The 72,089-nt window shown below is 33.7% G+C and overlaps 3 protein-coding genes and 1 pseudogene across 3 annotated transcripts; 3 read left to right on the forward strand and 1 right to left on the reverse strand.

Annotated features, from left to right (window-relative positions):
• The first annotated feature begins 2,952 nt into the window (after positions 1-2,952).
• On the forward strand, positions 2,953-9,083 carry LOC120154301 (aldehyde dehydrogenase family 3 member H1-like). The gene is made up of 10 exons (XM_039166097.1): positions 2,953-3,371; positions 5,027-5,095; positions 5,197-5,293; positions 5,404-5,610; positions 6,672-6,787; positions 6,862-6,966; positions 7,054-7,226; positions 7,321-7,411; positions 8,030-8,182; positions 8,812-9,083. The coding sequence occupies exons 1-10, from the start codon at positions 3,147-3,149 to the stop codon at positions 9,040-9,042; spliced, it is 1,467 nt and encodes a 488-aa protein (XP_039022028.1). The 5' UTR covers positions 2,953-3,146; the 3' UTR covers positions 9,043-9,083.
• A 15,477-nt stretch (positions 9,084-24,560) lies between these two features.
• On the forward strand, positions 24,561-28,665 carry LOC120154352 (replication factor C subunit 5-like). The gene is made up of 9 exons (XM_039166126.1): positions 24,561-24,804; positions 25,096-25,312; positions 25,576-25,655; positions 25,753-25,912; positions 26,714-26,795; positions 27,272-27,401; positions 27,505-27,568; positions 27,654-27,722; positions 28,360-28,665. Exons 1-9 carry the CDS (start codon positions 24,615-24,617, stop codon positions 28,457-28,459), a joined length of 1,092 nt encoding a protein of 363 aa, XP_039022057.1. The 5' UTR covers positions 24,561-24,614; the 3' UTR covers positions 28,460-28,665.
• A 2,698-nt stretch (positions 28,666-31,363) lies between these two features.
• On the reverse strand, positions 31,364-31,660 carry LOC120154331 (probable E3 ubiquitin-protein ligase HIP1). The gene has a single exon (XM_039166116.1). It carries the CDS (start codon positions 31,658-31,660, stop codon positions 31,364-31,366), a length of 297 nt encoding a protein of 98 aa, XP_039022047.1.
• Positions 31,661-65,563: 33,903 nt separating this feature from the next.
• On the forward strand, positions 65,564-67,517 carry LOC120154332 (annotated as a pseudogene).
• Positions 67,518-72,089: the final 4,572 nt, after the last annotated feature.

Below are 72,089 nucleotides of genomic sequence, written 5' to 3' on the forward strand. Positions count from 1 at the left end.
CATATATTTTAAGCATTTCATCAACATAAAAATCAACATACAAAACAACTTTTTGCCTCCTTCTTCTTCTCAATTCCTACACAATTATTTTTCATACTTTTTCTTCTTTCTCCATTTTCTAATTCGTTTGCTATATCGGATCAGTAACTCTTCATACTTTTTCTTCTTCTTCTCTTCCTCCTCGATTTTCATCTCCTTTTTTTCTTCTTCAAGTTCCTACTCTCCTTATGTTGATCAAATATTAACTTCATAGTCTTCTTTACCCACTCCTCATCTGAAAAACAAGTTCGAATCTGAATCATCGTTGTCTGAGTAATCAGACCCAAATGTATCATTCGTAAATTTTTGGTAATATTATCCCCACAAATGCATGATTTCAATCTCATATACACTCTATCAACTTACTCCTATTTATAATGAAAATTTTGTGAAAATGATTATTAGAACTCATCACCTCGACATGACAGTTCCATTAATTCAAAAATCATGTCGTTGGTTTGCCGAAACTCATCATAGAGTTCTATTTTTTTTAAATAAAACACTAAAAATAAAAAACTATTATTTTAATAAAATTCTTCACCTCAAAGTGACTAATTTTTAAAAAAATATATTAAATATTAATAAGTGGATTTAAAAGTAATTTCTATTGGAACTCGTCAACTCGTCACTAATGACGAGTTCCTTGAACACTTTAACAAATGTTGTAGATTCTAAAACAAACGCTAACGTGTTGTATTAGGATAAATAAATAAAATATTTACCCTATTGGGGAAAAACCTACAAATTAGTGCTTAAAAACAATTCTCTCCCCCCCCCCCGGCCCGCAAGTTTCATTGATATACAACGCTGGGGAACTTAAGAATTTATGGCATTGATGGTCGTATGAAATCTGAACTAATAAGGGTAGTTTTGTTTGTTTCTAAATAATTAGTTAGTATTTGTATAATTTTTTTAATTTTATATATTTATTGTGTCATATCGATAATTCATTAGTATAATTAATATTCAGTGATCACATCTTAATTAAATAAAAACGAAAGTTATCAAATATTATATTTTTTAAAATTCAATAAAAAAAATATATAAAACTAAACGGAAATAATCAATCTTATAATTTACTTAATATATGTAGATGCAAAAGTATTATCCAAGTAGATAATACCAATATTTAAACTAGAAAAGAAAAGATAATCAAGAGGTTAAACAATCTCCTTTCGGAAACAAAGTCCTATGTCTTCTCAGTCTTCGTAGCTTAATCAAATTCAAAGTTCAGCATAACAACCAAACAACAATTAGTTGAGATTTGGTGGCTGATTTGTCATCAGTGACGTCACGAACGTGAGAATCTTTTTAAGAAATGTATATTAAAAAAATAACGTGTAAATTATAAAATTTAAAAAAAAATTAAGTTATATATAAAAAATAAAAATACATAAAAATTTTAAAATTTTAACCGTTCGCACATCCTGTTTGTCACCGCAAAATTATGCCTCCACTCCCCTCAAATACGCAGCGTTTTCTATTTCATTCTTTCCTGCGGTTTCCTTTTCTTTTATCACACGCCATATGCAATGGTTGTTGTAATTTCCCGTTATTTTCTCAACTAAATGAATCAAAGGGTAAAAAATCAAAAAATAATATATATATATATATATATATATATATATATGAAAAACTGTCTTTTCACGAAAATTGGCGATTTAAGAACAACGTCAATAACTTTTAAATATATTAAAAATAATTTAAAAAATAAAAATATTGTCATCATGTTATATTTAATTTATTATATGTATTTTTAATTGACATAAAATATAAAGAATTATTAGCTTTAAGAAAAAGTAGACGATAAGATATTTTACAAGGAATTCTTTTACTACATCGATAGAACTCATCCTGTAAAATAAAAATAGTCATTTATAGAAAAGTAAACATAATATATATTTATAATATTACTATTGCCAATTCAATCAGTACACTTATTAGAATAATTAAAATTATATTTTATAGGTTAAATGGTTTTGACAACCAGTTGATCTAGTGGGATGAGACACTATGTCCCTTAAACAATGTCAGATGTTCAAATCCTAACGTTTACGAATGGAACAAATTGGGTTTGGAGGGTCGTCCTCACCTCTGCAATATTCAATCCTGATTAGTCGGTCAATAAATAAGATATCCGTGATTAATTAAAAAAATGGTTTTATTTGTTAATTCTTTGTGATTGGTGTACAAGCCTGGTATAGGGTAATGGTATATTGCTTTGTTTTGAGTTGTGAAATGCAAGCATATATTCATCGAAAATATTTTAACAATTATAAATAAGACCATTATAATATAAATGGTAGTGAAGTCTCCACATGCAAATTTAAAACAATAATGTATCGATTGTGATAATTAAATAATTCTATTTATTATATAACATATACTGAATTTCAATTATAATCATATTATTATATTTATTGATTATAATACTTTAATCATTCTAATTATCAATTATAATAGTCAAATCACTCAAATATAATAAAAATTAATATATGAAACTCATTTATAAAAAAATACTTAATTAAATAGAATTATTCAATTATATATTCTTAAAATACTATGATCAAATTATAAATTTAATTATAATAATACAATGATTTTGTTGTGTAATTTACCCTATATATTAATAAGCGAGATAATATGCGAAAAATTAATTTAGTTTTACCAAAGTCGTGATAATGTGATTATATCCTCGTCAACAATAATATATTATTATTATTATTATTATTATTATTATTATTATTATTATTATTATTGTTATTATTATTATTTTACACACTTCATAAGTCAAGAGGGTGTAATTATTGATATGACCTTTTGTAATATTAGTATTTATAATAATTAATAATAAATGAAATCTAAGTTATATATATACATCTTTTAACCGAGTTGATGCCAATACAACTCTGACGGGATAACTTCAACCTTTGTTATCGGTGGCACGGTGATGCACGGTGATCCTTTTTAACGACGCCGGCGTTTTCTGGAAGCAGATTCGAACATAACTATACGAAAGAAATCGGCGTATTATCTAATAAGAAGTTCCACAGTTTGGATCTTTTTTCATTGATTATTGTGATTTTCGTTGTTGATTTTGGGTAATAATGGGGAGTAAATCAGAGGACAAAGCGGTTTTTGATACGGAGTCAGCGAAGCAGATGGTGAACAAGTTGAGAGCTAGCTTCATGGCTGGAAAAACTAAAACCTACGAATGGAGAGTATCTCAGTTGATAGCCATGTTGAACATGTTGGAAGAGAACGAGCTGCAAATCGTCTCCGCTCTTCGCGATGATCTTTCCAAGCCGGAACTCGAATCTTCCATCTACGAGGTAAACATTTTTTTTATTAATTTTAATCCGATTATTATTTCAATGAATCTGCTTTGATTTTGTTATCCGACTAGGTTTTAATTTAATTTATTTCATGAACTGAATCATTATTCATGGTTTTTTTTAAAGACAAAAGGGCAAATAGGCCGATCTAAGTCAACTCTATTGCTGTTCTCGATTCCCAATATGTGTCACAAATAAAAAGATTTCACTGTGCCCACAAATATCAAATTTTTTTAGTATTCTTAATTAATTTCGGTATTAATAATCGCAGGCCTCCAAAGCAGAATGTCTCTAAAGCTATTTTTATTTTGTCTGCTTCCCTCTTCTTTCCCATTTGGGGTTTATTATTTCTGACAGATAAACACACACACACACACATATATATATATACCTTTTATTACAAACTTCCAGTGAGAACTTGAAATCCATGAATAAAAAGGTTAGAACTTGAGGCTTGAAGTTGTCCAATTTTTTCTTTCGGGTGCAAAATTTTTAGACCTGTCTAAACAGATGATAGGTTTGAAATCTGGGTGGACCCGAATAGCATTTATGACATGCCAAATATTTCCTTTTTCATGAAAGTGGTTGGTCAATTTCAGACTTAGTAAAAGAATCGAGCTATTTAATACTCGAAACTGCTAGAACTCAAGTGCTTTAATATTTATTGCTAATCCAGTTCTCACTCATTGTTAAAATCTGTAGCCGACAGGATGTAACTGTAGTAAGAGGCCTTTACATTTCTGCACATTCTCTATGTTAAGCTTTTTCAGTACCTGCTAATACTTCAGAATATTAATTTTGGAAAGTGGGGTAAAGTTTTGCTTTGGGGTGAATAGTTCCTGAGTGAGTATAACTTTATTTAGTAGACATAAAGATTAAAAATAAGTAGTATTGAATTTGAATGTAGGTACGCACGGTGGTTGGACAGAAATTGAAAAAGAAAAAGAAACTAAAAAAAACGAAAGAAGAAAAACAGAGATATGTCTTGCTATCTATTTTAAATAGTTATAATTTGATGATTGGTGTTGCGGCTCTTACAAAAGTATCTTAGCCATATGCTTAAATGTATATTTTCAGTCTCTGGATTTAACTTTGGGGCAGATGTGTTTATTTTAAGCTAGTTAGATGCGTCATTTAAGTCAACCTTCTGTGTTTAAGTTAATTAGATTTAATAGTTGATGAAGTTAAAAGGTAAGCAAAATCTCTTTTTAGGTTTCCTAAATGATTGTTCTTTGTGGCAGACTGGTAATGTATACTTTTTTTAAGATAAAGAGCTTTAAAGAGCCTTTTCTTATTTATTTTTAGGCTCTGTAATTTTGGGGAAAATAATGTATTGGATGACTATTGTTCTGAACCACCTAACTTTTGTCAATCGGATAATTTTTATGTCAAGCAGTCTTTCTCTTGTTAAATTTGTATAATTCATGATACATGATATCTTTGTTTTAAATTCAACTTTCATACCATAGCTGATAGTTAAGCTCAAAATCTCACAATATTTAGGAATAGAACTATGGAAAAATCATCAAATATTGGAGTTATTTATGTTTAGCCTCCTGAATTTAGTAAGCGCTTTTTTTTCCTACACAAGTCCCACATGAAACATGACACCTTTTTGTCCTCATATGATGTTGACATGGTTTACACTGCAGATAGCAATGTTAAAGAATTCGTGCAAATTAGCACTCAAGGAAATGAAGCATTGGATGAAGCCGGAAAAGGTAAAACTTTTGGGTACCTCTAAATGAGCATAAGCTTTCATTAAGGTTTCTTTTTTGATCATTAAAAGAGTTGAATATGATCAACTTGCCCCTTTCTGCAGGCAAAAACTTCATTGACTACGTTTCCTTCATCTGCTGAAATTGTATCTGAACCATTGGGTGTTGTGTTTGTAATCTCAGCATGGAATTATCCTTTTTGTATGTTAAACACAAGATGGACGTGTTCAAATCATGCCTCTCTGTCCTTTTTTTTCTTTTAATTCCTGAAATATGTTGGAATATGACTATATTTGTATCTCTTCTTTCAGTATTATCTCTTGATCCAATGGTTGGAGCTATTGCAGCTGGTAATGCTATAGTCTTAAAGCCATCAGAACTAGCTCCAGCCTCATCATCCTTGCTTGCAAAGCTAGTAGCTGGTTATTTGGATGGCTCTTGCATTAAGGTTGTTGAAGGAGCAGTTCCAGAAACATCAGCACTACTGGAGCAAAAGTGGGACAAAATATTTTATACAGGTCCTTTGCACATTTGCATCTATTTACCTTCTCCTCTTGCTGAATCTTTTATGTGTTACTTAAGCATTCATGGACAGCTGCATTTTAGTTTCATCTGTGATATGTGCATAATGCTTTAAGAAGCTTGTGGTAGCCGTGGTTGTTGGATAGTGTAGCTCTCTATTACAGTTGGGTAGGATTAAGGCTCTATCAATTCCGTGGATGAGCCACGTGGTATTGATGATTTAACAGGATTTCTGTTTTAGCATTTAGTTTAGATGTTCTTTATAGCTTCTATATAGTTTAGATCATTCTGTGGATGAAGCTGTGTTAGAGATAAAATCAGGTATTCTTCATTGTTGGGCGGTCTATAACTCCCTAATTTTTGTAAATAGATGTTCTTATAAATCTTAGTAGACTCTCTTGGCAACCATTTCTTTCTCTAGGATTTATGTTGATGTTTTGTGGTTACTACTGGCTGCTTGACCAAATCTACTGCAACATCCTTTATCTGGTTTGGGACCTCAAATTATGAACTGCAGAACATTACAGCTTAATTGATTGGCTCTTTTCTTTGACATGTTACTTCACCTTTAACCTTTTCCTATCATTGGGAGTTGCTAGACAGATGCAGAAGAGTGTTTCATGGGGACATAGTAGTATGGTCCGTAGATTGACAAGCTATTATGTGTTCCCTGAGGGTGGTTATGGTTAATGTATCACTTGAACTGGTCAAAAGTTTATTGGAAATTGGAAGTCTTGCTGGCCTAATGATTTTAAAAAGTTTCTTACTTTGGGATCTTACAAGAATGACGAGGATTTGGGGGGATTTTTCAGGGGTTTGCTTTGTCATATTTATTTGATACTCTGCTGATATGCTGTCTTTAGTCTTAGATTAGAGACTTAAAAGTAAAATGTACTCAAGTCTTAAAGTGATTTTTCAACAAGATGAACCCTTGCGTCCAATTTTTGGTGCTCTCCCAGAACCTCTAATTTTCGCTGTATGCTAACCAGTGCTTTAGTCATTGTCATATCAGTTCTGATATAAGTTCTTTGAATCAAAACATCTTTTAAACTTTTAGGCAACGGAAGAGTTGCACGCATTGTAATGGCAGCAGCTGCAAAGCACTTAACACCGATTGTTCTAGAGCTCGGAGGGAAGTCACCTGTCATTGTTGATTCAGGCATCGATTTAAAGGTATGCATAGTGTTCAATTTTGCCATCATGTCAACTTTCTTTTTGACCGACTTATATTTTTCTGTGTGTTTCAGGTTGCAACTAGGAGGATAATTGCAGGGAAGTGGGGGTGTAATAATGGACAAGCATGCGTTTCTCCTGATTATATTATTACAGCAAAAGATTATGCTGTGAAGTTGGTAATAATGCTCGTACATGTTAACATTTGTAAGTTGTAACCCATTTATTTTTCAATTGTTCTTCTCAATCTATTTTTTACCCTGCAGGTAGATTCTTTCAAATGTGAATTGCAGCAATTTTATGGAAAGAACCCATTGGAATCAAAAGACTTGTCTCGCATAGTGAACTCTAACCACTTTGATCGCTTGTCAAAACTATTGGAAGAGGACAAGGTTTCTAGTAAGATTGCCCATGGTGGAGCGAGAGATGAAACAAACTTGTCAGTTCTAACCTGGGCTTTGCTTCTCGTTTAAAGTGCACCGGACAATTTATACTGTTAATAGTTAATAATCGTTTCTTTCTTCCGATGGCAGGAAGATTGCTCCCACTATCTTGCTCGATGTCCCAATAAATTCTCTAATCATGAAGGAAGAGATATTTGGCCCATTGCTTCCAATTATCCTGGTAGGAACTAAAGAGCCAATTGCACCAAAATGTTTTGCTATTTATTTTACGGTTTCTTTTAGTTTTTGTTGTTTCCATGCGTAGACATTGTCCTTCAAACACTTAAAGAGTTGAACCTTTTCTTTTTATTGCTTGAACAAAGAGTGTATGCATATCGTTTCCTTCAAATGGAGCATGAATAATTAGGCAAGAGATGACTAAGCAATATTTTTCTGGAAAGTTTGCAAGGGAACAATAAAAAGTTCTACATATGAACAGAGAGATCTTCTTGAGGATATAGCCTATGTTACTCGGACTTGGGTATTGTGTTGAGTATAGGTATATATTTGGCGGGGGTATGTTTATTTATTTTTTTAGAGTTTTCCTATGTATTTGAAGGATCCTTTGATGGTCATATCCCCATACTCATATTTTAACAAATTGAAGAGTCCGAGCAAATATAGAATATAACTTGGTTTATGAATTCTCTGCATGAAAATGACCCGACTGCAACTAACTCCAATTATTCATGGTATCAAGGAAATTTTAATGAATAATTAGACCAGTGCTCTTATTCTTCATTTATGAGATTGAATACGGAACATTCATCATGATTTTCTTGTGGTTGGTTTATAACAGGTCGATAACGTGGAAGAGAGTTTTGATATGATAAATTCTTCTGGACCAAAGCCACTAGCAGCATATCTTTTTACCAATAACAATAAGCTAAAGGAGAAGTTCGTTGCAGAGGTCTCTGCCGGGGGTTTAGTCGTCAATGATACTACTGTACATGTAAGTATGCTTTCAACTTATGGAACCAATATAGACATGCATGCATTGTTGTATAATCTGCATTTAGACATGATTACATTTGGAATTGGCGGTAATCTCTATGGATGGGTTACAAGTGATCCCTTGATTTGGCTAATGAGGAAGCATATTGATTGTGTCCTTATGGTTAAATCGATATGAAAAACATGAAATAACTGTGCAATTAGGTTTGAAAAATAATTTATTAGTCCCTAGAGAATGTCACCAGGAAATTATAAGCCAATGGTGAGTTGGTGACAAATAGATTTAAACTGCCTTTTCTGGGAAATTATATTGGTCCAAGGAACTCTTTGAATGAATTCAATGGTTGACATAAAGGATATCAGTAGGCGAGGATCAGATTTCATGTAATGCTCTTGTAATCTTCTATCAAGGGCCATTATCGCACGGGCGATTCATTTTATGGTTTTATGGTAGCCGGAAATTATACTTAGATTTCCATTTGGGATTCATGAGTAAAATATTTTCTTTTTTTACTTGTAGTTAATTGATGAGATTGGTTAAAATACAGTGTATGTTCATATTTCATGAAACATGGACTTATAGATTCCAATCTTCACGTGGATCAAATCAACTAATAAATATTTCAGCTTGCTGAGCACAATTTACCATTCGGAGGAGTTGGGGAGAGCGGAATGGGTTCGTACCATGGGAAATTCTCCTTCGATGCTTTTAGCCATAAGAAGGCTGTTCTGTATAAAGGCTTTTCCGGTGATTCATCTCTGAGGTACCCCCCATACACACGCGGAAAGCTCAGATTGTTGCAGGCTCTTCTCAGTGGTAGCATACTACGCATAATCCGTGCTTTGCTGGGATGGTAACAAGTTCCACCGTCTTTCCTTTTAAGCTAATTTCGTATGCAATAATGTAGTTTCAAGACTATTTATTTCAGCATTTTCTTTGGCATTAATTCAGTTTCACTAAGCATAGTTGTATACAACACTATGCTATCTATGCTACGAATGGTAATAATTTTATTTATTCCGAGTTAGCAATATATTATTTTTATTGAGAAATTTTATTTCATATAATTTAATTTGAACAAAAAAAATATGAATATCTTATTTAGAATAAGTATTAATATATTTTATTTGATTTTTTATTATTTTTCTAACTATAAGTTAAATTTGTGCTATTTTTGTATTATGATACTAATTTAAGATTTATGTAATAGTTAAGCTTTTTCTTATATTAATATTTATTTAACTAAATGTAAATAATACTCAATATATGTAAATGGGTGGGCTCATACAATTTAACATCTGGTAAGTTTGAGTTTGAAACCTAGTCCTTGCAGCTTTTCCTTTCTTCTAAAAATCTTTCTTTAATCAACCTGATGTTCAAAATTGTGTTTATGATTGTTATACTGTTTTCGTAATAATATGGTTAGATTTGATAATTTATGTGTTTATATTGTGGTTGTGTATTATCGTAATCATAAAATATAAAGTATATTTTTCAAATTTTTATATTTTATAAAAATACTATATATTTAAAAATAGTTTTTTACGATATTATTATTTTATTATTTATTTATCTAAAAGTAAATATATATTTTTGGATCATTATAACGTTTATAATATTTAAATACAATTTTGAAATCTTGGTAATTTTTTTACAAATATTTATATAATTATTTGTAAATTGTTGGATGATTTTATCATCATTATCAGGTAGTATTGTCTCTATGTGCTTAGGATTTAACGATGTTAGTGGCAAGTGCTAAACTAGTTGATCTAATGAAAGTATGTATATCAAGCATGGAGCAAAATAATAATAATGATAATAATAGATATCAAGTTAATAGAAGGTGATAAGTATATGATATGTAAAAAAAAGTGACAACTATAGGAACTATACAAGCAATTAATGTCACACCCCAAAAATTTAAAGCTTAAATTAAATAGTTTAATTATCTTATCGGGGACTAAATTGTGAGAAAACGAGAACTTAGGATCTATTTCATAATTTTCTAAATAGTTCAAGGACTCGAGTATGAAGTTAGCCATCAAGTTTACCTTGAAATGTTAAAATAAAGATAACAAAAGTGGGGTTTACAAGGTTTGAACCCGTGATCCCTTTTTAGGGGGACTAAGCTTTGGACATTCAGATTAGATTATTGTAGTCGATGTGAAATGCTAAGCCATTTTAGGTGGAATTTTATAATCCCATTTTCACCAACAAAAAAAAAATCAACCCCCTGTGAGCCTTCCCCGAAGAATAATAATAAGAGAAAATAACCTTAGTAACCGAAAATGCCTTATAATATACGATTTTAACCAATTTTTTTTGGATTTGAGAAAATGACCAACAAATTTGCAACGTGATCTCAAATTCGCAACGCGAACTCCAATTTCGCAACCCAGTTTTCAAATTCGCAACTCGAATCTGTAAATCGCAACGCGAATTTGTAAATCGCAACACAGAAGTCAAATTCGCAACATAGAAGTCAAATTCGCAACGCGATAGTCAAATTCGCAACACTGAAGTCAAATCCGCAACACAAAAGTCAAATTCGCAACGCGAATCTGTAAATCGCAACGCGAATTTGTAAATCGTAACACAGAAGTCAAATTTGCAACGCGATAGTCAAATTCGCAATACTGAATTTCAAATTCGCAACTGAATTTTAAATTCGCAACTCGATTTTCAAATTCGCAACACGAATTTAATTTCGCAACAGGTTTTAGTTTCACAACACAAATGTTTTGGGCATATAAGCAGCAGGAACTCATAACCTAAATCCCTAAATCGTAACTCATTCCATCTCCATCTATCACTCTCTCCGGCAACATCCATTCATATATCCAACGACATCATTCCTCATCTCTATTTTTTTACATAATTTTATTTCTATATAATTTTTCAATGATTTCTCTCCCAAATTATCAACTATCAACTTAATAAAGGTATGTTTTTCTCTAAGTTAGTGATGATAAGTAGTTTATAGCTCGTTTGTTTAGTAAATTAATTTACAATTTGTAGAATGAAATCATCTAATGTTGATCATGTTTGGATAGATTTTTGTTTTGGAGGGTCATGGGAGAATGTTCATGGTGTTTTACAATATGTGCCTTTACCCATGAATCTTCAACTAAAACTGTCATTAAAAAAGTTAACTTATGAAACTCTAATGTTACGTGTTACAAAGAAATTGAATTTAGAGCCTCTAAGTGGATTTAGGTTATCTTATCAAAGAAAATGTACAGTTTATTTGTTAATCGACAATGAAGATGTTGAACGATTCATTGCTTACATTAGTGTTTCGCAAGAAGATGATGTTACATTGTATGTTGTTGAACCTAGAAGTAGTGAAGTTGGGTCAGTAGCGGGTAGTAATCAACTAAGTTCTTCAACCCCAGTTTATGGTGCTCACAATGTACAACGTTGTTATCAACCTCAAAATTTAATGGTTCCACCACAATTTCATCACCAAGAAAATTTTCTTTCACCACATTTCCAATACCAAACACAATATCAAACACAATCTCAAAACCCACAACCTTTTCCTAATCTAAATCCCAATCAACTTTCAGCACCAAATTTCGGTTTTCGTATTGACCAGTTAGACGATTATGAGCCAACAGAAAAAATTGTGAGTACTAGTCAGTATTCGAAATTTGATATTGGTCAATACCCGGACTTTGATCTTGGTCAATACTCAGATTTTGATGATGTTTCAGAAGAAGAAACAGACCTTGCGTGTAATGATTTTGATATTGGTCAATACCCAAATTTTGATGATGAAACAGCCGCTGACGAGGAAGATGTTGTTGATGATAATAAGGAGGAAGTTACGACTGTGAATGAACATGTTGAGCATCCATTCTGTAATTCATATAACTCTGAAGAAGAAGAAGAAGAAGAAAAAGAAGTCCCTGAAGAAAAGAAAAGAAGAAAATGCCACGGGAGTATAACTAGAATATGCTAGAATTACTTCAGATACCGGAAGAAGAGTTGGTAAAGATAGCAGTTGATTGTTACAAAAAAGTTATTCATATCAAGAAAGAAGATTGTTTTGATACAAATGAAGACTTGAAGATAGCTTTGTATACGAAATGTGTGAAATATGGCTATCAACTAAAAGTTAACAAATCAAGCAAAGATCGTTTCGAAACAAAGTGTATGATTGATAAAAACTGTACGTGGCGTATGATTGCAAAGAGGATAAAAGATTGTGAAATGTTTCAAGTTAGGACTTTTATTGATAAACATACATGTTCAAGAACCCAAGTTTTTCCTCACCATAGACAGACAAACAAAAAAGTGTTGGGTGGTTTTCTGGCTGAGTTAATGTTTTTGAATGGAAGGGTATATCGGAGACATGAAATTATGACTGACATAAATGCTCGATTCAAGATTAGTATCTCATATTCTCAAGCTTGGAGAGCCAAATGTTATGCCTTGGAATTGTTGAAGGGGTCGCTAGAAGCATCGTTTGCCCAACTGCCGGTTTATTGTCATAATTTAAAGCTGAAAAATCCTGGGTCGGTAACTTATATCAAAACAGATAAAGATGGACGCTTTGAGTTATTGTTTATCGCCATTGGTGCTGCTGTTAGTAAATCATTATAATTTTGTTGACTCATTTTTGTTAGTTGCATGCATTTCACATTTAAATGATTATATTTCTTGTGTATATGATTTTGTAGATTCGTTCTTTTATTACTTGCATGCGCCTAGTTATTATAGTTGACGGAGCACATTTGAAAGGTCGATACCTTGGAGTAAACTTATTAGCAGTAGCCATGGATGCTAACAATGGGATACTACCAATAACTTACGGGGTTGGCAAATCTGAAACCTCTGATTCATGGACATGGTTTATGGGGCATCTTAGGGATTACATATGTCCTATTAGCAATCTGACAATCATATATGATTGGGCAAACTCAATTGACAACGCTGTTAGAAGGTGTTTCCGAGATGCTTTTCATGGACTTTGTGGTGTTCATTTGTACAGAAATCTAAAATCAATGTCTGCTGGTATAAAAAAAACACAAATAGATATACTGGAAGGCTGTAAAAGCTTATTGGGAAGTGGATTTTAATAAGCATATAAATTGTTTAAGACGTGTTTTGCCTCAATGTGCTCAAACACTAGAAGATGTTGGGTTTGAAAGATGGTCAAGAGTACATCAACTTGGAGCAAGATATGGTTTCATGATGTCTAATAGTGCAGAATCAATCAACGCTCTAAGTCGTCATTCCCGGAAATTACCCATTACTATGTTAATGGAGTTTTTTCGAGCCTCTATTCATCAGTGGTACTACAAGAAAAGAAACCATGCATGTATTATTTCTTTAAATTCGTAACTTATCATATTTAATATATTTTACTAAGTATTATTTATTTTAATTTACAGGAACATTGGAACGTCGTGTTACACCATGGACTAAAAAAAAGATAATGGAACGTGTTGTGAAGTCAACGTCATGGAGAGTTGAACCATGTTCAAACACTTTGTTTGAAGTATTGGATAATAACTTAAATGGGCTTGTCGATCTAAATACAAAGACGTGTAGTTGTAAGAAATGGCAAACATCTGGTTATCCGTGTGGTCATGTTATAAAAGTTGCTCTTCGTCTAAACCAAGATGATTCAAGCGCATACGCTATGGATTGCTACACTACAGAAGTATATCGACAAACTTATGTCGAGATTGTCTACCCTATTCCACATCTTTCTGAGTGGGACATACCAGATGACTTACAAACAGTTTTGCCACCAGTCATGGACAATAGGCTACCTGGCCGACCAAAAAATCACGATCGTATACCGTCTAAGGGTGAAGAGAAGAGGATATCGACATGTAGTCGGTGCAAGGAAAATGGTCATACAAGGTTGACATGTGGATCACCAGTGCCATCACAATCATCTTTTCCTCTACCAAAATATGGATCCTCACAAAATCCAAAGCTCATATGGTACCAAGCAAAAGGAAATCAAAATCAAAATCCCAATCACAACCGGCTTCACCTTTTGGGACTTATTAACTTAGGTGATTTTTAAATGCAAACGTTGTATTATATGTATTTTATGTGTGAATGCATACATTTTCAGTTAGACATTCATTAGTAACTTGAGTTTGAACATTGCTATGATCTGTTCAGTTGTTATCACTTATCAGATTGTTGTTTGTTATCTTTTTGAAGGTGTTTTCCTTGAATTCGCAATGCGAAAGTCAAATTCGCAACGCTTATTTCGCGTTGCGAATTTGACTATCGCAACGATAAAATCGCAACGCGAATTTGACTTTCGCGTTGCGAATTTATACCTTCAACAGGTCTTTTTTGCCTTCAACATAATGCAGATTGAATTTAAAACAACAAATCAACTTTTACAAATCAATTAAACAAGCAAAAAATAATTCTTATTTCCTCATCAATTAAACAAATCAACTTTCAATGTAAAATTCAATTAAACAAGCAAAAAAGTGTACCCCAGACTGTTGTTTATGCACAAATACATGAATTTCACGCAGGTCACTTCAGGATTAACCTGCAGAAACTAAACATTTGCTCAAACAACACTTTCTGCACATCTAAAACCAACAAACAACAAATTACTGAATTATAGGTACTTAACCAAATATTTTCAAACCAATTAAAGAGTATATATGTTAACAACACTTGTTCAAACTTACCAATTGTTTATGCACACTTTTAGCACGCGAATGCAGGTAGGCAGCGTCTCGCATATATCGATCTAGCCATAAAATGCCGAAACCACAAGCCTACTACACCTCTATCTCTATCTGTGGGAGGTAGAAACTGTTTACTTCCTATCGTCAAACGTTCCAAGCACATGCATACGAGAGGACCACAATCCTCTATGGTTCCTTGCGTTTGTTGTGGCGTAGTCTCGTCTCTGATCATTGTAACTTTGAACTTCTTTGGCTTCTTGTTTCCAGAATTAGTCCAATAATCAATCGTAACCAAGTATTTAGCCAAATGAGAACTCCATCCCTTTGTAATAATATCTCTCAAATCAGACAATGGTATGTAATTCAACATGCTATCATATACCATTGTCTTCAGGTATGGGAGCTGAAGCTCGACGAGAAGCCAATGACGACGTTTTAAAACAGGGATAAATACCTACAATCATAAATAATTGTGCACATCAAATAAAAATTATGAACACCTTTAAAATATTCAAAAAATAAATACTAACCTTATCGACCTCCCACCACGCAGGATAAAGTTTAGCTTTTCCATTACCCAAAGTATATGAAGAATCTCTCGGATCCTTCAAGTGAGCTACGTGAAAAGACGTCGGCATAATAGTCAATCGAGTATTTTATATTTTCTTCAATTTCCTTATTACTAGAAGACGTGACACCCATGCATCAATATGCAGTTTTATAAAAAAATACATATATTAGTGAATTTATTAATAAATTTTTAAAAAAAGTAATCAAAATGCAATATAAGAAGAATATAAGACTTACCCCCATTCGAAATAGCCATTATCTTCAACCCCTAATAAAATACCCCACCAAGACCGATCAAGAAACAAATGTATAACATCGTCGAGTTTGCATATGTCAGAATAACACCCCTGGCTCAGCTCATGTAGATAAAAATCAATTGCGGTCTTAGCCCAAAGGGTATTATCCGTAATTGTGTCCGGTAGTGTTTCCCTCTCCTCCTGAGGAATGGTACTGCCCGGTAACTCATACGAAAGCCAACACGCATCCATCATATCGGGCACGAAAGGGAGTTTATCAATATGTCGACAAATGACATGTTGTGAATCGGGCTCTTGAACGGTGGGAGGGACCCATTGAACGATGACAGGGGCCTCTTGAACGGTGGGAGGGGCCTCTTGAACAATGAGATGAGCCTCTTAAACGATAGGAGGCGCCTCTTGAACGATGACAGGTGAATCGGGCTTCTTAATACGGAGTCTTGGCACTAGTGGGGTGAAAGGAGACGTAATGGCACGTGCACGACGTATGATGCGTGAACCCTGTCGTACAAGAAAAACCCAACATAAAATATATACCTTATCGGGCTGCTGAAAATAAATTAATACATAAATCAGTAAATAAATAAATAAATAATGTCGAAAAAATGTTATTTGCATTTTTAGTATAATATTAAACAAATTTACCTCATTGCGTAGAGTATGAACCTCATTTTGCAACGATAAAACAATCTCACGTAGAGCAGCTACCTCATCACGTAGAGTAGATACCTCATCACGTAGCACACCATTATCATCGCGTAAAACATCCACCTCACCACGTAAAGACAGTACCTCATCACGCCATGCACCATTGTCTTCACGTAAAGTACCGACCTCATGACGCAAAGCACCGACCTCATCACGTAACTCCCCTAACTCATCCCGTGGAGGTAGAGAACAGGGAGATAAATGTCGTGGCCTCTTTTCCGGTAGCTTATCATGAGGTGATGGTGGAGAAGAGGCTCGATCATGTGATGGCTCCGGGTGTCGAGCTGTAGAATCGGCCCGATCAGGTGATGGCTCTCGAAGTGGGGGGTGCTCATCATCCGTCCCATCAAAAAACTGCTTACTAGCTTGCCACCAATCGGTGGCAAGCTCATCCTCTATGAGTGTCAACCTCTGTAATGGATAGTTGGCCTCCTAATAATATAAAAGCTCAAACAAAGTTAAACGTGTACTAGTGATAACTTGTTTAACTATATGGTAGTATTTGTGTGTTAACTTACATCATTCATCATCGTATATGGTAGTAACTCTTCCCAATCCAACATGCGGATCCTCTTCCAGGTAATAGCCCTAGGAATATCATTTGAATTTTTTATCGCATATGTCCACATGCTGGGAAAAGCCTCAAATATCTAAATCTACAAACAATATAATATACAAACATCAGTAATTGTTAAATAATTAATTATAAATTTGGAAACATTATATAGAAATTCTAACCTTAAAGGCCCAAATAAACCCTGTCAAAGTGTATTTAGAACCATCGCCCCGCAAACTTTTTCGGTCCTCAAAGGCAGACGACAACTTCTTCTAGGTAGCTTTCCATAGATATGAACCCCACGGAAACAGGTTCCATGCATTTAGGTCATCTACCAATAATATTAGGTCCTCAGAAATAGGTTGTCTGCCCTCTTTGCCTAAAAAGCCGGTATGCAAAAGTAATAAATGACATACTCGGACAACATCAAGGTCATCCATCCTAGTAAAACCATCTTTAACAAATAATCTCTTCAAGTCGTCGACGTGTAAACTTGGCTTCGACTTTGCCAAATCAGGAAAAACCCAAGATAACCATGATGGGCGGGAGATATGACTAGTGTATCGGGTTACTTCATCGTGTCCGAAGCGTAGACCAGTGATTAAGCAAAACTCCTCCCGCCTAAAACAAGTATACGCCGGAGGAAAATGAAACCATATCTCTTCATCACCACGTTGTATCTTGTCGGGTAGATCATTAGTCATGGTCTGAAGAAACAAATGTGTCAACATAAAATCTCCACTCGAATGTTGTACTTTCAGCCATGGCCCGAAGCAAGTATCCTCAAACAATTTTCTTTGTAAAGGTGTAAGCGTCAACGCAATTTTAGTGGCTAGGCTTAATTTATTCCTTAAGAGCAATTGATCCGAAAAAATGTTTACAAAAATAATAAACATACCAAGTAAGATATACCAAAAACTACAAATTATACACTATAAACAGACATGATATTAAACAGTGAAAACAAAGCCAAATATGTTTCAAACTAGCACGGTATTCACCCAAGTCATTATTCCATCATAGTTAACAAAATGCATCAGATAACATTCCAGAAGTAAGTACTTATATAAACATAAAAGGACAACATATAGGTTTACTGCAGGTTCAAGGACAACATAAAGAGTAGTAGTTTATTCTTGAAACTTAAATTAGCAACACTGTGAAGTTAGTATTTGTCTTTGTTTTTTGGTTGAAGTAATGCAATTCATTCAAGTTTCAATTTGCAGAATAAGAGTAGTTTCTGAAACTTAAATTCGCAACGCGAAAATGAAAATTGCAACGCGAAACTAAAATCGCGTTGCGAATTTAAGTTTCAGAAACTACTCTTATTCTGCAAATTGAAACTTGAATGAATTGCATTACTTCAACCAAAAAACAAAGACAAATACTAACTTCACAGGGTTAAAGACTAAACAGTTTAGTAGTATTGGCAGCAACCGAATAAATTTACTAAGCAATCTCAGTGAAATGGTTAATCTATATATATTGAAATTACTAGTAAATTTATCATCAATATAAGAAAAATCTAATAATAATACAAAAATTTCAAAATAAAAATAAGAGATTAAAAAAACTAACCCTCGGTGGTTGATTTTCCATTTCTGACCGTGAATGGTTGTAAGGGTTGCTCTGAGAGATGGAGATAGATGGATTTCGTCGGAGATGAGGACGGATGTCGCCGTAGAGAGTGAGAGATAGAGATGAGACTGAGTTGTGATTTAGGATTTTAGGTTATGATTTGCGATAATACTGTTTACATTTGTGTTGCGAAATTAATATTGTGGTTCGAATTCGAAAATAAAATAAAATTTGCGTTGCAAATTTGACTTTTGTGTTGCGAATTTGAAATTCAGTGTTGTGAATTTGACTATCGCGTTGCAAATTTGACTTCTGTATTGCGATTTACAAATTCGCGTTGCGATTTACAGATTCGCATTGCCAATTTGACTTCAGTGTTGCGAATTTGACTATCGCATTGCGAATTTGACTTATGTGTTGCGAATTTGACTTCTGTGTTGCGATTTACAAATTTGCGTTCCGATTTACATATTCGCGTTGCGACTTTGGAAACTGGGTTGCGAAATTGGAGTTCGCGCTGCGAATTTGTTGGTCATTTTCGCAAATCCAAAAAAAGTTGGTTAAAATCGTATATTATAAGGCATTTTCGGTCACTGAGGTTATTTTCTCTAATAATAATAAGTTTCCCAGATAGCTTGACTCAAACCACTGCCCCTTCGCCGTTTGTCGATCTCCAGCCAGCGATGGTGTCCACTTCCACTACCACGATGTTCCCCACCATCCCCTGAGTAAAACTAGACCTTTATCTCGCTGATTAACCCTTTCGTTCATCTTGGAGAGTCGATTGAAGACTCGTCGATAATTCACATTGTCACCGGTTGTTTTCTTTGGTTCCGACCAATTTCAACGTCCGTGCACGCCCCGCCACACGGCACAAGTGCACGTAGGCTTCATTTCCAACTTAGTCAATTGAGTCTTTTGAAAGCTGAGTCAACTCAGATCGAGTCAACCTGTTGACTTTGACCACGTTGACCAAAAAGTTAACTTTTTTGAAAAAGTCATATTTTATGTTTTTCGACGTCATGAGTCCGATTTTATGATTCGTTTAGCTAAATTCAAACTCAGTAAGTCATTTTTCAGTGTTTTATCTTCGGATTCAATTCAAATTTATATTAAGTTCTGTTTCTGACGTAAATTCGTTCGTTATATATCCGAGACTTTATGGAACACAGACTTAAAGTTTGAGGGCGATCGAATGGAGCTTAAATGGTCGATCGATGTGGCTCATAAATCGAGGTAATACAATACTACTTTTTGCATGCTTTTAGGTACATGTTGATTATGATTACTGCATGAATAAATAATATTAGTCAATTACGTGGAATTAATTATTGTTGAACTTGAACTGGTTGTGATAAAAAGGTCAGTAAACTGAATAAGACTCAAATGACTCCTATAAGAAATTGGAAGATCGATAATAAATTCAAGTTCAGTGATTAATCAGTAAATCAATTGACCTTAAGATTTGTAATTCTGATTACTTTTGTTAAATGCTAGATGTTGGAATGCTCGGATAAAAAAATTACAAAAATATCATATGTGGTAAAATTATGAAAATGTCTTGTACTGTAAAAAAGACAAGACTGTCCCTGAAAGTGAGAAAAACCTGAAAAGTCATACTCGATTCAATAAAACTATCGTTTCACCTATTAAATTTTCGATCGATTTAAAGAAACCTAGAATTAATTATTGTTGAACTTGAATTGGTTGTGATAAAAAGGTCAGTAAACTGAATAAGACTCAAATGACTCCTATAAGAAATTGGAAGATCGATAATAAATTCAAGTTCAGTGATTAATCAGTAAATCAATTGACCTTAAGATTTGTAATTCTGATTACTTTTGTTAAATGCTAGATGTTGGAATGCTCGGATAAAAAAATTACAAAAATATCATATGTGGTACAATTATGAAAATGTCTTGTACTGTAAAAAAGACAAGATTGTCCTTGAAAGTGAGAAAAACCTGAAAAGTCATACTCGATTCAATAAAACTATCGTTTCACCTATTAAATTTTCGATCGATTTAAAGAAACCTTGATAATAATTTTTTACCGCTGAGAAGCAAAACCATGCTTAGAGTTTTTGAATTTTGAGCGAACACCTGAAAACTAAACCAACCAATGTATCAGTTACGTCTGAATGGTTCGAAATGGCTGAATTATATGATAAGACTGAATAAAAAGATAATGACTAGAATAACCACGAGTAACAAAATGACCCAAATACCCTAATGATCTGGTTTAAGGAAATGTTTGTAGACAAGTTTTGAAAGTACCAGTGAAACATTAAATATTTTAATGACCCCTAAAAGTTATAGAAATGACCTAACTACGTCAGTCATTTTGGAGACTCTTGCAATACATAAATAAAACAAATACCATCGAAATACATACAATTCCTCAAGATATGTTCAACGATAGTTCTGATGATGATCAATTTGACTAGTGTTGTCAATATTAAAGTGTGAATATTCTTGAAGTGTATCGATTCGAGTGGTTGACAAGTATCACAGTATTGTGATTTGTTTAGCTCGAGTTAACCTGATATCCTGATAAATCGACATGAATTTTAAATATTGTAAATCATTGTTTCATCCTTATTGAATTAAGTTGCTAAGAATCCACTAGAAATCAAAGTGTCTGAAATACCCCTGATGGCCTAAATAATTGAATCACTCTGGTTATATCTAAAAATCTTAATTTATTCTGATGTAAAGGTTCCTAAATACCTTTCTAATACATCTGAAATCCTAAATGGTCCTGAAGTATCAATCTCTGAATGTATGTTTAGATATGATAGCAATTAAACCCTTTTAATAGAGACCTCGATCCTGAAATTCAATCAATTTTGTGTAAGTTCATACTTTCTATTCTTTATAATTTCCAAACGCCTTCAAAAAATTTATGGATCCTCTAGTATGTTTCCTATTGACAAAAATATTTTCTCTAATTTATATAAAGTACGGTTTCTGATATCTGGTTTCTGATTTCTGACATAAAGTATAATTAGCTCCTGATTTATGATATTATTGTATGCTATCTGATCCGTTTTATTGGGTACTGTCTAGGTATGTGTCTGGAGACTTTGAGGTTCAGCTAGCTGGTAAATCCTTTATGTTATGATCATTCATATTTAACTTCTAGATCCTAGAGGTCTAGGGTAAGTCCTTATGGATGCATGTTCCGGGGTACCACATTTGGTGTGCGGTTGGAGGGAAACTTTGTATTTTAAACAAAAACCCAACTTTTGATTTTTATTTTCTGATACTACTGTTCTATTTAACACTATTTTATTGGGGTATTGATTGGGTAGGATTTTGGAGTCTCTGAAGTTCAGCTAGCTGGTAAATCCTTTATGTTATGATCATTCATATTAGACTTTTAGATCCTAGAGGTCTAGGGTAAGTCATTTTGGATGATGTCCTGGGGAATTTCACATGGAGTATTTGGATGGAGGGTACTACAGTGATTTTAAAAACCTATTTTACTAAAATAACTACTACTATTTTTAAACTAGGATTATATTTTATTCTGGTTTTGAAGGAATACACTAGACGTCTGTTTTAATCTTCTGAATTTGGTCTTTTGAATGTTTCCTCTGAGCTATAAGCTACCTGAATCAATAAGGAAATTTTTATGTTTGCCTATTATCTACATGTCCTTTAGCATCATTTGATAGTTCTGTACTACTAAACTTCCCAAAGCTTACTCTTTTACTCACCAATTCAGGTTAAAAGAATTGTTAAGTGTAGCTATCGATTTTAGTAATGGGATTTCCTTCGACTTTGTTTGTAGAGTACGATACAAGTGTAATTAGGGGGTATGTAGGTCATATTTGATTTTTATACTGAGTCTGGAACTTGTATAACTTTAATTTTGTTTGTAATATATGAATGGTTTTCTGAACTTGTATTTTATTTATAAATTGTTTTATGATTTTTCTTGTTTTAACAAAAAAATTAATTTCTCCTGGATTTTTATTATGGGTCGTTCCGGTGGCCCTAATGTGACACATCAGATTGGATCGGGTCACTCGCATTGGTCTATTGGTACATTTAAACTTTTTTTTAATTATATTATTGAACTCATAATTGTTAGTATGTAATGTAATGGGCACAAATCTGAAATTAATAAATGTTATATTTTGTTGAACTTATTATGCATGTTAAAGATACTTCTATATAAAATGTATTTATAATTTTTTTATGAATGTTGGAGCGATAAAATATTTGTATAGAAATCTATTAATTTTGCATCCAATTATTAAGTAATAATTTTTATTTATTTTATTTTAATATAGAATAAATTATATACCGTGTAAAATGTATGATAATAAAAAATATTTATTGTTTATTTATTTAATTACGCCTTTGTTATTATTATTATGTCATGTTAATATAAATGTTGACAGTTACATGATAATTTAAAAGTGATTTATTTTAGAAAATAAAATGTTATAGTTTAAATTGTTAGAGAAATTTTTTTTGAAAGATATAATTGAAAATTTGATAAATATCAAGGATTTTTTTGTCATCATAACAAAATTAAATATTAATTTTAAGTGGTAAAATATGTTTGATGTTTTTTCTAAAGATTAAGTACAACTCATTTCAAGTCATTTGATAAATATAATTTAAAAGATAAAAAGAAAATAAATTTAAATTGTGAGAAAATAAAATATTTTAGAATAAATTAACTTACGTTAAATGTATCAAATCATATAGTTTATCGTATGGATTAGTGGAATAAAGTAAGAAAATAAATTTGTCCGTCAATGTTAGGGTTTTCTTGGCCCATTAACGTGGGCCCTAAAATTATATAGAGAAAAAGGGATGTTATTAAATTATTTTGAGATCTACGACGTTTTCTACAGTGTAGGATGAATTCATTATTTTGATGTGATAGTTTTATGAAATATTATTTTTATATTCAAAGTCTATTATTTTAATATTTCTTTTGACGTGATGAATTTTATTAAAAATATTATTTTTTTAAAAATTTTTAATATGAATTTAGTTTTAAAAAAATGGTAAAAAAAATAACCATTTGTTTTAGATTTCAAATGTCCAAACCCATACAAAGGTACCACTTTTTATATTGGGTAAACTACATGTTTACTATACAAACTATTAGTTTTGTTTTCTTTTGGTACTTAAATTTTTATTTGTTTTAAAATTATACTTAACGTTTACTTTTTTTTATTATGGTACCTCATTGTTAAAATTAAATTTAAAAGTTAGAGTGATTAAATTATGAGCAATTTGAAAGTTATTAAATTTAACTTTTTTATTTTAATTATATATTAATAAATTAATAACAAAAATATGATGTCACAAAATTAAAAAATTAAACTCCAGTGACCAAAATAGGAGTGAGAAGATAATTGAGTGATAAATGATGTAATTTACTCATAAAAATGTCATTCTCATTCAGCTAAACTTTTAATAGCAATGTACCAAAATAAAATAAAAAGTAAATGTTAGGTATACTTTTGAAATAAATAAAAATATAAATACCAAAAGAAAACAATACTAATAATTTATATACTAAACATATAATTTATCCAATATAAAAAGTGATACCTTTGAAATCTAAAACAAAAAGCTTTTTTACACCAGTGGAACTCGTAGTTCTAATTTTTTTAAACTAAATTCATATTAAAAATAAAAATAATATTTTTTAATGAAATTCATCACTTCAAAATATTAAAATATTAAAAAATAAAAATAATAATAGAATTTGAGATGACGAGTTTACCATGTAATATAAAAAATATGGTAGATACTAAAATAATTTTTAAGATATTCTATTGAACCAAATAATTATTTCGGGTGCTCTATTGAGAAAAAAATCCAATGTTAGTGGATTGTCTCCCGAGAGTTTTGGTCATGGCAAGAAAAAGAAGGGGGGGGGGGGAAATCGCGCTTCAAAAACAGGGTTGGCGCCATAAGACAGTCACACTCGTAAAATATCACAGCGAGCGACGTAAAACCCCATTTTCTCGTAAGCCGTATCGAACGATCACGATTGTAGCAGTATACTAAGAAAGAACAAAGCGAAGAAGAAATTCAACGACTATGACGGAAGTAATCTCGCTGATGGACATCGACGAAGACGATCAGCATCAGAAACAAAACGATTCCCAGAAGCTAAACAAGGGCAAAAATGTTGTCACAGCCACCGATACCAAAGCCACTCCCTGGGTCGAGAAGTACCGTCCTCAGTCCCTCGCCGACGTAGCCGCTCACCGCGATATTGTTGATACCAGTAATTCCTTTTCTATCTGTCCTAGGTTTTTTTTAAATGCATTTCCGCTTTATTTTCTTTTTCTATTTAAATATTTAATGTGATTATAGGGGTACAAACGGAATGAGTTCCAGGAAAGGGAAGAACATAGTTCGAGATTTCAATATTTTTGTATTCCTATTCTGTAATTGTTCATTAGTAAAAGGAATTAGGTTAATATAAACGTCTGCTCTCAGTTGAAGGAAATTTGATGATATTTTACTCGTGCTTCTTTACAAATTGTTTACTCGGTTTTTTGTCGGTGAAAATTAGTTGATAGGCTTACAAGCGAGAACAGATTGCCGCATCTTCTATTGTATGGTCCTCCTGGAACAGGCAAAACATCCACCATTCTGGCTGTTGCACGGAAGCTTTATGGAGCACATTATCATAATATGATTCTGGAGTTGAATGCTTCGGATGATAGGGGAATTGATGTTGTTAGGCAACAAATTCAAGATTTTGCTAGCACCCAAAGCTTTTCATTTGGGTAAATTCCTTTTGTTTTGTGCAATTGATCCATGATTGCTTATATTATGCATTAGTTTGACAACCACCACTGGCTATTTATGAATATGGAAATGCAGAAGTTGCTTTTGGTTGTTTAAATCCAGTCATTCTCTTGTATTGCTGCTGATATTGCTCGGGCATTTTCGTCTACATTTTTCATAATTTAGCATTTTTTGATCTTTGGGCTTGAATAAATGCTTTGCAAAGGTAACCTGTTGATGCTTAATATTGAGGTTTTCACAGAGCGAAGTCATCGGTAAAGTTGATTTTACTTGATGAGGCAGATGCTATGACGAAGGATGCCCAATTTGCCCTGCGTAGAGGTATAATTTATTTTTGACCAAATTTATCTTATTGGAAGTTATCATTTCTTTCTTCCCCTTTCTTTATTGTAACTACATTTTTAGTGATTCCCTGCAGTTATCGAGAAATACACAAAGAATACTAGGTTTGCACTGATCTGTAACCATGTGAACAAGATGATTCCAGCACTACAGTCCAGATGTACTCGGTTCAGATTTGCACCTCTCGATCCTATTCATGTCACTGAGCGTCTTAAGCATGTTATCGAGGCTGAAGGGTAAGTATTCTGTTTCCTTTTCTATTCATTTGTGTTGTGCTAAACTTTGGGTTAGAGTGAAGCGTTTCTAATTTAAGTGCTCTTTTATGGGGAAAAGAGGTGGGAACAAGTTTCTAACTTTATATATTGGTGATAATCAGCTAAAATATTGATGGTATACAAGCTTACTAGAATGCAAAATAATTCCTGCTAATAGTTTTTACCTGCAGTTCTTTTTTTTCAATGCTAGAACCCATTAAAAGTTTCTTCTTATATATTTCTTGTTTGCATTGTTAAAATTTTACAGCTTACTTTTACTTGATTCAAAGAAATCATAAAATTTTGTTTTGCTGGATGGTCACTATGTTATTTCATTCCTAGGGCTGCAGATGAGTTGAGTTACACATGATCAGTTCCCATTTAATACATGAGTCTAATGCTAGCTTTATCTCCCTATTGATTTTTAGGCCTATAAATGACTTTTTCCTGCTTTTTGTAGTTTCCAACTGATCATAATTTCAAGTTTCCAATTATTGTCCTGCTCCAAATTGAGCTAGAACTGCTATTTTTCATTTTTGCCACTAGTTAAGCTAGAGCTTGCCTTTTCAGGCTTGGCTCAAGCTTGGCTCAAGCTTGGAACCAGCATAGATTGAATGTTTTAAGGTGTAGCTTTATCAAGCCATTTTGGACTTGTGTTAGAGTTGTTAGAAAGTGAAAATCTGTTCCTTAGCATGTCTCATATGGATTTACCTTTTGTTCTTTAGATCTTATCTTTGAATCTTTCACCCGACTACAATTGCAATTTTTGCTTCATTGGACCAGGCTTGATGTAACTGAGAGTGGCTTGGCAGCACTAGTACGGCTTAGCAATGGTGACATGAGAAAGGCTTTAAACATTTTGCAGGTATCTAAACCACTTACTCAAAAATTGCTTTTGCATAAATTGGTGTACGATAATGGCCACTCACTTGTTTAAGAAAGACAAATGACAGGTTGGCATCGATCTGTTCTTTGCTTTGTAGCAGAAGTCATTTTACATTACTGTATGATCTCATTATTCTTTGGAGGAGTAGTGTAGCCTCGTCTAATTTGTGGTTGATGTGTAGGGTTACATGAGTGCTGTTTTAGGTGATGTCAACACTTGTTTAATGAATAGGATACATTTTTTTCTCACTTGGGGAAGGGGATTTAAACCTGGCTGTCAAGCTAGGGAATTATACACTTCTCTCTGACTTGAATGCTCAAGTGCATGAATAAATGTACTTTATTTTCCATACTGAGGGGGATTTTGGAGTATGATGCCTATTACTTCTAAAGTAGTTAGTGTTATTCATGAATGTGTAAGAGTGCTATTGTTAATAATTTCTTTGCTATATGCAGTCCACACACATGGCTTCTCAGAAGATTACAGAAGAAGCGGTGTATCTCTGTACTGGAAATCCATTGCCTAAAGACATTGAGCAAATATCTTACTGGCTTCTGAATGAATCATTTGCTGAGAGTTTCACACGTGCTTATCTCAATCTTTCTGTTTGTTATGCAGTTCATAAAATTGTCATCTTTAGATCTGCTTTTTAACACCAAATCTTTATTCTGTGATTAACTCTCTGTAGGAGTTTCTAAAATGAAGACAAGAAAAGGATTGGCCTTGATCGATATTGTGAGGGAAGTGACTATGTAAGTTCCATGTCTCTTTTAACTTCTAAAAGGCAACTCTTTACAATTTTCTGGTTGATATTCATTCACTACAGTTTTTTAACAGGTTTGTTTTTAAGATTAAAATGCCCTCAGATGTTCGAGTTCAGTTAATTAACGACCTGGCAGACATAGAGTAAGTACTTATACCTGCTCTCTCTGTCTCTCTCTCAACTCAAATACAACACAACACATGAATAATTGGTAAATGGTTGATGCTTTGATAAAAATAAAGCCAAGATACTGAGATGTTAAATAATGTACTTACAAGAAAATTTGTTAAATAAGCAATACCTATCATTTACTAATATTGCTCAAGACTATTTTATTGCTGGTATCAGAAATTGCTTGCTTTGGGATTCCATTTAGAGTATTCTTACCCTAAGGAGGTTTTAGAGCCATTTTACTCGGGCTATTTGATGGTTGTCGAAAAATTTCTTTTGGCCAAGTTGTTGAACGCTTTAAATACGGGCCATATTATGGAAAGAACTATGCTCATGAGCTCATCAACATAAACATACTTTCATATTAGATACTAGATTGAAGAATAATTGACTAGTGGATGGGATGCAATCCCTGTAAAAAAAACTGTTGCCTTTGTTTTTGAAATCATGAAAAAAATGTTTATTAAATATCTGTTTGTATTGGCGAACACATTTTATTTTGGTATTTCTAGTTGAGACCATAACTGATATTGTATAGTGGGTGTGAATTGTGGAATGTATATATGATAGTAGCTAATGCTTTCAACCGGTATGTTTTACCATTTGCAGGTATCGTTTGAGTTATGGGTGCAATGATAAATTGCAACTGGGATCACTCATTGCTACTTTCACTCAAGCTAGATCTGCTCTAGTTTCTGCAGCAAAGTAGCTGTTCATGAAGCTTGGCCTCATTTCTTCTCCCACTGGGGATCTCAGCATGTTCTTTTTGTGTGGTTTTGGCCTGACAAATACCAAGTGTTTTTGCGCATGTAGTCTGAGTGGTGAATTCCTAAAGCATGCATTCCTTTCATTTGTAGTCATTTTTGCGTCTCTTAAGTTTACATACTTCACCAGCATTGTGGTTCCACTTTATTTATCAATAGACATTTCAGATGTAGTCCCTTTAGCTTTGTTCCTTGCCTGCTTGTGATTGGTAGAAGTAAACTGAGTTAGAACATTTTCAGTTTGGAAAATCAGTAGGACAAGAGAAGCTAAGGGTAAAGACAAGTAAACCTAGTGAGTCACCCGAATCAGTCAAAAAGTGATTCCTATGTCATGTACACTCATCATATCAATAGCGATGCAAGTGAATATTTTGTTTTCCTGTTGGCAGAGAAATGTTAGGGTTGGTAGTTGATGGTTTCCTCTTTCCATTGATTGATGGGAGGTTGGTGTAAATCAAACAATATTAGACAACGGTTGGTTCTTTGCAAATGCCTTGCAATCCTTGTATATATATGTATGGCGAAACCTATGGCAGCCAATTCCATGCACGTGCAGGGGGTTGGTATCTCATTGATGATTCGATGGGTTCATAACAAAGTAACGATATAAGGAAAGTTTTACGTGCGGCAGCCGGCAGTCATAATATATTGCTAAAAAAAGACGTTATCAGTTTTGTTATTATTTTTTTAACAAAATTGGTAAAAAATTACCGGAAATATTATTATTTATTTTTATCGGTTTTGTTATTATTGGGTGTTTTACCGGTTTTGTTAACATATCCGGTAAAGCGTTACCGATTTTATTATTTTTTCTATCGGTTTTGTTTTATTGGGTTCTTTATCGAAAATGTTAAAAAAATATTAATGTTTTAGGTTTTAGGTAGAATAAATAATGTTTTAGGTAGTTTTTTTTATCGGTTTTATTAAAATAATAATAATAAAATCGGTAATATCTTTTCTTAGTCGTCGTATATTAAGGTTGTTGTACGGTAAAACTTTCCAACAACACATCAATTTTGTCAACTAACTTGCGGTTGAAATGGTATTGAAGTTCAATGACATGATTCGTCATATTTGAGTGACATGCTATTGTCCGAGGGGTTGATCAGAAATGGAGGAATAATGATGCTTATAAATCCGATATAAAGTAACAATAATACTCGACCTTTGTATATCGAATAACATATAATGAAGCTAAAGATTAAAAACTCTTACCATTAATATATAAAATACTAATTCATTTAACAAAGCAGCAGTTAGTGCTAAAAGAACCCGTTTGTATAACATTTTTGTAATGCCATCATCCTTTAACAAGACTTAACTCGCTAGAAGACTGATCTGTACAGGATGGAACTTCTAAGCAGCTTCTATACTCCGTACACTTGAGGGGGCCTCTCTTAGATTTCTCCTTTCTCATCGCATCAACTATATAAACGTTTCTCTTATACGTTGCATCTTAAACCATTTACTACAAAAACTGGACCTTTGATATATATAATATGCTTAAAGGCAAGCAACCCCAAACTCCTATTGTATTTCTCCCGTAAATTTCCTCACCTGATTCCCGTTGTGGTTGCTTGTAAAGAAATGAACTTGTAATCCTTTATACGCTTTCGTCGTTTCCGGTCCTGTTGGACCGGGTTATCTCGATTTCAAGTGTTCTGGAAGACCCGTCTTTGTTGCCATCGTGATTCAGGCTGAATAAACCACTGTACTCCCTCCGTCATGTCTTTGTCGATCTAAATAGTTGATCTTCCTAAAGTCGTCCTTAAAAACCAACCTCTCCATCAGAAATCAGACAACAATTTGCCAAAGATATGATGAAAATATAACTATTAGCACTTTTCCCATCCACTACGAATGGAAAACTGTTCATCAAAGCACACCTGAGAATGTCACTGCATCGAGGTTACAACAATTTAACCGTAGTACATTCAGAACAAGACTCGGAAAACCTCGTTTACCTTCCCAAAAGTATTTTTACTTTTGCAAATGATGTGAAGTTTTTGTCCCTTTGGGGGCACATCAAAGGTCCACGTGAAGCCTTCTTTCCACTGTATCGTAGTACAAATTTATTAATTAAATATACGGGTTACTACTGGTAGATCTAAGGATCCATACACAAAAAAAAGTAAATATAGATTAATGAAATGTGGGGAACCCATCGACAAGATATCGAATTAAATGGATCGAAGTAATCTTTGGTGATTGTTTTGGCATTATCAGTGAAGGCGGAAATGAGAGATCTTCGTGGGATCTGTATTATTTTGTAAGGAACAGGGCAAAGCATGTTCATGGGGGAGAGAGCATATGCAGTTGGGGCTGCCATCTATTATTTTATTATAATAAACAAACTGCTTTCTAAAATTATACTTATCTGTAAATATCAAACTCAATTTTCTACACATTTCTTCTTCTTCTTCTTCTTCTTGCTGTAAGAATCCAAACCTTTTATATCACTCTGGGGGGCTAGAAAAAGCTTGGCATCTCTAGGCTGGATGAAAGAAACGTCATGGAAATGCTTAAAGTTTGTGTGAATTATGCTTTAAAAAAGGGTTAAGGGTAATGTGAGGTATGTGTTTAAGAAGGTGTCATGGACAAAAGATTGGACTTCAAAATGAAATATTGAAGGATCGAGCTTTTATTTTGAGTGAATTTAAGGTAGAAGACAAGCTAAATAAACACAGGATCTCAACAACATTGTTGGATGATGGAATTTCAATGCTACAAATGGGGCAATTCTTCTTCATTCGGAGCCATTTGCTTATGCAATTAGGAAGTGCAACTAATCTTTCATTGTCTACGCATTCGACTTGACAAATTACACATCAATCAACTCCGTTTTCAAGCTAGATGGATTGAAACTTAAATGGCCTCAAGCATGAAGAAAATTCTTCCTCTGATACCCCTCTCTTCCCTGCTCCTATTATCTCTTCCAAAACTATCAACTCTTCGTACGAGAGGTTGTCTGAATCGATCTCGTTATTGTTGTCTTCTTCTCCACCATCGTACTCCGTCTCTTCATTAACATTGTTAATATATTGTCCCTCGAGAAACTCTATGTCACCTCGGACTTCAAAACATCCGTAATCGTTGTTGTTTTGATCATCGTCATCGCCATAATTACTTTCGATGGTTTTGAGCATCGAATAGATTTATTTTCAGTTAATCCGTCGGACTTCAAAATATTTTTAGTCAATTAATGAATGTACTATAAAATATTTTAGTTTTTGGTTTAGCATAATCAATGAATCATTTAGATTACAACTAAAATATTAATTAGTTTTATACTTTTAACATATTTGACTTTGCTATGTGATTAATAAAAAAAAAGAATTGTTATTTGAATATAATTATAGCTTTTGGATTGTAGTTGTTATGGATGGAGTTGATTTAGATATGAAACGATTTACTAAAAGATATTCTAAATTTTATTTTATTTAATTAATTAAAATTTAATAAAAAATAATTCGGTTCAAATAATTAACCCTTAATACATATAATCGAATTTGAACATCCTTTACAACAAATTTATTATGGTTAAAATAACTAATTTTGCTTGCCAATGAAATTACGACATACATAATTAATTTCTCTAATTATTTAATTTAAAGTATTCAATATTGTCTTTCGGAAAAAGATATATATTCAATGCTGTTTTCATTTTAACTTTGATTTCGTATTTACCATCGCACTCTCAGACTAGGTGTAATGGAAATTATTCTTGAGCTTTAGTTTTTCTCCGCTACAGAGAAGGGGTGAGTTTGCGTTTAAAAGAAAATGGTTTAACTGCAGCCTTATTCCCTGCAGTCTCTAGAATTTTCAAAATTGAAAATTTTTAGAGTTTAGTGATCAAAATAGAAGAGAAGAAAATAGTCGAGTGACGAATGATGTATTTTACCCAATTTATAATAGCATGATTAACGAAATCTTGGCCAATGATGGAAAACGTTGTCAAAGGGCTAGATTGGTTTCTTTTATCGAGTTTGAGGGCCACAATCATCCAAAAAAACGATAGGAGCTATATTGATTTTTTTTAAAGTTTAGGGTCCTCTGATGCATCTAAGACTATAAAATAACCATATTTTATGATTAAAATATCGGATGTCCAAATACTTTGAAAGTAATAAAAGTTTGATAATTTAAATGCAGTTTCAAAGTAATTAAAAATAAAGCCAAATCCCACAGTCTGTCAATTATTGATAGAAACCATACGAGTAAAATATTGGTAATTAAGACTTAGTCATGTAGATACCGATCCGATCCGATCCTAATGTCTCAAACAATCTAAAAGGGAAGAAAAAAACGGGATGAGCTGAAACCCAATGTGGTCCAAAACTAATTCAAATGAGCAACAAAATTTATAAACGAAACATACAAATTTAATCATGACAACATATAAGAAATATAATAAATGTCACCTATGAGCAATTATGCATTTAATAAACATTACCATCACACTACATCCAAACACATATGCAATTTATCAATATCAGCATCTCCGATAACAATATCTCTAATGACAACGATTCCATTAACAACAACTCCAATAACAACAACTCCGATAATAATATACAACCCCTAACTCCCGATACTCCAATAATATCGACTCCGTTAACCATGACTCCGATAATAAAACCTCTAATCCCCCAATCCCAAAACTCCAATATATATAATTATGCATTTCAAAATTTCAACATATATAAATTAATGTGTCCACCACAAGATTTAGCATGCCTTAACATTTTAAAATTTCACACAACATCAATCAACACCACATGCTTCTATTGCATATAAATAATTCAATCATGCATATGAATTTACCTAAAGCTTACATCTTTGCACAATCGCCAAACATAACAACTATTAATTATTTTTAAAAATTAATGAAATGCTAACAGGGAAAAATATGTTCGTATTAAACTAAACGGACTCGTGAATATACGAATAATTAATTTAACTCTAAATCAGGGGAAATACACACATAAATATTAATTATAACACCTCCAACCCGTATCCAACCCGGATACGAGTCAGAGATATTACATTAACTTTTAAAACACAACTCATTATAAATAATAGTAAAATACTTGAACTTATATTACGAAAAATACAATAATATACATATGATAAATATAAGTTTACCAAAATATTCAGAGCATACACAACGTAACTCTTTAATTACATGCCAACATCCATTTCCATAACAAAATGACATACTGATTAAGTTGCTTCTGATCTGATAGTTGCAGGAGTAATGTTGTCCAGCTGCTTAACCTCGATCGTCTACTTTATCGGATCCTACGTGTGAAACACTCACACGCTAAGTCATCGACTTAGTGAGGCAATATAATAATAATATCAATAAATATAAAGTAATTGCCAAAATGAGATGGGTTGCAATAATAAGATGTATGTAAACAATGCAATAACCAAAACCATGTTTCTTACACATATACTTATCAAATTCACATTCATAAGTTCGCCTTAGTAAGTTCATTAGCCCATGGTACCATACAGAGAACCTAAGGTATGTGAGTATTGTGAGGTTGTGCACTATGCTGTCACCACAGCTCATATAATTGCACCTAAGTGCCACTTAGAATTGCACCGGAGTGCCGCGTAGAATTGCACCGTAGTGCCATATAATAATGTCCATAAGGACCACATATCATTTCTTAAGAATCATATACATATGCCAAGGATCAAGTATGTGTCTCACTAGACCTCACACATGTTCTAAAGAATACATATATGTCCCGAAGGACCACATATCATTCCTTAAGAATCATATACATATGCCAAGGATCAAGTATGTGTCTCACCAGACCTCACACATGTTCCAAAGAATACATATATGTCCCGAAGGGCCACATAGACCCTCAACCCTTGGCATGCCAACTATACCTATAGTTCTCATTTAAATAACATGGGCTTTCACAATTTATCTTATTTGTATCACGTAGAAATATTATTTTCATACCTTTATCACATAACTCATATAACTTTTTCTTGCATATTCATGTCCCATAATGCATATGGTATGGATTCATGTCATATATCATAATATGAAATACTATCATGTATCAAAATATTGAATCTAGACTTATCACAAGTCTAGAACTGAATAAAATACATATTCATGCTATGCATATGCACTCACCTAGATTTCTTTGTCTTTCCCTCGATTGATCCTACTTGTTGATGGTTCCGGAACTCGTTTAGGCTCGATATCTACATAGTAATTCATTGATACGTATCAGTATACTAATTAATATATTCTAAACTATCATTTCTTAGGCTAAAAGAAAAGCCATTTTCATCTTTTAATGGAGGTATGCATCGATGCACTACACCATGCATCGATACATAAATCCTATTCGATGTTTGTATTTAATGGGGATGCATCGATGCACTCCTTATGCATCGATGCATAAATCCTATTCGATGTTTTCTTTTTAAATTAATGCATCGATGCACTGCATGTGCGTCGATGCACCTTAAACAATTTCTGGGATTTATCATCGATGCATCGGTGCACAAATGTGCATCGATGCACATTGCCCAGAATTGTCATTTTAACACGAAAATATCTTCTTAGTCTACTTAGCACTTTATATTTCCCCTCTTTATATATCCTTAACTTTCATACTCTTACTTAAACTAATTATTATCCATTCCATACTTTTGAAACTTAAAAATCCAATTCTCCATGTAGAATTTAAGAATCTAACCCAAATTCCAACATGTTCTAATTTGAATTCTAACACCTCATACTTCTTAGTTAGCTTTATGACAAGTCAAATTCCACTTCTAATTCTTATTAGGAACTCTAATCCAAGATTTCACTTTTCTATTTCCTTTATTTGATTCTTCATATTCTCCTCATCTTATGGTTTTAAGATAATCTAAACTTTCCTTAAGCTTAGTTATCAACTAAGGATCAATAAGAAACCTTAAATTCATCAAGAATTTAATCAATAAGAAAACTCACCTTTAGCTTGGTCTCTCGATGGAGAAGAAGAAGAAAAGAAATCTGGAAACTTTTGTTCTCTTCATTTGCCTTCCACGTGGATTTAAATATCCTCATCTAATATTTAGTTATTTCCCCTATTAAAAGACTCCTTTACCCCTTTAGTTCCTCCTTCTTTGTTAATTGATCCTACACAAAACATTCCCATTAAATCTTTCAACTATTCAATTTATCTACTTTGGTCACTGAATTTTATAATTTCACAATTTGATCACTAACCCGGTATGGAGGATGTTACATTAATATTCTACAAATATAAATCGATGTTATTTATGCGTCAACGAGGAAAATAACACACACCTGAAAAATCCTGAAATCCGCTTATATGTTTTGAAATGCGTTTTATCGAAATTTATTGATTTACTGGCTTATAAACCATGGCTACATGGTATGTGTTCTCCGGTTACGGTTGTCACCGAAAAGTATAAATTGTTCATGATTTATGGAATCATGGAATTTACTGATTTATGAACTATGGTTTCCTGTTTTCACTGGTTATTACTTGAACTGTTTTATTGGGACATTATCTAGGTAGGCTAAAGGTTCATATTTGATCAAGCTGGTAAATCCTTATGGATGTAAGGTGAACCTTGGGTAGGCTCTGAAGCCCCGAGAAACTTTCTTGGGCAGGCTCTTAAGACCCAAGGCACTCCCTTGGGTTAATCATGGGACTATATATGGTGTACATGTGGAGGACAATTATATGGTTTATTTCATTGTCACGTTTACGAGATTTTACTAGATCACGATTCAATTATTACGGTTTACGGTTAAAACTGATTTATACAGGATTTTTATATGGATAGGATTATGGAGTATGGAGGTTCAACCCTGATCAGCTGATAAATCCTTACGGACCTAAGGATACCCTTGGGCAGGCCCATAGGCCCCAAGGCATTCCCTTAGGTTGGCTCCCTTTGTTGTGTGCTTAGGGTAAGCCCTTATGGATGCAGTTCTGAGGAACTGCATAACGTTGTTCAGTTGGAGGGTTCTACTATGATTTTGAAAACATGTTTTAAACGATTACTATTTTAAAAAGATTTATATCTTTTCATTCGTTTTGGTTGGAACACACTATACATCCCATTCCAATCTCCTGAAAACATTGTACTCTAAATGTTTTATATAACTAAGATCTTCATGCTTTTACTCGATGAACTACCCAGTGGAACCCCAACTTACCCTAAAAACTTGTATACGTCTGATTCAATAAGGAAATTTTATGACTTTCTATTTATCTGCATGTCTTGTAGCATCAATTGGTAGTATTGTATTACTGAGCTTCCCAAAGCTCACTCTTTTACTCTCATTTCAGGTTGAAATAATCAAACCAGTGTAGCTATCGCATCAGTAAAGGAGTTTTGTCGGCGTTGCTTGCAGAGTACGGTGCATGTGATTAGGGGGCATGTAGGTTGTATTTTTGTATTATATACGAGTCTCAAATCTGTTTCATTTTTTAATATTGTTAAATTTTACTGTTGTGTTTATAAATTGTTTTATGATTTTACATGTTTTAACAAAAAAAAATAATTTTTTCGATACTTTTACGGTGGGTCGCTCCGGTGGCCCTAATATGACACCCCAGATCGAATCGGGTCACCCGTATCGGTCTAAGGGGGTTACAATTATGATCAGTTGACCGACACCTTGAGATCCACCAATAATGGACACTATCAGACTAGGTGTAATGGCAATGCACCGTGTCATCAAATTCCTTATCCATTTCTTCATCTTAAGATCCAAACTGTAAGTCAAATATATATATGATATTATAAATGTTAGAAATGAGTCAACTTTATTACATTTGGCATGATAGTTAAGATTATTTATTACATGATGAATATGATGTGTTTATGTTCAAGAAAGGTAATTGATGATGATTATGATATGTAAATGTTATGCGGAAATGAAATGTTTAGGGTACGAACTGCCCATTATGATCTGAAAAGTCATTTATGTCAATATATTGATATTTTTGATATTCAATATCGTATAATAATTAATGGAGAAGCTCATTGTATGTTGCATTGAGAGTCGTAAGTATACTTGGCATGCCAGGAAGTACTGTAAAGTTCAATTTGTAACATCCTCAATATCGGGTTAGTGATTTTAAGTGTAAGATTTTTTTTAAATTTCAATGACCAAATTAAATAAATTGAAAAGTGAATGAATTAATTGAAAGATGTTGGTGTAGGATTAATTAAAAAATAAAGGAAGAGTAAAAGGGTAAAAGGGTCATTAAATAAGGGGATGAATAAAATAATAAATGGGGTTATATTACAACCCACGTGGGGCTTATGTAGGAAACAAATGTTTCCAGATTTCTCTCATTTCTTCTTCCTTCTTTCTTCATCTTCTTCTTCTCCTAAACGTGAAGCACCCAAGCTCAAGGTAAGAATCTGAATCTTGGTTGTTTATTTGATTTTTGGTTTAATAATGGAAGTTTGGATGTTATATAAGCTAAAGGAAAGCTTATATGACATTAAAACAACAAGATAAGTGTTTTAGAGATGGATTTGAAGAATGGATTTTTAGATGAAATTTAGATATGGATGAGTTTTTGAAGTTTGAATAAGATTTTTGACTTGTCAAGAGGTTAATTAAGGAATATGGAGTGTTAGAATTGGATTTAAAACATGTTAAAAAATTTGGTATGATTCTTAGCTTTAAGAATTTGAATGAAGTATTGGAGATAATAAGGTGTGTGAATGATAGAAGTTAGTTAAAATGGTTGTAGTTGAATTTAGTGGTATGAAATGAGTTTTGTATGAGGAAATTTAGTGATGAGTTGATGAATTTTTGGGTGAAAATTTCCAGAACGTAATAGGGGAATCGATACCCCCACAGTAGGGAATTGATTCCCCCTATAGGAAAAGTTGAAGTTTGGTTCATTAAATTCGTTTAAGCTATTAATATCAAATTATAAGGTTTAGACTTTTGATAATTGTCTCAGAAATTATGTTTATGTAGATATCGAGCCTAAACGAGTTCCAGAACAAGGGACAAGTAAGATTGATCAAGGGAAAGGCAAAGAGATCTAGGTGAGTGCATATACATAGCATGATTATAAAAATATGTTCAGTTCTAGACTTGTGATAAGTCTAGATTTTATATCTTGATACATGATTACATTCTGTATTATGATACATGACATGAATTCATATTATATGTATTATATGACATGAATATGCAGGAAAAGTTATATGAGCTATGTGATAAAGGTACGAATTTACATGTCTACGCGATATAAACTACGTGAAATGTAAAAGGCCATGTTATGTAGATGAGAACTATATGTATAATTGGCATGCCAAGAGTAGAGTGTCTATGCGGTCCCTCGGGACAAATTCTACGTGGTCTTTCGGGACATATATGTATTCTTTGGAACATGTATGAGGTTTGTTGAGACACCTACTTGATCCTTGGTATATGTATATGATTCTTAAGGAATTTCTATGTGGTCCTTATGGACAATCTTATATAGCACTACGGTGTATTTCTACGTGGCACTTCGGTGCATTTCTACACGGTCCTTCGGGAAAAATTTTACGTGGCACTTCGGTGCAAATTTATACGAGCTGTGGTGACAACATAGTGCACAACCTCACAGTACTCACATACCTCGGGTTATAAGTATTGTATCATAGGCTATTGAATCTATTGAACCTACTGAACTTATTATATGAATTCATGATGGTTAAATTGAGAAGATTATTGGTAAGGTACATTGTTATGCAGCTTACATGGATTGCATAGATGTTTTCATTACATTTCATCTTATTATGGCATCATTATTATATTTCATTGTTATTATTATTATGCCTCACTAAGTCTATGACTTAGCGTGTAAGTGATTTACACGTAGGTTCCAGGAACCAAGAATAGCAGAAATAGGAGTGGAAAAGACAACACCATTACTAGAAGATCAGTTCAGAAGTAAACAACAAAGATTATATTTTAGTTGTATAAAGTGTGTTGGCATGTAATACGTTGTTAGTTACGAACACTCTGATCGACTTTTCTAATGCTTTGAACGTATTTAAGTGAATGTAAATGTATAGAAATGAACAGTTAAATTTTTACGAGTTTTATGTACGTTTTACAGAGTACTGTAGTAGTACTGTAACAGGGGAATCGGTTCCCTATTTGCAATATGGAAAATTTAACACTTGGTACTGTAGCAAGTTACTGTTCATTACTATTAACGGTACTGTTCATATCGTATTTTACTGTTCATAAATACGTTTTTGGCTCAAAATTTTATACCAAATATAATTTAATAATATATTATCGTATTTTCTTAAAATAAGTTCAAATGTTTTGTTATTTTGTAAGGAAAAGTGTTTTAAAAAGTCAATGTGATATCTCAGACTCGTATTCGGGTCGGGTACGGGTTGGAGTGTTACACAATTCAAGTCAAGTTGCGGTATGTTCGTGTATATTACGTATGACACCGCTGGTGAACATGATATGTTTTACACTTGGAGTGCTTCTTATGATGATGATTGGCACCGTGAAGTGCCTAGTACGCACATTATATATGATTCACGTACCTTGCATTCTTATAAAAATGCATTGGGCTATAAACTTGAAAATAAGATATGAATATGAAATTAAGTTATGAATCTGAAATAAGTTATGAGTTCGGAAACAAGTTCTAAAATGTGAAAGTACAGATTATGAAAATGAAATGTGAAAGTGAATATGAAAGTGAAAGATGAAAATGAGATATGAAAGTTTTGTATTGTATATGAATAAAAAAGAATATGATGTGACTGTTATGTATGATATTGTTTATCTTGGCTTTGATATGACTATTATGTATGATATTGTTTATCATGGTTTTGATAAAATCATGAGATTATGATTTTTAGATTCTTGATGAGGAAAAATGGCATTAATAAATCAGTTTGGATATTTAGTGATTTTATTGGAATTTAAGTTAATGTTTTAAATTGTTATGATATAAGTAAGTTTTATATAAGTGAATATGTTGTTTAGATGTTGTTAAGTAGTTTGATATTATTATCACTTTAATTTGATTATAATGCCTCACTAGTGTATTATTAGCGTGTGATATTTTCACGCGTAAGTAAAGAAGAGCAAGTGAAATAACGAGCTGAGCATGCATCAATCAATAAAGAAAAATGTACAGGTATCAGTAATGACATCCTAGTGTTTTAGATTTTATAGATGACATGTATAAGAATAAGAAAAGTCTAAGATATGTTATTATGGATATAAATATGAATTTAAGTTTTGTGTTTTAGATAAAAATTATATTTTGACAAAGTAAAGAAATATTTTAAATTAGATAGTTTATCTTATGATATGGAACAATATTTGGAGGCTTAAATACTATAATATGATTTTACATGATTACATTATTTATTGAAAAGATTAAATTGGATAAATTTTATGTAATACCCCAAACATCGGGCAGTGACTAAAGTGTAAGGATTTAAAAGTTCAAGGATTAATTTGAGAATTATTGTTTAGGACTTATTATCAAAGAGTGGATAATGCAGGGGAATTGTGGTCTTTTAGCAGGAAATGAATTTAAAAATTCATTTTAAATGGTATTTAAGCATGTGGGGAATTAAGGAAAAGGAAAAGAAAAGTCTGGAAACTCTTCTCTTCATTTTCTCTTCTTCCTTTCTCCACCGAGACTTTCCATGCTAAGGTAAGAGATTTCAAAGTTGATTGTTTCTTTCATTTCTGATTTGGTCTTGAGTTCTTGGGTGATATAGAAGCTCAAGGAAGCTTAAAGATGAGTATAAACTAAGAGATCAATGATTTAATGGTGATTTAATAAAATGAGTTTTAAGAGAATTGATTGAAATTAATTGTATTTGAATTTTTAAAGATATATTTGACTGGTCAAGGGTTTAATTATGGGGTTAGAAGTGTTAGAAAGGTCTGAGAACATGTTTGAAAATTTTATATGATTTTTAGTTTAAAGAGTTTTGTGGAGAATTTTGGATGTTAAAGGGGATTTAAGTGACATAAGTTGGTTGTGATAAGCTATAGAGTTTAAGGATTTAAATGGGGTTAAAAGTATGAGATTTAGGTGAGTTTTGGGTAAATTTAGAATTGAAATAAGTGAAATCTGGGTAAGGGTATCGGTACTGGAAGAACATTACCGATACTATAAGGTTAAAGGGCATGAAAATATATGAATCGTATAACTGAATGGTACTAGTATCAATATTGGTAGGGGGTATCGATACCAATAGTAAGGTATCGATACTGTAATTGAAAATGAAAATCCAGAGTGCATGCTAGGTATCAATACTGAAGTATGTATCAGTACCATAGAAGGAAAGTATCAGTATTGGGTCTAGAGTACAGGTACTGTCCAGTCTGAAATTGAGAATTATGTGTTTTATTTAGTTAGGTAAATGCTGATTGGTTAACAGTTGAGTAAGCTCAGAAATTCATCTTGGTCATGTTATCTTGTAGATTTGATTGAAAGCTAGTGCTGAACGAATTGACGTATAAAGACAGAGTGTAAGTGAAAATGGGTTGCTTAAGGCTTAAGTAAGGCAAATGTGAGTGCATTTTATTTATGCTTTTAAAGTATGGAATGAGGAAGACTTGTGATGAGTCAACCTCGAATGTTTTGAAAGAAATTGTTTTGAATTTTATTATGAAACACTTTTATCATGCTTTTGTAAATAAATTTTGAATGTTTTGGCTTGTGAGGAGCCAATCTTGAAAGCTTGATAATGAAAATGATTTGATTTATGTTATGATATTTTTCAAATATTTTAATATATTCGTATTTATGAACTATGAGTATATAATATATGTGATTAAATGAAAATGTTGAATAAATGCTAGGTGAAATGAAATACTATGAGAATAAGTTCTATGTGAATGAATGATAAACTTGGATAATGCTACGTGAAAATGTCTATGTGAATATGTGTTAAGTGACCATAGTTTATGTGAATAAAAGATACTTGAATAATAAAAGTGAAATAATTATATGAAATAAGCCCAAAGTATATTTTATGAGAATTAGGGGTATAGTTGGCATGCCAAGAGTCGAGGGTTCTACGTGGACCTTCGGGACAAATTTCTACGTGGTCCTTTGGGACAAATTTCTACATGGTCCTTCAGGACAAATCTATGTGGCACTTCGGTGCAAATTATACGAGCAGTGGTTACTGCAATTATAGTGCACAACCTCATTGTACTCACATACCTTAAGTTCTCAGTGATATACAATTGACTAATTAAACAAATTGATATGGATTGAAAGAGTATAATTATATATGTAGTTTTTGTTATGAAATATAAGATGATTATGAATTCAACCTTGACTAAAAGTCTCTATTTATATCAAACATAAATTGATTTTCATATTAATTATTTTCCTATGAAATGTTTAAATAAATGTTTTATGGTTTTATTATACTCATTATGCCTCACTAAGTCAAAGACTCAGCGTGTGATTGTTTTCACACATAGGTTTAGAGACATCAGCAGAGTAAGCAAGGGTAGGACAACATATCTCTGAAGGATATTAGACCATAGTGAATTGAATAGTATGTGATTTGATTATGTGCAAATTGTTGGCATGTACTAAAAAATGTGTAAATTTTAGATACTCTGATATGTATTTTAATCATGTTTTATTAAGTTTTATTTTCATTGTCAAGTTTTAATCGCATTTTAAAAGAGTCACAGTGTTTTAAAAGTCAATGTGACATCTCAGAGTCGCATCCGGGTCAGATACGGGTTGGGGGTGTTACATTTTAAAAGTTCAAAATTTTACTGGATTTTCAACATTAGAATGTATGTAAAGCTATGTGACATCTTTGACTTGTATTCGGGTACGTATAAGAGTTATGGATGTTATATTGTATAGTTGAAATCAACACTGCAATAGCAATGTGAGAGCTTACTTTAACTGTGGTGGCATCTGAGCGTGATGCGGAGGGATATGAACCAGCAGTGTAGCCATGTATATTGGAAGGTTGGGAATATAACCTGGTGGAAATGGTGGATAATGTGATGCCTCCGGTGTTGCAACTGAGGACGAGCTAGAAGCGCCTACTCTTCGTCTATGAGTCGGGGGATGATCATGCTGTGATGGTGAACGCTTATGTCGACGCTGATGAATTGTCTTGCCTCGTGCTTCCTCGAAAAGTAGAAACAATTTCCCGTTCATATTGAACAATGGAATATAGTCTGGTTGTAACCGAATATCCAATTTCATGCATGTACTGTCGATGGGGAATACGTCGATGTCAATCCTCCCACAACATTATCCAATCTATGTTTTTCGGCACCCAATTGTCATCTTTTTTGCCACGTCTATCAACATTATGCAAATTGTTGATATTCATTATTGCTTCAGGAATATATTGTACGTAACCAAATTGATGAAACACATGATCAGTCTTATGCCACTCGACAATAACATAACATATCAGAGGCACAACCACCATCCATACATCTAATAGACCACTCAAGTCAGGTGGGAGACAAACCCTTATTTCATCCGTCGAATATAGGGCCCATTGAAACTAAAACAAAAATATATATTTCTTATCAAAATAATATTCTAATTAAATAATGATAATTAATAAAATCTAAATATTTAATTTTAAATATTTACCTCTATACCACCTTTTTTATCAATGAGTAAACAAATTTCTTCAATTCATCGGGTATAGAATGATGATTTTTCCTTGTTGATGACCACATATTCAATATAAAAAAAATATTTCAATATATACTCAACAAAATTATTTATGTATGATATTAATATTGAGATTACCTCAACAATAACGGGAAGAAAAACATATCATTCACGACCGAACATAAGAAGGGCATGCAATGCCACGCCCAAGACTAAAGAAAAAAGAGATAATCGCCAATAGCAGTTCTCTGATAATCTGTCACTTAACACATCTCTCTAAATAGAAATACCAAAAATGAGGAGCCCCAACTAAATGTGTCGGCTACTCTAAAATCAAGGAGGTGACACAACCAAATACAATGAATTTGGTTGCGAGATTTGTCGGGCATCATGATTCCTTCTATGAGTCGTAATATGTATTCCCGAGCAAATGCTTTAGCCTCATCATCTTTATAATTTTCTTTCAACCATTGAAATTTTGTTCGTAACCATGATAAAGGTATTCGACCACCTTTGAAATCATTCGGGACGTTACAAGACACTCCTGGCACAACGAATTCCAATCCCCATCTATGACACAACAAATAACATTTCCCTCTACCGAAAGCCCCAAATACAAAGAAACATCTTCCAACGTAATAGTGCACTCCCTACACAAACATGGAACGTGTGTATCTCCGATCTCCACCTCTCAACTAGTGCATAAATAAGGGTGGGTTCAAGTTTACAGTGTCCTTCATTTTTTGTTGTGTATCCAAACCCAGCCTCAGCTAAGTATGCCAGATAGGACGTGGTATGTTCATTTTATTGTTACAAATAAACGATTCTAACATACGATCATTTTACTAATTCATAAATAGTATTCGAATTAAAATTTAAACTAATACTAAAAAAATTAAATTAATAAAATATTTAATAAAAAATAAAATAATATTATCGTATCAGCAAAATGAGTCTAAATATGATTTGAATCCAATCGTAGCAACCGATCTTCCATTTTGCAACAACAAAAAATTTTAGCTATTAAAATAAAATATTATAAAATAATTAAATATGAAATAAATTTAATAACAAATATAAGAAATGAAGCGGCGGTGGTTGGCGACGGACGAACGCCGGCTGACGGTTGCCGGCCGGCTGGCTTCTCTCTGTTTTAGAGAGAAGCGAGAGAAAATTTCTCTCTCTCAGAGAAGAGAGAGAGAGGGAAAATGAAGAAATGAAGCTGGCCCTTCGGGCCAGCCGGTTTTGGACCTTATATAGGCCTTCCCGAACGACATCGTTTCGGGAAGGACTATACACGTAATTAGACAATAGTTAAACCCCGTCCGTCGTCCTCCTAACTTGTAAACATTACATTTTAGTCACTAAATCGAATTTATAATATTTTTAATTCAGTCTTCGAATTTCAATTTTATTCATTTAGTCTTTTATTTTAAAATAATATATTTAGGATAATAACAGATTTAATCCCTTAATTTTAATAAATAATATTTTAATCCCTAGTTTATATTTTAATTTATTTTATTATAATATCCGAATTTTAGATAATTTTATTTTAGTCACTAAATTATTAAATAAGAAAATAGCATGTTTAATCCCTGTAATTCTGATTAATTATGAATTAGGTTTTTCAATTTAATTTCACTATATTTAGTCATTTATTTTAAGTATTTTTTATTGCTTTTAAATATAGTTAGAATTGTAATTTTTTTTACTTGTTTATATTTAAATGTTGTTATAAATATAAATAAATAAATATTTATTTTAAATAAATTATTTTAATATTTAGTTTTCAATATCAAAGAAAAGGATAGTCTTAATACAACTGGATGTCCTATTCTGATATTTTAAAATTAAAAATTAAACAATATTATTTAAATTAATATTTATCAATATCAAGAAAAGAGCTGTCTTAAGGCACCTAGAAGTTCTTTTCTGATTTTTAAATAAATAAATATTTTTTATATAATTTTGAAATAATAGGATAAATTAAATATATTTTTGAATTTTTAAATTTTAATAATAGAGACAATTTATAATTAAAAAGTACCAATTTGGGCGTTGTAGGGGTGCTAATCCTTCCCTAAACGTAACCGACCACGAATCCCTTTTTATTATTAAAAGAATGAATTTTTGGTTATAAACGCAGATCAGATTATTTTTTTTAATTGATGTTTTCTTAAAATTCTTTTTTAAAAAAAATAATAATAATTTTTAGGTATTCGACCTACCTGATCCAAAAGGCCGATGGCGACTCCCAAATTATTTTCAAAACTATTTATTCACATCAATTTCCCCGCCAAGTATATATTTCGTGCCCGGACGAAAACCGGTTACGACAGCTTGGCGACTCCGCTGGGGACTGGTCAAACTTTTAAAACTCAATTATAAATTGTCTCTATTAATTAAAAATTAAAAATTTTATATTTAAATTTTAATTTTTCTTTTCAAAATTTTATTTTCATAATATTTATATGTTTTATTTTATTTGCAATATTTTATTTCATTATTTATTTGTCAAGGTTTGAACATTTCTCCTCACACACAACACTTGCATTGCATAACATAAAGCTCTATAATTGAGTTGTCCCTTTTAAGTGGGAGTGAAAGCACGTCTTCGTGAGAATTTATTCTCCGTGTCAGACCTAGCAAGTAACTTTCGGGGTTCATATGCTCTATGTCTTCGTGAGAATTTATTCTCCGTGTTAGGCATAGAGAAATGTATCCCCTCGAATTGAACTCGATCCACTTTAGTCTGTGATGGACTAGGATTGAGGGTTAGCAACCCAAGGGGGCACTAACAAGGACAATTCGGGTACCTTTATTCTTAGATCTGAAACCCTGCATATAAAAAACCTTAGAAACTCTTCCGATCTGAAGTCATGCCGAAATTTTGTCTAAAATAGGTGTACACACAGGAGAAATGAATTCTAACTTTCTAGTTTTTTATTTTCTTTAATGATTAAATTACATGTATATTTAAATTATTTAGAAAAGCATGTTTAAATAAAAAATATTTATGTAAATGTTATTATTAAATTTCTTTATTATGTAAACTAATTCATTTCTTTTTGTGTGTTTTTTTATTTTCTGTTTGCATAGCATCATACAGGATAAAAGGAATTGATCCTAGTGTTAATTGTCTCATTGGAAAGCCTTCATCTATGGATAAAAAGTGTTCAAATCAAGTAATTCTAAACTCATAAGTAAGACAGTGGGCTGAGGACTTACAAAGACAAGAAGGAGACAGTCTGCAGGATGATTATGTATCCGACTTGGCCAGTTATGCTCCAGTTTCGCTAAAAAGAAATGATATGCAAGATTTGCGAAGTATTTGGGAAAGTTGGGATTCAAACAAAAAATTGCATTTTTATCAGATTTATGGAGACATCCCATATTTGCTCTATGTTGAAGTTGATGATGAATTACTCAGAGCCCTAATTCAATTCTGGAATCCAGGGTACAATTGCTTCACTCTCAATAAAGAAGATTTGGTCCCTACTATTGAAGAATACACAACTTTGCTACATATATATGGGGCTTTGGAGAATCGAATCTATTCAAAGTCAATTAAAACTCAACCCTTTCGAGTTAAATTAGCAAAGATTGCCGGGGTACGAGAAGAATGGGTAGCATCCCGTACAAAACAAAAAGGAGAAAGCGAAGGCATTGCTTGGACCAATATTAAAGAACTTATTCAGAGTCATCCAGATATTAAAGTACGATTCGATTTATTTGCTCTGGGTATGTATGGTATGGTCATCTTCCCAAAAGTACTGGGATATGTTGAAGCTGCAGTGATAGATTTGTTTGAACAGCTACCGAAAAAGATTAATCCTGCTTCTGCAATCCTAGCAGAGACCTTCAGATCGTTAAATGCTTGTAGAAAGCTAGGAGGTGGACGATTCTCAGGGTGTACCCAGTTGTTATATGTTTGGATCCGTAGTCATTTCTGGAGGACAGAAAAAGTTTCATACCGACGCTTTAATACGGATTACTCACCATTAAAAGAATTTCTGGAGCAGGAATGGCCGAAAGAAATTAAGAAAGATATGTGGATTAATGCCTTTCGAAATCTGCAAAGCAATGACATTGTTTGGCGAGCCCCGTGGCAAATACAAAGGGAATTCTTTTACAAATGTGGAGATTACAACTGGATAATGCTACTTGGATTATGGGGAGGAATTGGATATGCACCACTTCTGGTCATAAGACAGTATGAAGGTCGTCAATTTGTACCTGTCACTGCTGGATTACAGTCATCTGAGTTCGCATTCCACAGCAAAAATTATAAAAGAAACATCATGGAAGCCGTTACAGCTTGGAAAACAACTTTTTGTATCCGAGCTAAAGCAGCAAAAGAAATGCTAACTCCTGATTATGAAGAATGGAGATCTGTCAGGAAAAACGAAAATATTCCTCTACCAGATCAAAATAAGGATATCTCTATGGAAGATCGCATTAAAGTGGTTCCATCAGAGATTGAAATCTTGAGAGCTGAGTTTGAAGCAGAAAGAGAAGGCTGGTCGAAAGAATTAGAGCAAATGAGACAAGATAAAGCTATGTTGGGGGTTGACATTGACTTTCATTCATCACAATGTGCAATGTTGAGAAAAGATAAAGAAAAAGTTGATGATGAATTCAGAGCATTACAGAAAAATTACCAGGAGTTATATAAATCCCGGAAAGCATCAGGATCAAGCCAAGCAACAATACAGATGACCAGAGAATTGAACATCGAGAAAAGACGAGTTGAAGATCTGAAAGGAAAGAATATCCGTCTACTCAAAAGCCTTGAAAAAGGAAAGCAAAAAATGGAAGATTTTGAGGTCGACAGAAGAGAGCGAATTATAAAAAACAAGGCTGAACACCGCGGGATCATGAATGAAATGCAAAAAGAAAGAGATCGAGCCAAAGATTTAGAAGAAATGAAGAATGACATCTTTAATAATTTTGAAGGTGAGAAAAATATCATGTTCAAGGGATTTGAATCTGAAATGAACCAGTTGATTGCTAAACTTGAAGTCAGAGGCCAAAAGATGGAAGAATCCAATGTTGAAAAAGAAAAATGGGAGCTAGAAAGAAAAAATTTCAACACCAGACTTGAGGTAGAGCAGGAGGTGGCTAGCAATTGGATGCAAAGATGCAGAAACAAGGATGTTCAAATTCAGAAGCTTAATCAAAGAACGCAAGAAGCACAAACAAAACTTGAAGAAGATCTGGATCAGTCTAGAAATAAAAACTCAGAGTTTAATGCTTACATTTTGCAACTTGAAGAATCATTGTTTCAAGAAAAGGTTCGTCTAGGACCTAATGATCTCAAAGAAAGTAATGAGGAAAGTGCTTCACTACGAAGACGCATTAGAGATCTTGAAAAAATTCTGCACAATTGTCAAGTCAGAATCACTGAGTTAGAGCAAACTCTTGAAGGAACGAATGAACAATGGCAAAAGTCAACTAATTTCTATGTGGAAAGAAGTGAAGAAAGAAGTAATATGGTGTTCGAGGCCATGGTACAAATGAGTGAAGTTGCTAGATATGTTGGGGAACTAGCTGTTGAAGCCAAAATAATTGAGCATCACGTTGATCCCGTTTCTAAGTGCGGAAAGAAGGTGTCATGGTTAATGAAAGAAATTATAGAGCTTAATAGGAAAGCTACGCCTTATCTGTAGTTATGAACTATTATAAAGAAACTTTTGTATGCCGATGAAAGTTGTTCTATGACAGTTAACTTTTTGGGATCAATACCTTTTGCATACATACATTTTGCATACATTCATCATTCATTTCATAATTTTCACTATGAATTATTATTATTTTATTTATTAAGATAAAATTCATTAATTAAAAATTTGGAAAAAATAATATCAAAAGATTTTTCAATCGCAGTTATTATGGCCAAAAGAGAAATACAACATCACTACGGTACTAGACAAGCTACTAAGAGAATTATGGAGGATAAAATACAGCGTATTGAGGAACAACATCATAAAGAACAAGAAGAAATGAGAATGAAGCTGGAAAAAATTGAAGCCAGTATTGCAAATTCACAAGACAGTATGATGAAGAAAATAGAGGACATGTTTAAAAGGCAGGCTATCAGTGGAAAAATGCATGAAAATCCTGTATCTTTCGACCAAGAACCCATATATCCTCTAGGTTTTCCACCAGAACCAATTTATTACTCTGGTACTACACCTATACAAATCAATGCTCGTACATCTGCATTACAAGAAGCCAAACCACATGAAGATCAACAAGTGAATCCTGCATCTTCAAGCAAAAATCCGCTTATATCCGATGTAAAAAATAGGGGATCTTAATACTGAGCATTTGATCCCAGATTTGAATGAGCTGAATGAGAAACAAAAAGTAAATGAAGAACTGACCAGACAGATCAAGAACTTAGAAGAACGAATGAAATCCGTGGAAATAACTGAATCATTCTATGGGTTTGATGCTAGTGAGTTGAGTTTGGTTCCAGACCTAATCCTCCCCATCAAGTTCAAAGCTCCCGAATTTGATAAATATGACGGTACTACATGCCCTTCATCCCACATTACTATGTTTTGTCGAAGAATGGCAGGATATGTGAAGGACGAGAAATTGTTAATTCACTGCTTCCAGGATAGTTTGACAGGACCGGCTTTAAAATGGTATACTCAATTGACCAAAGCCAACATTAGATCCTGGAAAGATTTGGCTAAAGCATTTTTAGAGCAGTATCGCCATGTAATAGACATGGTCCCTGATAGATGGACTCTCCAAAATTTGGAGAAAAAGCATAATGAAACATTCAGACAGTATGCCCAGAGATGGCGTGACACAGCGGCCCAAGTTCAACCACCTTTGTCAGAAAAAGAGGCCACAGTAATATTTGTTCATACCTTGAAGGCTCCTTATTTAAATCATCTAATGGGGAATGCAACCAAAAATTTTGCAGATTTGGTCATTTCTGGAGAACTCATTGAAAATGTCTTGAAAAGTGGCAAAATTGAATCAAATGAGGGGTCTAGTTCCAAAAGACCTATGTACAGGAAAAAAGAGAATGAAGTCAACAATGCAAATTCTTACAACAAAGATTCATCGAAAAGTGTTACAATAACCCAGCCAAGGGTTAAGAAAGAGGAAACAAACACTAATCGAGCAGAGTCTAGAGGATCTCGAAAGGAAAATGAAAGGTTGTCTTTTACACCTTTACCAGTACCATATGCCGAGATCTATGATTCGCTATTAAAAGCAGATGTCATACGGCCCTATCCTTTGGTTCCCATGCAACCACCATTCCCTCCTTGGTATGATACAAAGGCACACTGTGTTTACCATGAAGGAATCACGGGTCATTCTATTGAAAACTGTTTGGCATTCAAAAGGGTGGTTCAAAATTTGATCAACACTGGGAAGTTGGAATTCAATACACCATCTGCATCAAATCATCCATTACCAAATCATGGAGACAAAAACGTGAATGCAATTCAGGAAGAGAACAGAAAGAAAGCAAAAACTGACATTTCTGAAATTAAATCTCCATTTATTTGGATATTCCAACAACTCTCTGTAGCCGGTATAATTCCACAACAATTCAGGCCAAAGCAGAATGAAGGCAAGAATTATTGTAAATATCATCAGGAGAAAGGGCATAAAATTCAACTATGTCCTGAGTTTAGGGATTTGGTGCAAAAATTGATAAACAACAGAGAAATAGAATTCTTTGAAGAAGAACCAGAAAAAAAAGAAGATGATGTTTGCTCATCAGAGGATTCTAAACCTAGTCAAAGAACAAATGATCCTGTGATCATTAATGTGAAATCATATACGGCGATTCCTGCACCAATAAAGCCGAAAGTAGTTATCACCACTCCTCTACCATTTTCATACAAAGATACCCGCAGGGTACATTGGAATTATACTACCAATGTTTCAATGGTAGGAGGATCTATTTCTCTAGAAAAAACAGAAGAGAAAATACAGAGTTTGGGTACAACATCGACGTCTGAAGCAGTGAGCGAAGTCGGTTTCTTTACGAGAAGTGGGAGATGTTACTCTCCCGAAACATCCAATGCTTCAGAACAAGTGAAAGCAAAAGGAAAAGCCATGGCAATACCTCAGAAGGTATTTGATGATGAATCCCCTCCAGCATTCAATGAGCCTGTGACAGAAAAACAAGCCCAAGAATTTTTGAAATTCCTGAAACATAGTGAGTATAGTGTGGTTGAACAACTACACAAACAACAAGCGAGAATTTATATTCTTGATCTATTGATGAATTCAGAAGCACATAGAAATGCTTTGATGAAAATTCTCAATCAAACATTCATCCCTGAAGATATATCCCTCAATAAACTTGACCGAATTGTGGGACATATAGCTGCTGACAATTACATAACGTTCACGGATGATGAAATACCGGAAGGCGGAATGGGGTCAGTAAAAGCTTTGAACATCACGACACATTGTCATGGTCATGTGTTGCCAGGAGTATTGATTGACAATGGGTCCGCTCTCAACTTAATGCCTCTAGTCACACTTCAAAGAATGCCTCTGGATCAATCACACATGAAGAGTTATCAAAATGTAGTACGAGCATTTGATGGTACTCAAAAAGAGGTGCTTGGGAAAATGGAAATATCGTTGTTAATTGGACCAGTCGTGTATAATATTGACTTTGTGGTGATGGACATCCACCCTACATATAATTGTCTATTAGGGAGGCCATGGATTCATTCAGCAGGAGCCGTTCCTTCTTCATTACATCAGAAATTGAAATTTGTTGTTGATGGACAACTAATATGCGTAGGAGCTGAAGAAGAAATCATTGCGTCGGTAACAAGTGATGTTCCATATATCGAAACCAATGATGATGCTCTTGAATGCTCTTTCCGAGCTCTTGAATTTGTAAATGCAACCTTTATTGCAGAAGGAAGCAAAATTCCATATCCCAGATTGTCTGATTGCACCAAGATGACGGTACGACAAACTTTAGGCATCAGAGCTAAAGCTGGGAAAGGTCTAGGAAAGAATCTTCAAGGGATTTCAGTTCCTGTCAAAATAAAGATGAAAAAAGATCGTTTTGGGCTTGGATTTAAGCCCAATTTTCAGCAAAAGAACAAAGAGATGAAAAGAAGATGTGAAGAAAGAAAGGCAAAATTGAAAGGAGGAGAAATCCTTTGGAAACACTTGTCATTCCCACAGTTGAAAACCATATTCAGATCAGGGGGAACAATTAATGTAGAACAGCAGCTTGTTGAAGCCTTTAAAGAAGAAAAGTTGACGAAAGATCAAGACATAGTTGAAGAAGCTATGAATGGATTATTTATCAACATGATCATGAATGACAACAAGACTGGCAAGTACTTGGATAGGATCCGCCCATGTTTTCCTGGAGAAATACTCAACAATTGGACCACTGAAGATCTTCCTATAGTTTTTAATATTAACGCAGAGTAATATTCAGAACTAATCTTTATGTTTAGCTAAAAAATATGAAAACTTTTTGTTATCTTGTAAAGGGAATTATGTTAAATATAAGAAATTTTCTTTAAAATTTTCAAATGGCAATCATTCTTTACATTTTCTTACATTTTTACATTTATTTATTTCATAAATTTACTATATTCTTTCGGAAATATGTCCGACTTAAATTTGCAGGTGTCACAGTGTTAATAGCATGTTTATTCCTAAATTTAATCCAGTGATAAATTTAGAGCAGCCTATATGTCTGGAAGAAATCAATGGGTGTGAGGATGAACTGGAATGTGATGTTCCTACTGAACTATTAAGATTGGTAGAAAAAGAAGACAAACAAATTCTACCCCACAAAGAAGAGATTGAGACTGTGAATTTGGGAATAGATTAAGAAATAAAAGAGGTGAAAATTGGTACTACTCTTACAATCCAGATCAAACAAGAATTGATAAATCTCCTTCAAGAGTTCAAAGATATCTTTGCCTGGTCTTATCAAGATATGCCTGGTTTAAGCACAGATATAGTGATACACAAGCTTCCAATCAATCCAGAATATAAACCGGTCCAACAAAAGCTCAGACGAATGAGGCCAGAAATGTTGTTGCAAATCAAAGAAGAAGTGATGAAACAGATCAATGCAGGTTTCCTACAGGCATCTAAGTACCCAGAATGGGTAGCCAACATTGTTCCCGTACCAAAGAAAAATGGAAAAGTTCGAATGTGTGTGGATTACAGAGATCTCAACAAAGCTAGTCCGAAAGATAGCTTTCCATTACCCCACATAGACACATTGGTGGACAATACTGCAGGGCACGCATGGTTTTCATTTATGGATGGCTTTTCAGGATATAATCAGATAAAAATGAATCCTGAAGACATGGAAAAACCAACATTTGTAACCATGTGGGGCACATTCTGTTATAAAGTAATGCCATTTGGATTGAAAAATGCAGGGGCAACGTATCAAAGAGCCATGGTAACTTTGTTTCATGACATGATGCACAAAGAGATTGAAGTATACGTAGATGACATGATTGCCAAATCCCGAACTGAAGAAGAACATATTCAAAATCTGAGAAAGCTTTTCCAGAGATTGAGGAAGTATCAATTAAAACTCAACCCCGCAAAATGCACTTTTGGGGTAACTTCTGGAAAACTTTTGGGATTTGTGGTCAGCAAAAAAGGAATCGAGATTGATCCCGATAAAGTAAAAGCAATTCAAGATCTTCCACCACCCAATACAAAAAAAGAAGTTCGAGGCTTTTTGGGAAGATTAAATTATATATCTCGGTTCATTTCTCAATTAACTGAAAAATATGATCCAGTGTTCAAATTACTTCGAAAGAACAATCCTGAAGTCTGGAATGAAGAATGTCAAGAAACTTTGGATATTATTAAGAAATATTTATCCAATGCCCCAATTTTAGTATCACCAATGCCTGATAGACCATTAATTCTCTACTTGACGGTCTTCGAAAATTCGATGGGATGTGTACTAGGACAGCATGATGAATCTGGAAGAAAAGAAAAAGCTATTTATTATATGAGCAAGAAATTTACTGATGGTGAAATTCGATATCCACCAATACAAAAATTATGTTGTGCTTTGGTGTGGACTACTCGAAGACTCAGACAATATATGTTATACCATACTACTTGGTTGATATCAAAACTTGATCCTTTGAAATTCTTAATGGAATCACCAGCTTTGACAGGCAGAATGGCTAGATGGCAGATGTTATTATCTGAGTTTGATATTGTATATGTCAACCAAAAAGCAATAAAAGGAAGTGTAATAGCTGATTTTCTGGCCAGTCGTGTATCAAATGATTATCAACCTTTGAACTTCAATTTTCCCGATGAAGATCTGTTGTGCATATCCATGAATGAAGAAGTCAAAACAAATGATGCATTTGCAACTTGGAAGCTTTACTTTGACGGAGCATCCAATGCTTTGGGACGAGGAATCGGGGCAGTGTTAATTTCTCCCGAAAATGTTTATTATCCCTTTACAAGTAGACTGGAGTTCTTTTGCACCAATAATATGGCGTAATATGAAGCTTGTGTCATGGGATTGAAAGCAGCTATAGAAAGAAAAATCAAATGTCTCAAGATATATGGAGATTCATCGTTAGTGGTGTATCAATTGAGAGGAGAATGGGAAACAAAAGACCCCAAATTGTTGGAATACCGAAATTTTACACTCGAATTAGTGAAAGAATTCAAAAGAGTTACCTTCAATTATCTCCCTCGAGAAGAAAATCAAATGGCAGATGCTTTGGCTACATTAGCTGCTATGTTTCAGGCAACCAAAAAAGTTGATATGATGCCAATCAAAATGCAAGTTTATGAAATTCCTGCACATTGTTATAGTGTGGAAGAAGAGGTAGATGGTAAACCATGGTATCATGATATCCTGCAATATATCAAAAATCAAAGTTATCCACCAAATGCATCGGAAATTGATAAAAGAACCTTGAGAAGAATGGATGCTGGATATTTTCTTGATGGAGAGATTATGTATATAAGAAGCAATGATCAAATGCTATTGAGATGTTTAAATACCAGCGAAGCTCGAAACATCATTGAGGAAGTACACAGTGGAATATGTGGAACACATGCAAATGGTCTTTCCATGGCCAGAAAAATAATGAGATATGGATATTATTGGGCTACCATGTACACAGATTGCATTGATCATGCAAAGAAATGTCATAAATGCCAGATATATGCAGACAAGATTCATGTACCCCCATCTCCTTTACATGTAATGACAGCACCCTGGCCATTTTCTATGTGGGGAATAGATGTCATTGGTGCAATCACACCAAAAGCATCGAATGGACATTGTTTCATCCTTGTGGCAATTGATTATTTTACCAAATGGGTTGAAGCTGCTTCATATACCAATATTAAGAGGTCCACAGTCTGCAAATTCATAAAGAAAGAGATAGTTTGCCGGTATGGTCTACCAGAAAGGATTATTACAGATAATGCTCTGAACCTGAACAACAAAATGATGACCGAACTTTGTGCACAGTTTAAGATCAAACATGCAAACTCAGTGGCATATCGTCCAAAGATGAATGGGGCAGTTGAAGCAGCAAATAAGAACATCAAGAGAATTATTACAAAGACTACTGAAACTTACAAAGATTGGCACGAAAAGTTACCTTTTGCTCTATATGCATACCGAACTACTGTTAGAACATCTACTGGGGCAACGCCTTTTTCTTTAGTCTACGGAATGGAAGCAGTCTTACCAATTGAAGTTGAGATTCCATCGCTTCGAATATTGAGAGAAATAAAATTGGATGAATCTGAATGGATCCAAGCTAGATTTGATCAATTGAACCTTATTGAGGAGAAAAGATTGAAAGCTATTTGCCATGGACAGATGTATCAAAAACGGATGATGAAGTCTCATGACAAAAAAGTACATCCAAGAGAATTCCAAGAGGGTGATCTAGTACTAAAAAAGATCTTGCCTATACATAAAGATTTCCGTGGGAAATGGATGCCTAATTGGGAAGGGCCATACGTTGTAAAAAAGGCCTTTTCCGGAGGAGCATTGATCTTAGCAGAAATGGATGGAAAAATTCTGAGAAATCCAATAAACTCGGATTCTGTCAAGAAATATTATGCTTGAAGAAAAAGTGAAGAAGGAAAAAAAAAAAGAGAAAAAAGAAAAAGGGGGGGGTCAAGGTGAAAACCCGCAAAGGGCATCTTGTAACCCAAGGAAGGATTTGAGTTGAAAACCTGAAAAGGCGGCTCAAATGCAGGTTGATATTAGGCATCTGGAAATTGAACTCTTTTACGATTTTGACAGTTTGGAAGAAACTTCACATCTACAAGCATTTCAACAACGTTTGAGATCTTCCAGACAAAAGCTTACATCATTTCTCTAAATTGTGTCAACTTGATTAATTTCGAAATACTTATGCTTATAATTTGTTGAGACATTTGAATTTTTATCATTCTTATGCTTGCCATAACTTTGAATACAATTCTATTTATTTCAAGTTCAATTTATTTGAGATTCAATTTATTTTTGAAAATTCAATTTATTCTTTTCTATTGAATTAACATAATTTTGAAATAATTTAAAGATTTCTGAATATTACTTTATGTTAATACTTTTAAATACATGGAATATAAAGTAAGCAAATCATCACCATCTTAAAGCCATGAACATCAAGATTGTTACACGGGATGTTACCGACAACAAGGTCGAATCCGCCAAATCTACTCATCAATTGCTCCAACTAATCACCATTCAGTTCTTGCACATCTGTTTTCAAAGATATACTAAGACAATAGAAGGCAATCTTTGCAGCACTGATTCCAGCAAAAAGAAACAAGACATTGATATCACTGGGAAACATGTCTCTATACAGATCCTTGTGTATGGTTTTTAAGGAAACCTAGAAACATTTCCACCTCATCAGGTTCAAGTGAAGCAACTTTATTCCTTCCAACCCATACTAGATTCCATTTTTTAGCACTCATCAAGAACATACTTCTGGACATTCGAAGGTGGCTCATTGTCATAAGCTTCAAGAGCCTTACAGATCCTTTCTGTCAATATGGCACTTCTTATACATGTTTATTAACAGTTCAACTTTATTCTTGGATCCCATGAAAGCCACCATTTCTTTGTCAATGGAAAAGCATCATCACATGGAGGAAGCAGAATAAGAGAAAATCTGTTCTTAATTGGCAGAATTATGAATATAGCCCTTTTCAGTGTAGTAGCATGGAAATGCTTCGAATATACAAATTCTGGTTCTACATCGAATAAGCACTGTGATATCCTAGTCCAAACATTAACTGGAACAAATGTAATGTGCTCATAGCATCTTCTGGAAGTGTTCTTTGAGTTATCTGATCTGGTTGGACAGAACCAATCATTTAATTTAGAAGATGAATTTGCCAATAGCATCTTCTGGAAGTGTTCTTTGAGTTATCTGATCTGGTTGGACAGAACCAATCATTGAATTTGGAAGATGAATGTGCTCATAGCATCTTTTGGAAGTGTTCTTTGAGTTATCTGATCTGGTTGGACAGAACCAATCATTGAATTTGGAAGATGAATGTGCTCATAGCATCTTTTGGAAATGTTCTTTGAGTTATCTGATCTGGTTGGACAGAACCAATCATTTAATTTAGAAGATGAATTTGCCAATAGCATCTTCTGGAAGTGTTCTTTGAGTTATCTGATCTGGTTTGGTAGAACCAATCATTGAATTTAGAAGATGAATTTGCCAATAGCATCTTCTGGAAGTGTTCTTTGAGTTATCTGATCTGGTTGGACAGAACCAATCATTGAATTTAGAAGATGAATTTGCCAATAGCATCTTCTGGAAGTGTTCTTTGAGTTATCTGATCTGGTTTGATAAAACCAATCATTGAATTGAGAAGAATAATGTGTTCATAGCATCTTCTGGAAGTGTTCTTTGAGTTATCTGATCTGGTTTGGTAGGAACTACAGAACCAATCATTGGAATTGAAAGATGAACTGCATGATCGTCTTCATTAAGAAGCTTCTTTTCAAGCTTCCTCTGCTTCTTCCTTTTCAAAAATCATAGCCCAAGTTTCGCCTTTTCTTGTAATTGGGATCATTGCATAATGGATTCCCATTTTGTACCGGAAGAAATGTGTCAGTAACATTAGTCATGTGAGCAGCACATATAAAATTTGCCAATTTTGCAATTAATGAATCTGAACCACGTCTCTACATGGCTATTGAAGCTTCAGCCTTTGAGAATCCCATTTTTGTCAAGTATAACAGTTTATTCTCCTCATCAGAATCAGAATTCAAGATTTCTCGGTATTAGAAGAACGATCGATATCTGTGAAATCATCTTGAAAGGTCACTTCATAATCAGATGAATTGTTATTAGAATCAACATGTTGCCTGAATGCAAGCTTACTATTGAGTTTTATTCTCAAGAGGTTTTTATGACATTATATCTACATTTGTCAAAGATGATATATTCTCTGATTTGAAGAAGAAAGATCTATTGGGTTTTTACAATTGAAGAAATACTCAATTCACCAATCTGAAATCAAATAACTTAACATTCATGCATCATATTTTAGTTGTTTACAAAAATAGGTGCATTTTCATTCATTTTCATCTATGTTGAATTTTTAACAAGAATTTCAAAGATTTTAGCAAAGATTCAAATCTATCATTTGATGGATTGACATTGCCAGAGAAGGTTCATAATGAGAAGAACTCATCTGAAGAAGGAAGAAGAAGTTCATAATGAGAAGAATTTGTTCAACCTTTTGTCTGAATTCATCACTTGATGGATTATCGTTGCCATGTAGAGTTCATAATAAGAAGAACTCGTCATCTGAAGAAGGAAGAAGAAGTTCATAATGAGAAGAACTTGTTCAACTTTTTGTTTGAATTCATCATTTGATGGATCAACGTTGCCAGGTAGAGTTCATAATGAGAAGAACTCGTCATCTGAAGAATGAAGAAGAAGTTCATAATGAGAAGAACTTGTTCAACTTTTTGTTTGAATTCATCATTTGATGGATCAACGTTGCCAGGTAGAGTTCATAATGAGAAGAACTCGTCATCTGAAGAAGGAAGAAGAAGTTCATAATGAGAAGAACTTGTTCAACTTTTTGTTTGAATTCATCATTTGATGGATCAACATTGCCAAGTAGAGTTCATAATGAGAAGAACTCGTCATCTGAAGAAGGAAGAAGAAGTTCATAATGAGAAGAACTTGTTCAACTTTTTGTTTGAATTCATCATTTGATGGATCAACATTGCCAAGTAGAGTTCATAATGAGAAGAACTCGTCATCTGAAGAAGGAAGAAGAAGTTCATAATAAGAAGAACTTGTTCAATAATTCTATCACAGAAGGAGATAGATTAGCATCAGCCTTTCTAGAGAAAGTTCATAATGAGAAGAACTCATCAAAAGCTTATTCAACCTTTTGAATGACTCTATCACAGAAAGAAAGAGGTCAGCATCATCCCCAGCAGAAAGTTCATAATGAGAAGAACTCATCTGAAGAAAGAGAAGAATTTATTCAATATCTCCATTATGATCAAGTGAAGCCAAATGGATAAAAAATTTTATTATCTTTTCATCTTTGCCCTATTCTTGTTAACACAAGAATGAGCAAAGAGGGGCAGCTGAAGATACTAATTTTTTACCCATATTATTATTATTATTATTATTATCATTATTATTATTATTATCATTATTATTATTATTAAATATATATTAAATACATATATAAATAATTAATTACAGGCCCAATTACAACTGGACCGCCCCAGTTACAAACAACCAGAACCGGCCCAGACCCAAAAGGAAACCCTAAACCAATTTAGGGTTTCAGTTAGGGTTTCCTAACCCTAATCCCATGCCAGCCGCCTCTGCCTCCAGCCGCCTCTGCCTCCACCGCTGCCACGTCCCAACCGAAGGCACCAGAAGGTCGGCCGTAGCCGCACACGTATTTCCCAAATGGCGAGTCACCACTGGAAGTCCGGTGACTCACCGAACTCTATCCTTCAGACCGGTCCGAGATGAGCACCGGTGATGGCTATAAAGCCATCACCAAACCTGCAAACAAAAAAGGAGAGAGACAGAGAAAAAAGAGAGAGACAGAGCCGGAGAAAGAAAAAACAGAGAAACAATATAGAAAAAAAAAACTACTACCAACGATCTCAGTCAACATCCCACAACCAGCAACCAAAAATAGAAGAAAAAGGAGGAGAGAAACTTACCGAGGAAGACGACCGCCGGATCTCACCAAAACCTTCGAAAAACCGAAGGTATTTTTTTTAGATTTGCTCCGATTGGGAGCCGTTTAAAGGAAAAGATCATCGGAACCGTCATTAGGACGGTCCGATCTACGTTTCGATGTAAAAAAAATTTTCCGGCCACCGAAGACGGTGGCCGGTGGTTGGCGGCGGACGAACGCCGGCTGACGGTTGCCGGCCGGCTGGCTTCTCTCTGTTTTAGAGAGAAGCGAGAGAAAATTTCTCTCTCTCAGAGAAGAGAGAGAGAGGGAAAATGAAGAAATGAAGCTGGCCCTTCGGGCCAGCCGATTTTGGACCTTATATAGGCCTTCCCGAACGACGTCGTTTCGGGAAGGACTATGCGCGTAATTAGACAATAGTTAAACCCCGTCCGTCGTCCTCCTAACTTGTAAACATTACATTTTAGTCACTAAATCGAATTTATAATATTTTTAATTCAGTCTTCGAATTTCAATTTTATTCATTTTAGTCTTTTATATTAAAATAATATATTTAGGATAAATAACAGATTTAATCCCTTAATTTTAATAAATAATATTTTAATCCCTAGTTTATATTTTTAATTTATTTTATTATAATATCCGAATTTTAGATAATTTTATTTTAGTCACTAAATTATTAAATAAGAAAATAGCATGTTTAATCCCTGTAATTCTGATTAATTATGAATTAGGTTTTTCAATTTTAATTTCACTATATTTTAGTCATTTATTTTAAGTATTTTTTATTGCTTTTAAATATATAGTTAGAATTGTAATTTTTTTACTTGTTTATATATTTAAATGTTGTTATAAATATATAATAAATAAATATTTATTTTAAATAAATTATTTTAATATTTAGTTTTCAATATCAAAGAAAAGGATAGTCTTAATACAACTGGATGTCCTATTCTGATATTTTAAAATTAAAAATTAAACAATATTATTTAAATTAATATTTATCAATATCAAAGAAAAGAGCTGTCTTAAGGCACCTAGAAGTTCTTTTCTGATATTTTTAAATAAATAAATATTTTTTATATAATTTTGAAATAATAGGATTATAAATTAAATATATTTTTGAATTTTTAAATTTTAATAATAGAGACAATTTATAATTTAAAAGTACCAATTTTGGGCGTTGTAGGGGTGCTAATCCTTCCCTAAACGTAACCGACCACGAATCCCTTTTTATTATTAAAAAGAATGAATTTTTGGTTATAAACGCAGATCAGATTATTTTTTTTAATTGATGTTTTCTTAAAATTCTTTTTTAAAAAAAAATAATTTTTAGGTATTCGACCTACCTGATCCAAAAGGCCGATGGCGACTCCCAAATTATTTTCAAAACTATTTATTCACATCAATTTCCCCGCCAAGTATAATATTTCGTGCCCGGACGAAAACCGGTTACGACAAAGAGAATTGTGGTTTTTGGTGTGATTTGAGAGTGAGAAGGAGGAGGATATTTATAGGGGAGGGGAGAGGGGGTTTGGCGGGAGGACAATTGGAGTTTGAAATTTCAACGGAAGCCGCGCCCCTTGAAATGCGCCTTCCAACATGTCAAGCGAAGACGTATCCCTGAGGACGAGCCTTCCCCGTGGTGCCACAACAGCTAATACCCCTGGAAGGCGCGTTACAGGAGACACCTTCCATCCATGTAGGCAAGTCGTGTTTCTTGAAACACGCCTTATTCTCTCTCTGTCAGAGATGGGTGCTAGATCGGTAAATTTAGTTGGTTGGGTGCCAGATCAGTATTATTACATGATCAAGGTATTTTTAAGTAAAAAAAATCAAAGATTTCGCTCTATCAAAATAAAATAAGATTTATAATAATTTGTAGTAGTTGTTGGAAATTTATTCTTTTTTGATGTAGATAGAGAATAGTTGGTACTCTTGATAATTTAAGAACCATATATGACGATATTTTGAATGCGTTTAAGCATGGAGGAAGAAAAGAAAGATAATCATCTAAATTTGATGAGAAAAAGAAAAAAACTAATGTTGGAAAAAAAAATAAAAGGAAGTCACTGTTTTACATTAAAACTATAGGTGGGTGATTTTCACGAATATTATTTATGGTTTACTCATTAAGGATGTAACATTTTGTAACTAGTTTTTATTTCCAATTTGAGTGTTTGCTCCGTCGTTGATGCAGAAATCAAAGTGTTTATGGTGGTTAGCAAACTTAGGTGTAAGACAAATAATTGTAGAATCTAATAGTTAGTGATGGATCTAAATTTCTTTTTGAAGATATACACATATATTAATAATATAAAATTTATATATATATATATATATATATATAAATATGATAAAATTTTAGGGTGGACAAACCTATATATTTAAAAAGAAAGCTTCGACTTTTAAGAAGAAAATTTAAGTTTCAAAAAATTTTAAGATCAATACGTGCCCACTCTAACACCAATGTTCATCCATCATTGTTGATAGCTGCTATGTTCTAAAGTTGTGGTAGTTATTTTCACAACGGGTGAAGTCAAATATAATATGTGAACGATAAAATATATCATCTAATATAAATGAATCATTCTAATATAAAATTAAAAAGTATTAATGTATTATACAAAACAAAACAATCACAATAATAAATGAATTATTATTATTTTTTGAAGTTTCAAATTTGATTACTAATAATATTAATATTAAAGATATCAACACTTAATCTAGAGTGGTGGATAGTTTCCTACAGCCAGCAGCGATCGGTGGGGATGAAGTTATTGGCATCCTGCGCGAATAGCCAGGGCACTACCTGACCTACGATGATAGCATAATAACACTAGCCTTGTTTATTGTTTAGGGTTATTGTTGTGATTATAATTAAATAAAGAATTTCATTGGACCGTCGTTAATTAATAATAAATATTAAATTTGATTTTTTGGGATCATGAAAATAAAGAAAAGCGAGAACCTTATTCCCCTTCAATAAGGATGGAGGAGAAGCAATGACCAACAGAATTTGAATCAAAGGTGGTCTTTTAAATACATTATTACATTAAACTACTAATTATTCTTACAAATGCTCTTCCCTTCCACTATATAAGCAACCTAAATTTCATCACTTAGACTCACACCCCAAATATTTATTACAATTGTAAAATTTATTAAATAATTTTAATGGTATAAAATACTACTATTCTTCCTAAAACTTTAAAATTTATATAATTATATTTATAAAATACACATATCTTATCAATAATTAATAAGTATTATGAACAAATATTATGTCTTGTTGAAATCTGAAAAAAATGATAAGTGAAGCCTGTAGGAAAGTGCCAGACCATGCCTTCTTTGTGGGGCAAACACAAAGATTGGCTTGAAATATTTTCTTAATAATAATATTTTTTAAAACATAATATATTATTAAGAAAATATTTATTGAAAATATTAATATATTTTTAATATTTTTGATAAATCGTTATCTACATTATTTTTTTATTGAAAATGTTAATTTCATTATCTAATTTTCGATAAAAAAATAAATAACGTCCAATATTAATATTTTCGGTAAAAAAATATTGTTACAAATAACGCTTTATCAAAAATGTTAAATATTTTAGGTAACACTTAATATTAATATTTTCAATAAAAAATAATGTTTTAAGTATAATTTTAAAAAATACTAAAAAATATTAATATTTTCAAAAAAATATATTTACTTAACCTTATATTAAAGCTGTAATATCTTATACGTCTCGTAGAAATAAAGACAGAAAAGCTAAGCTAACATGTTTGACTGAACTGAGCGGTCTGTGGGGCCAACACATTGAACGCGTTCTGGTGCATGTCATTTAAACCACGTGCTTCTCTCTACAACCCCTTTTTTTTAAAACCCATGGTAGCTTCTATCTATAATAGGCTCCAACCCAATTCCTCTGTGAACCCCAAATTCAATTTCCCATAGTTCTCTCCATCTCTCGGAGTAACTTTATTGCTCTGAATATTTGGGGTTAGTGTTCAAATCTCAGTTTCAGTGACTGCCATAACTACTCTTTGATGCATCAAACCCCAAAGACTCAACTTTGAGATTCATTTGCATCGTGCACAAACTTTGACAACCAAGTTTATAAGAAAATAAAGGTTGTTTCTTTTTCTTGGACAAAGATGGGAGACGATGGTGCTGGAAGAAACCACCAAGTTTCCGACCTCTTCATTGATGTGCTTCCACAAAATGGGTTAAAATGCTACGATGACGATGGCCGTCTCAAACGTTCTGGTACGATTCCATCAAGTTTACTTGGAACTACTCTTCATCTTTTTATAACGCAAGTCTTATTCTATTCACTGTTTTCGGCTTTGCCAGGAACCGTATGGACAGCGAGTACTCATATTATTACAGCTGTCATTGGCTCTGGGGTCCTGTCCCTGGCTTGGGCCACTGCTCAGCTGGGATGGGTTGCTGGTCCAATAGTGATGCTTATGTTTTCTTTTGTAACTTACTACACCTCCACTCTTCTTGCTGCTTGTTACCGCTCCGGTGACCCTGTTAATGGCAAGAGAAACTATACTTACATGGATGCTGTCAGATCAAACCTTGGTAACTTTCAGTTCCATTACTAAATTGGGTTTTCTTCTTTGTTTTAATCTTTAACATCTTTGGTTTCTGCTGTTACTTTTGCAGGAGGGTTTAAAGTAAAGATATGTGGATGGGTTCAATACTTGAATCTTTTTGGAGTTGCCATCGGATACACCATTGCATCATCAATTAGCATGATGTGAGTTCCGAACTTCATGTTTGTTGATTTAATGGCAGAATGTTTGGGTTTTTCTTGCATTTATTGGAAGGCTGAAAGCTGTGTTTTGATATATGACAGGGCTATCAAAAGGTCCAACTGCTTCCATGCGAGTGGTGGCAAAAATCCATGCCATATGAATAGCAACCCTTACATGATTGCTTTTGGTGTTGCTGAAATCATTTTCTCTCAAATCCCTGACTTTGATCAATTATGGTGGCTTTCCATTGTTGCTGCTGTCATGTCTTCTCGACCATTGGCCTTGGCCTCGGTATTGCTAAAGTTGCAGGTATTAACATACATGGGCACTTGAAAATCCTTGTTTCAGTTCTTTATTTGAAACGTAGCTTTTGTCTAACACATAAGGTGTTTGATTTACCAGAAACTAGAAAAATCAGGGGAAGCCTGACAGGGATAAGTGTTGGAACTGTGACTCAAACCCAAAAGATATGGAGGAGTTTCCAAGCACTTGGAGACATAGCTTTTGCCTATTCTTACTCGCTTATACTCATTGAAATTCAGGTATATATATATATATATATATATATATATATACACACAAGTCCACTACATTTTGTTGAACTTAAAACAATATGGTGATCTTATTGCAGGACACACTCAGGGCTCCACCAGCAGAATCGAAGACAATGAAAAAGGCAACATTGATAAATGTTGCAGTGATATGCTGCTTTTGGGGACATGTCCCCTGGAAACCTTTTAACTGGTTTTGGATTCTATAACCCATTTTGGCTCCTTGACATTGCCAATGCTGCCATTGTGATTCACCTTGTTGGTGCATATCAAGTTTACTGTCAACCCCTTTTCGCCTTTGTAGAGAAAACAGCGGCCGAGAAGTTCCCGGACAGTGACTTCATTACCAAAGATATCAAGATCCCGATCCCGATCCCGGGTTTACGCCCTTACAATCTCAACTTGTTCCGGTTGGTTTGGAGGACGGTTTTCGTGATCATTACAACTGTGATCTCCATGCTGCTTCCTTTCTTTAATGACATTGTTGGACTCCTCGGGGCACTTGGGTTTTGGCCATTAACGGTTTATTTCCCAGTTGAGATGTACATTTCACAGAAGAAGATACCAAAGTGGAGCACCAGATGGCTTTGCCTTCAAATCCTCAGCATTGCTTGCCTTATTATCACCATCGCAGCTGCTGCCGGTTCGATTGCCGGAGTTGTTCTAGATCTCAAGTCGTTTAAGCCCTTCTCGACGGCCTACTAGTTCAGTAGAATCGAACTGGTATATGATCATTTATTCCATTCGTAGAAAGCATTTCAAAAAGGATTGGGGAAAAGTAATCTGTTAGGATAGAAAAGAAGGTTCATGTTCATATCATCAAGCCATAATTTGCAGTTGTTAATTACCCTAAGTTCAACAAAAAGGGAGGCCATTGGTCACCATTTCAACTTGTAACTTTCCATATCAATCACTCAATCGAAATGCAAGAAAAGAAAATTCGAACACAAGTTAAAGTTTTAAGTGCTTGGAATGATTGAAAATTGAAAGAAAGACAAGTTTTTTCTTCTCCAAACTCCATTAACACCAACACCATTGGAAGTGCCCATTTCTGTTCAGCACAAAAGTCTTTTCTGCATCTTACATACCTGACCTGACAAAAAAGAATGAGAGAATGAGATGAGTTGCGGAGGTTGAGTTTATAGTACAGTCAAGTTAATTCATGTAATTACTCTTAAAAGGATGCTTAACATGTAGGATATTTTATTTATTATATTATTTAAAGGGTGATGATTAGTGGCAATGGCCAAAAGGATCAGATTCTGATTGCGAGTATGCATATTGGAATATGAAGTCTGGAATATACGGTTGTATTCTAGAATGTGCAACGTGTGCATGTGCTCCTAATGTGAGCGCTGGTGTGTGAGTTGTTATGGCTATTACGAATGTTGGAATCTGTTATGGAGTCAGTTATGAGTCTGTTATTGAGGTAGAGTAAGCTTGAGGGCATAACTTCTATATAAGCTTATTGTAATACAGTTTGTAAGCAACTCTTATGAAAATTACAGAGCATTATTCATTGAGTTTTAAACTTCTCAACATGGTATCTTTCGCTATCGTTCTTGGGAGCTCTTTCTGTTCTTTCGCTGCTTAGAAGGTAGTTATGATAAACCGTGATGGTTCTCCCTCGCTGGTGGAGGTCGTATTGAGAAGCTCTAAAGGCTTCTCCAACAAGAAACTTAGTGTTGAACTCCATGAAACTAATTTTCTTTTATGGAAGCAACAAATATTGTTAACAGTTCGCAACCACCGGTTGGAGCGGTTACTGTTGGGATCGTTGCCAGTACCACCGATAACGGTGCTTGATGGATCAGGTGAGGCAATACCGAATGAACTGTATGAGGATTTCGTAGCACAGGATAATGCTCTTGCATCCTGGTTACCAGTCTGTCTCTTCTTCCTCAATTCCTAGGTGCTGAAACGACGTCTGATGTGTGGACCAAGGTGCTGCAATTCTTTGCTAACAGGTCTACTACTGCTGTGATTAATCTGCACTACAAATTGCAGTCCCTCAAGAAAGGTAATGATTCAATGCGAACATACCTTACAAAAGTAAATGAGGTTTCTAATGCATTGGCTTCTTGTGGTAGTGTTGTCTCTCATGCTGTGCACGTTGCTAGCATCCTTAAAGGTTTACCTCGTGATTATCAACCATCTGTAGCTGTCCTAACGGCTATGCATGAATCAGTAACTCTTGATGTATTGTACACCATGTAGATGGATGCTGAAACACAGTTGGCAGGCTTTGATGATTCATTGAGCCTTTTCCTATGAGTGCTCATATGGCTCAAGGGAAAGTTTCAGGAGAATTTGAAGATCAGTCTGAATCGGGTCATCCTCTTGACAATCATATTCTCATGGAAGGTTTTCAGGTCAAGGAAGGGGTGGGACTAAGCTTCAGTGTCAGCTGTGTGGAAAAAATGGGCATTTAGTCGATCGATGTTGGCATCGATTTGATGAAAATTTTCCTGGTGTTACTGCTAACAACAACTCATATTCTAAGGATGGCTCCAGCACAACTTATTATTCTGCGAGTGATAACAAGAGTATTGGATGTGAATGTTGTTTTGCTAAAAGAACTGGATCCAAGTCTTCAGTACAGTCTAAACCATATGCCTCTCGTGAACAATGAGTTATGGATTCAGGTGTTACACACCATGTTACCTCTGATGGTGTGAACATTAGCCAATATATTGATCTTGACAATCCAGGTAAACTTCTTATTGGTAATGGGGTTGCTTTAGAGGTTGAATCTATTGGCCATTCATCTTTGCATTCATCCTCTTGACTGTTATTGCTAACCGATTTGTTGCATGTTCCACAAATAACTAAGAACTTGCTCTTGGTGTCAAAGCTTGCTAGGGATAACAATGTTTTCCTCGAGTTTCATTCTCATGAATGCTTTGTTCGTGATGAGAAGTCGGGTGTAGTCTTGCTTTGAGGCAGAGAAAATGGTGGTTTATATATTTTTGGTGTGCAACCTATAGTTGACAGTGGTACTAGGGCAGAAGTTAATTTATCACAGTGTTCAAAGAATGTATATGATTTGTGCCATTAGCGATTGGGTCATCCCTCGCATGATAGCCTAGTCAAAGTGTGTCAAGAGTTGAATGTAAAGCTTCCTTCAAGAAATAATAATTCAACTTGTGTTGCATGCCATATGGGAAAAAGTCATAAGCTACCTTTTCCTGATTCTACTTCTGTGTATGATACTTTATTTCAGCTAGTTTTTACAGATTTATGGGGACCCTCGCATATTGTATCGAATGGCTATAGGTATTATGTGACATTTGTGGACGCATGCACAAGACATTTCTGGCTATACCTACTACATGATAAGGCTCAAGCCATTGATGCTTTTAAAATGTTTCATCAAATGGTCAAGACTCAATTTGATTCATCTATAAAGACAGTCCAAAGTGACTGGGGAGGAGAGTATATGAGTTTGTCAAGATATTTACTTAGTTGTGGCATCTCTCATCGACTAACATGTCCACATACTTCTGAACAAAATGGAGCAGTTGAACGCAAACATCGCCATGTGGTTGAACTTGCCCTTGTACTGCTTGTACAAGTCTCATTTCCATTCAAGTTCTGGGCCTATGTTGTTGTCACAGCTGTGCATTTAATCAACAGACTACCTATAAGGGTTTTAGAAGGAATATCTCCATTTGAGAAGTTTCAAAAGAAACCTGATTATGGGCAGCTAAAGGTGTTTGAATGTTTGTGTTTTCCTCATTTGAGACCCTATCTGAAACATAAATTAGAGTTTCAGTCTAAACCCTATACTTTTTTAGGGTATAATCCACAACATAAAGGCTTCTAATGCCTTGTTGCTACTGGTCGAATATATATATCAAGACATGTAGTTTTTGATGAACTACACTTTCCTTTTGCAAAGTTGCATGAAAACGTTTTTAATGAATCTAATGATTCTGGATCATCTATATCTTTACAGATTATGGAATATGTCAATAAATTCCACCATATGATTGATGAGGAATCCGATCACAATTTGATGATTAACAGCAATCAAGCGATGACATCCAATACCAGCTCCAGTTCTAGTTTGGTAGCAGCAAATAATAGCCAGATTGAAGCACAAGAAGCTACAGCTGACACTTCGAGTGCTGCACATGAAGCCGGTATTTCGAGTGCTGCACATGATGATGTTGCACATGAGGCAACCAGTCTACCACAGTCAGCTGTTGATTGTGTTCCAAATGCATGTGGTGACTCTAGTACGACGATGAATACACACTCCATGATGACTAGGAGTAAATGTGGTGTGTTTAAGCCAAAACTGTATGCCAGTTCATATGTTGAGGAAGTGCCATATGATGTTTATACTGCGCTTAAATCACCACAGTGGAAAGAAGCTCTACAAGCAGAATTTAGTGCACTTCAGTCAAATAACACACGAACTCTTGTCAGATTACCTGAAGATCGTGTTGTAGTTGGTTGTAAATGGCTATTTTGAATAAGAAAGAACCCTGATGGGTATGTTCAAATATATAAGGCCAGGTTAGTTGCAAAGGGCTATTCTCAAGTTCCAAGTTATGACTTTAAGGATACTTACAGCCCAATCATCAAGTTTGCCACTTTAAATGTTGTGCTTTCTATTGGTGTGGCAAGAGAGTGGTCTATTAGACATGTTGATGTCAATAACGCTTTCTTAAATGGTGAGTTGGCTGAGGATGTTTTCATGCAACAACCACCTGTATAACACCCCTAACTCATATTCGACCCGAATACAAGTCCGAGATGTCACATTGACTTTTCAAACTTTGATTCTTAAAGAAAAATCCCGAGAATTTAAAACTTTCATTAAAAAAAATACTTTAATTTACATAAAAGAGATCACTTAATACAAAATCGATCAGAGCATTCGTAATTAACCACTTATTACATACCAACACTTTATACACAACAAAATACCTACTTTTTCAATTACTTCTGATCTGATTTCCTAGTAATATTGTTGTTCGTGCCACTTCTATTATGAATCTTCTTATTTCTTGGTACCTACGTGTAAATCACTTACACGCTAAGTCATAGACTTAGTGAGGCAATAAACGACTATGCAACAATATCTTCATGAATATGCATTCTTACCATTTCCTTCATGACATTTCAATATGCATGTATCTATTACACAATAACATATATAATCATATCATGCATGTACGAAACTTACCGTCTTGTACCACTTTCACTTTACTTTGTATTTCAATTACCCATGTATATTATTGAGAATAGAGGTATGTGAGTACATTGAGGTTGTGCACTAAGGCTATAACCACAGCTCATATCAATTCCCTCATGGGGCACCGAACCTTAGTTCAATATTCATCCCGAAGGACTGT

The sequence above is a fragment of the Hibiscus syriacus genome, unplaced genomic scaffold, assembly GCF_006381635.1.
Source record: "Hibiscus syriacus cultivar Baekdansim isolate YM2019G1 unplaced genomic scaffold, ASM638163v2 tig00111128_pilon, whole genome shotgun sequence".
NCBI lineage: Eukaryota > Viridiplantae > Streptophyta > Magnoliopsida > Malvales > Malvaceae > Hibiscus > Hibiscus syriacus.

Bases quoted from the DNA above. Each gene is read 5' to 3' on its own strand.
- LOC120154301 (XM_039166097.1), top strand. From the start codon at position 3,147: ATGGGGAGTAAATCAGAGGACAAAGCGGTTTTTGATACGGAGTCAGCG. The intron at 3,372-5,026 runs GTAAACATTTTT...TTTACACTGCAG, and splicing joins TCGAATCTTCCATCTACGAG to ATAGCAATGTTAAAGAATTC. The intron at 6,788-6,861 runs GTATGCATAGTG...TGTGTGTTTCAG, and splicing joins ATTCAGGCATCGATTTAAAG to GTTGCAACTAGGAGGATAAT.
- LOC120154352 (XM_039166126.1), top strand. From the start codon at position 24,615: ATGACGGAAGTAATCTCGCTGATGGACATCGACGAAGACGATCAGCAT. The intron at 24,805-25,095 runs GTAATTCCTTTT...GGTGAAAATTAG, and splicing joins CCGCGATATTGTTGATACCA to TTGATAGGCTTACAAGCGAG. The intron at 26,796-27,271 runs GTATCTAAACCA...TGCTATATGCAG, and splicing joins AGGCTTTAAACATTTTGCAG to TCCACACACATGGCTTCTCA.
- LOC120154331 (XM_039166116.1), bottom strand. From the start codon at position 31,660: ATGCTCAAAACCATCGAAAGTAATTATGGCGATGACGATGATCAAAAC.